Raw genomic sequence first — 72,089 nt, forward strand, 5'->3', positions numbered from 1 at the left:
GACTGTAAATGCTACACGAGGAGAAAAGAGAACTCTCTGCAAGGGAGACAGTCATGTAGCCAGAAGCTTTCTCCAAACATTATGTACAACATACGGCTGGATTCTTTAGCTGCGGAAAAAGAGTGGCAGGACATGCAAATTATTGGACATTTAGAGGCAAACAGACGCACAGTGCAAACTTCGGAGATGGTTACATCCACAAAGAAAACCCAGACAAAGAGAAAGTGTGCCCGAACGACTTATTTCATTGGAGGCAATGAGATCTGCAAGAATACTTTTCTGTTTCTTATGGGGTGAGTTTCCATAATCATCAAAGTTTGTCGTTTTGTGTTCATTCTAAGAATCTCATGTTTAGACCTTCCCATACCTAACGTTACCTATTGTTATAGCTCAGGACTTTCGTTTTAATTGTAGCCGTTAATCGTTAGTATCATTATCACTTCCCAAAAAAAACATTACTATAATGAACTTTTAGATGGTAATGTTAGCATCTGCTTTTAATTTGAATAATGCTTGAATTGACTGGTGTGAATGGCTTAGGCCACGTAAACCTGCCTGTTAGCATTCTTGAATTGAATGTGATGCTAATAATTTTAGCCAGTGGTGGAGGAAGTACTACTAAATATTCTTACCAAGGATTTACTAACGTAATAGTAAATGTATCACATTAAATTCCTACTTAAGTAAAAGTATCCGTAGCCGTAAAATGTGCGTTATAAGTCAAAAGTAAAAGTATTTATGAAGAGTTTAATGTACAGGATTTTTTTAATCCTTTGACTCAAACCAGGTCTAACCACTAACTGAGGTCTAAACCAAGACTAAACCAGGAAGTACAGATACAGACTCTAAAATGTAGTGAAAATAAAATGTATTCATCATAAAATTTACTTCAGTAAAGTAACAGTACCTATAATTTGTACAATACATTCTGATATAGGTGACAAGATGCCTGTTAACAAGACCATGATGTTAAACGTTTTTTCATCCCCCACTTTTTTTCAGCATTGGCAAAGACACCCTGGCTGACATAGTGAAACACTATGAGGAGAATGGGGCAAGGCCACGTTTGAGGAAGAAGCACTCACTGCCACGTCCACCAGCTAGGTTCATCAGCCCTGAGGATATCAACAGAGTTGTGGACTTCATAAAAAACTATGCAGAAGACAATGCCATCATGCTGCCTGGCCGACAGCCTGGGCATAAGGATTGGCATGTGAAGTTGCTGCCAACCCATGTGTCCAAGGCCTTAGTGTGGCGTCTTTACGTGAAGATTGCTAAGGAGCTTGGTATGTGTAAACATTCATTTAGAGTTGAGTGCTTATAATGTGAAATAATGCGAAGCACTATTAGCAATTACAATACAATTAACCATAAGCAATATCTGTTTTTCAGGTGAGCGTGCAATTTGTAAAACCAGCTTCAAAGCACTGTGGAACCAACTTCTCCCACACATCAAAAGTTGCCGGCCACGCACAGATCTCTGCTATCAGTGCCAAAGCAATAACGAGCAGCTGATACGAAGTGCAAACCTCCCAGATGATAGAAAGTCTGCAGCAGTAAAGAAGCAACAAGATCATCTTTCCCTTGTGCAAAAAGAGAGGGCTGTGTACAACGACATGACTGCTGCCTGCAGAAAGATTCGCTCTGGTGTTTTGGACCGTCCCTACCAGCAAGCAAGAAGTTTAGGATGCATTACAGTTTTGATTTTGCTCAGCAGGTAATATTTCACACACATTTACATTTACTTTAATAAGCAGCCTGATAATAGCGCAAATGCAGAATAGCATCAATATAGTAATTTTTATCTTTATTAGACAGTTATGAATAGACAAAAATTTCATTCTAATCCAAGTTCACTCTCTCCCTCTGTCTCCTACAGTTACACTTTCCCTCAAACCCTCTCCAGCCAGGACCAATGTACTTCCTGATCCCACGGAAATGTGGCCTATTTGGTGTTTCCTGTGAAGGGCTGCAGAAACAGGTGAATTACCTGATTGATGAAGGCATGTCATCTACTAAGGGAAGCAATGAAGTCATCAGCTACATGCATCATTTCTTCGGCAACATTTGAGTTGGAGAAACAGAGGTGGACCTTCATTGTGACAACTGCATTGGGCAGAACAAGAACAACTTCATGCTCTGGTACCTTGCCTGGCGGATTGGACACAAGCTTCACGATCAAATTGAAATTCACTTCCTTATTGCTGGCCACACCAAGTTTTCCCCTGACTGTGGCTTTGGACTTATCAAGCAAGCCTACATGAAGACAAGAATCAACACTTTGGCAGACATCGCTGAGGTACTTTAACTTTACTTTGCTTTAATGACTTCAGTGCTGTTTTCTGTTCTGCTTCAATGGAACATTTAACTGAAGATCTTTTTTTTTTCTTTTTTTTTCTCTCTTCTTTTTTTTTTGTTCATCAGGTTGTGGAAAACAGCTCTCCTGTGAGTCACCTCAATATCCCACAGCTTGTTGGAACGGCAGAGGGCAAAGTTTTAGTCCAGACTTTTGACTGGCAGCAGCATCTTACTCGCCACTTCCGTAGACTACCACAGATCAAGAGTTATCAGCACTTCAGGTACTTATTGAAACTTTCACATTGTGTACATACAATATAACATAGCAACAACATACACATGACAGTTTTTTATGAGAAAATACTTTGCCATGTTTAAAATGTCTTATGTGCTTATTCTGTCACAGCTTTGACGGCAAGAGACCAGGTGTGGTGCTTGCAAAAACTCACTGTGATGCACAACCTGAATATCAGCTACTGCGCAACGGAGCAGATCTGCCCCCTATTGACAGTCTTCCTGTCCTGGCCCCACCTGGACTGAACATTGACAGGCAGACCTATCTGTATGAAAAAATCAGGCCATTCTGTGCTGACAAGGCAAGAGACGAGTACTGTTTCCATTTTCTCAATTGATCTGTAGTTCAGCTGTTAGTCAGAACGTTGTCTGTGTGGTGTAGTTGGCTGTCTGTTTGTTGGAAGTGTCGTTTGTTAGTCACGTGACCTCGCGCGAGCCCAACACGTTTCACTGGACGTGGCCGCTTGCCAGCGTGGTATAAAAGCTTTGTTGTTTACATTTGAGTTAGTGGCAGTAACGCGTTTCACTGGGAGTAGCCATTTGTATTCAATAAGGACAATTAACGTGAGTATAAAGTGAGCGCTTCTCCGCGGAAGCAGCAGCCCTTGTGTGAAGCCCAAGGAGTGTAAAGACCATTCGACTCTACTCTGCGCGACTCCACTCGAGCAAGGACACAACAAGGCACTTGAGTATAGCTTTCGTTCTACTTTGTCCACTTTTGTGTTTTGCTTGTTGTTATCTGTTTGTTTCTCTGACCCGTATTCACTATGTGCTTCCAAATCGCTACTATTACCTCAAACACCCGCAAGTCACGCTCATCACGTTCTAGACACCGTAATCCTAATAATCTGTGTAGTGTACCTATTTCCTCTACTACATTAATGTCCATTCCAATTGGTCTGTGGAATTGCCAGTCTGCTGTAAACAAAGCAGACTTTATTTCATCTTTTTCCACTCATTCACATCTCAGTCTCATGGCTCTAACTGAAACCTGGATTAAACCAGAAGACACTGCCACTCCTGCAGCTCTCTCAAATAATTTCACTTTTTCACACACCCCTCGCCCGATTGGGAGGGGTGGAGGTACTGGTTTGCTCATCTCAAATGACTGGAAATTTGAGCCTATTCCATCTCTATCTGGCAACCGCTCATCTGAATCGCACTCAATCACTATCACTCATCCTGCTAAAATCCATGTTGTAGTTATTTATCCCCCTCCAGGTCAACTGGGTAACTTCTTAGAGGAATTGGATATTTTACTCTCTCACTTCCCTGAGGATGGCACTCCTCTGGTACTGCTTGGTGACTTCAACATTCACCTTGATAAACCCCAGGCTGCAGACTTCACCACTCTTCTGACCTCATTTGACCTTAAGCGAGTATCTACTACAGCTACTCACAAATCAGGTAACCATCTTGACCATATCTACACACACTACTGCTCCACAGACAACACTTTAGTTACTCCATTGCACACCTCAGATCACTTTCTCATCACTCTTAACCTCATACTGACTCCTGACACAACAAACACTCCTCCACAGATCACCTTTCGGCGTAATCTACGCTCGCTCTCTCCCTCTTGTCTATCCACTATGGTTTCATCCTCACTCCCTCCACCCGCTCAGTTCTCAGCACTAGACACTAACAGTGCTACTGACACTCTTTGCTCCACTCTAACATCTTGCTTAGACAACCCCTGTCCCCTTACATCCAGGCCAGCCCGCACCACCCTCTCTGCCCCCTGGCTGTCTGATGTTCTCCGCGAACATCGCTCTGGACTCCGGGCGGCAGAAAGGAAGTGGCGCAAAACTAAAAATGCTACTGACCTAACCCTGTATCAGTCTCTTCTTGCTTCTTTCTCTACTAATGTCTCCACTGCTAAAACTACATACTACCACAACAAAATCAACAACTGCTCTGACTCTCGTGCACTTTTCAAAACATTCTCTTCGCTCCTTTGTCCTCCACCCCCCCCCCCTCCTTCATCAACTCTTACTGCTGATGACTTTGCATCATTTTTCACAAACAAAACCTCCTCCATCAGCAGTCAATTCTCCACACCACAAACTGACACGCACATCTCAACAACCATCACACACACGCTCCCCTCCTTCTCTCTGCTCTCTGAAGCAGATGTCTCCAAACTCATCCTTTCCAATCATCCCACTACCGCTTGATGTCCGCTTGATCCTATCCCCACTCACCTCCTTCAGGCCATTTCTTCTTCTGTTACTCCTGCACTCACTCACAGGGCCCTATTTTAACGATCTGAAACGCAAGTGTCAAAGCGCGAAGCGCAAGTAACTTTGTGGGCGGGTCTCGGCGCTGTTGCTATTTTCCCGGCGGGATAAATGGCTCTTGCGCCCGACGCAAATCTAAAATGGGTTGGTCTGAAGTAGCTTCATTATTCATAGGTGTGGTTTGGGCGTAACATGAATAAACCAATCAGAGCGTCATCCAACATTCCCTGTAAAAGCAGGTGCGCAAGTTCCATTATGGATTGCTATCATTATGGCGTATTTACCAGCCGCACGCCAGGAGCGGTTCACAGCCGAGGAGACTGATGTGCTTCTAAGAGCAGTGAAAGACAGAGAAGTTGTGTTGAATGGGGACGGGAGAAACCGACCCAAAATAGCGTCGGTTAAACAGGCATGGGAGGAAATAGCCACAATTGTTTCATCAGCTGGCATCCCCAGGACGTCGCACCAGTGCCGCAAGCGCTACAATGACATCAGAAGACAGGGAAAGTCCAAGCTTGCCAGCATCAATCAGGCACGCCGTGTAACGGGAGGTGGATCTGCCTCTACTCAGGACCTGACGCCAGCAGAGGACATCGCTGCGTCCACCCTCACCAATTTTTTTTCCTGGTTCTTGATGGACAAACCAATTTGTTAGATGTCCTTATATACATATATGTCTTGCCAGAAGTTGCCACTATTGGGCAAACAGGTCTCCTTAATTATTAGACTACAATTAGCCTGAATAATTTGTAAGCTAGATTTATGCCTATTTTTTCACATCTTCGTGGCACACCACAATGATTTCCGTCATCTCATGTGTTAATATTTTTTAGTGTAACAATTTATGATTTGCAAAAATAACTGTTGCATCTGTGTAGATTACATGAGCAAAGTGTATGCGTGTTGTGCACGCTATACATTATGGTCAAGCATGCGCCCTTAAAATAGCATAATGAACAACGCGCAACGCGCCACTGTCTTTAGACTAGGTTTTTTCTGGTCAGTGGCGCAATTGTTTAATGGAACAGCAAAATAGCACCAGGGATTGCGCCGGAGCACGCCTCCTTTTTTGCGCTGAACCGCCCAGGTAGCGCAAGTTCATTCACTAGTTTAGCGACATGCTTCTGTGGAGGGAAAAGCGCACTTTGCGCGGGTGCAAAATAGGAATGACACATGCGTCGGTGTACAAAGTCAATTGCGCTGGGTGCAAGATAGGGCCCACATTGTCAACACCTCTCTCCACAACGGGACCTTCCCCACAGCATTTAAGCAGGCTCGGGTAACCCCACTGCTTAAGAAACCCTCTCTAAACCCAGCACTTCTAAAAAACTACAGACCGGTATCCCTTCTTCCTTTCATTGCAAAGACACTTGAGCGAGTGGTGTTTAACCAGCTGTCTACGTTTCTTGAACAGAACAACCTCCTGGACATCAACCAATCCGGCTTCAAAAGCGGCCACTCAACTGAGACTGCCCTGCTCTCGGTTACGGAGGCACTCAGACAGGCAAGAGCGGCTTCCAAATCCACAGTACTTATCTTACTGGATTTGTCTGCTGCTTTTGACACAGTTAACGACCAAATACTCCTGTCAACTGTCATGAAGATGGGCATCTCAGGAACTGCTCTCCAGTGGTTCAAGTCTTACCTCTCAGGTAGGTCCTTCAAGGTGTCATGGAGAGGTGAAGTGTCTAAGTCACATCATCTAGCTACTGGAGTTCCCCAGGGCTCAGTGCTTGGACCACTTCTCTTCTCCATCTACATGTCATCACTGGGATTGGTCATTTAGAAACATGGCTTTTACTATCACTGCTATGCCGACGACACTCAACTCTACTTCTCATTTCAACCAGATGATCCATCGTTTGGTGTTCGTATCGCTGCCTGCCTAACAGACATTTCTGCCTGGATGAAGGAACATCACCTTCAACTCAACCTTGCAAAGACAGAACTTCTTGTTGTCTCTGCCAACCCAGCACTTCACCACAATCTCTCCATTCAGCTAGTTTCATCAACCATAACTCCGTCCAGGACAGCCAGGAACCTTGGAGTTGTGATTGATGATCAGCTAAAATTCACTGACCACATCACTGCACCAACCCAATCCTGTAGATTTGCATTATACAACATTAGGAAGATTAGACCCTTCCTATCAGAGCATGCCACACAACTACTGGTCCAAGCTCTTGTTCTCTCCAGACTGGACTACTGTAATGCTCTTCTAGCGGGCCTTCCAGAATGCACTATCAAACCCTTGCAACTGATCCAGAATGCAGCAGCGAGGGTGGTCTTTAACGAGCCGAAGAGAGCGCACGTCACGCCTCTCTTCATCAGTCTGCACTGGCTGCCAATAGCTGCTCGCATCAAATTCAAGGCACTGGTGCTCGCCTTCAAAGCAACCACTGGCTCTGCACCAATATACCTAAACTCGCTCGTTCAGACTTACACACCCTCCAGGAACTTACGTTCTGCTAGTGAACGACGCCTTGTGGTGCCATACCAAAGAGGCATGAAATCGCTCTCATGGACCTTTTCCTGGACCGTTCCCACCTGTTGGAATGACCTGCCTATCTCAATTTGTGCGGCCGAGCCTGTAGCCATTTTCAAAAAACACCTAAAGACACCTAAACTTTTGGAAGTTGCTGCAATGCCTCTACACGCTCTGTTGTCATTCTTCTTCCCTAAGCAGATATTTCTTGGCCTAAATAAATAACTTAAGCTTTGGCCAGCTGTGCTTTGTCTGGGTTAACTTTAAATCCACCTTTTCTTAGAGCTTGCAGAGTAATATTTAGAGCAGATACATGGCTTTTTTCGTCTGGGCTTGCAATCAACAAGTCATCAACATATTGGAGGCAAACACTTCCTGAACTCTCAATTTCAGCTTTTCGCTCAGTTAAGAATTGGTCCAGGGCTCTATGAAATACAACTGCAGAAATATTAAGACCTTGCGGAAGTCTGTTCCAAACATACTGGTTTGCGCCGACAGTGAAGGCCAATTTCTCTTGAGATTTTTCATCAATAGGTATAGACCAGAAAGCTGACAGCACATCCAAGACCGTGAAGATTCTTGCATTCCCTGGAATATCATTCAAAATGGTAGCAGGGTTAGCCACAATAGGGTGTGGTTTTGGCGTTACACTGTTAAGTCTTGTGTAATCTATGGTTAATCTATATGAATTGTCTGACTTTTTGACAGGCCAGACAGGGCTGTTGGTAGTAGAAGAAGTTCGTCGAACAATTCCCTCAGCTTCCTCAGTCTGCCACAATCTCAAAAACAGCTTGTCTTGCTTCTGGTCGAATGGGGTATTGTTTATGAGGGGCATGTATCTGTCCCTCAATAATAACAGGGTCAATGTTGGCTTTACCACAATCCAATTTGTGTTTAGCCCAAACATCTGGATATACACTACACAGAAGACCCCACACACCGTCTTTTCCCCAGTCTCTGGTAATTGGTTTTGCTATACCAACAGAACTTATATTACATGTGCGATCTTCATGTGGTATTATTCCAGCTGTTGTAGTAATTTGACGGCTGTCGGTAAATATGATCATGTTTAACCCTTTCATGCATGCATTATGGAAAACATTATCTAGATTTTTTTTTAATTCTTTTTATTACTGTAATATGATGCTAAAATTGAAATCCATTTGAATTTTTACAAAATTCAGTTTTATTTAAAAATTATTTAACTGTCCACGTATGTGGACACCATGCAACAAAGGCATAAAATGGGACAAAAAGCCACAGATGGCAATATGGAATATTGTGCTTGTATTATGTCATTTTATGCTATGCATAACAGCTCAGATATTTAAAACATTAATATTACAATATAACAACGATAAAACACAGAGTGTAGGAACTATAATGCTAGTTACATATATGTGGACATCTAATCGCAATATGGGCTGGGCTTTGCTGGCACACACTCCTCATCAGTGCGGTCACTGTCACACACACTGTCCTCTGGGATATTCTCTATTATTCTGAACTGAGTGCTTTACCTGTGCTGTACCTGTTTGGTAGGCAAAATGCAAATTTGTCTTGGTATGTATGTGTAAAGTTGCAATTTAATGCCATAATATGTCACTTTTAATGGTTATTTATGTTGATATATTTGTTAAATGTCTGTTTTATTACAATATAAGACAATTCAAAACATATTTGCAAAAACAGAACAGATATACTAGCAGGTTACAGAAATCAGACTTTATGCAATCTGACTCCACTGTTGCATGACGTCCACATACGTGGACAGTTAGTTTTTGGTGAATAAAAACAACATTTTACTCAAAATTTTAGTTTTTAAAATACTAACATATTCATCATACTTTACTGTACATACTATTTTTTTTTTTTAGCTCAATTGACCTCCTTATGTAAAAGTTTTTCACAGATATGCCTGGGGCATTTGGCACATGGCTATCGCTGTCAGCCATCTTGGATTAATGATGTCATCAAGCAATGAATATTTGGGTTACAAGACAGTAGCCATTGTTAAAATATTGCTGTCAATCTACTGACACTGCCCTCAAGTGGTTTGGAGAGAATTACCAAGATGAATGAACCCTAAATGGAGTTAAATTAACTGTCCCCAAATGTGGACACCATGCATGAAAGGGTTAACAATGGTAAAATGTACATACCTACAAGGCTTTCTTGTGAATTCAGCCCCACCCAGAAAGGTGTCCATAGAACTTCATCTTCATGTATTTGCAGAGGAACTGGGATACTTTTGTGAAATATCATGATATCTCCTCCAACTTCTATGGTTTCATGTGTTGTAGGTAGGTTCAAATCAGTTATGGAGAGTGAGGCTCCCGTATCGATTAGACAGTCACATTGATGGCCCCCTATCAAAGCAGGGATGAAAAGTCGATTGTCTCTTTTGTTACTCTTACAGGGGGCCACTAATTCCTATTGCGAACGCATAATTCCCTCAATGAGCTGACGAACTTGTGCTTCAGTCCATGTCTTTCCTCAAGAGGTTTTATCATTGTTTTTGGCATTTACCTGTTTAAATGATGGGCCTTTACCTTCTGCTCCACCTCCTTTAGCCCAGCAATCTTTTATGATGTGGCCAGTCTTTCCACAATTGTGGCAGACCTTCAACATCCTATCTGCGTCGATGTTGGATTGAGCAAATGCCACTCCTCTTCGATTTGGTTTGTTTCCTTCATCCTTGTTTGATCTAATAGCCATCTCTAGACGACCAGCCCATTGCATAATTTGGCCAAACGTTTCTCCTGGATTGACTCCAAGTGATAAGGCTTGTTGGTATTTTGTGCTAAAACCATCCACAAGTGTGTCAGTAAACTGTACATCATCTCTGTCTGGTTCTTTTTTAGCACAGAGGGCCCATCTATCATAAGCATTCCATTTACGCAAGGCATATTCATCTGGAGATACATCATCTTTTTGCTTAATCAATGTTACTGATATGAAAGGAATCTTACCACTGCCCAGGATCTCTTGGATTTCTTTTCGGAACACATCTAAGGCTTGCCAAAGACCCTGGGGTCGTCCCTGGCCATCAACCCACAAGTCTATCCATTGGGCTGTTGTTATTGACACTGACAAGTGTTCCCATCTGTCTCTTGGGATTTTAGCTTTCACAATGGTGTGTATGTCTCTCAGTGTCATTTGATGTGCTTCAACCAAGGAATCTAATTCTCGCCAAAACTCTGTGTTTGGATCTTGTCTCTTCAGAGGAGGCAAGGCTAAGAGAATGGCTTGACGTTCTCCTGGTGTGAATAGTCTTTCCTCCATCATCATTTCAGATTGTACTTCTTCCCTTTTAATAGCAGGTGAAGAGAATTCAGGACCAACCTTATCATTTGTTATCATGTCGTCCTCTCTTGTCTCATCGCCCCAATCAGAGGCAGGTGCTGGTATACCTCGCAGCATGTCTCTGTTTGACTGGGTTGATTTGGATCTGGTTATTACTGGAGCGGCCTGTGCAGATGCAATAAATATTTTGTCAACTGGCCCTCCATATGGCTTACAAGAAGTTTTACATTGTTCAGGCAAAGTTGGATAAATTGGGTTGTATGGAGGAGGCATTACAGTTTTTGCTGAGTTTACTGGTGCTTGCAAAAATTTTCTTTCAGCCTCGGCTATTATATTTGTCCAATCTGGATCAAATTAATCATCAATTATTGTTGTATCTTTTTCTGAACATGTAATAGACATGATTTTATTCAACTTGTTATATGCTTCAATCTGTGGCTTCATTGCTTCAACAAGTGGAACTGGACTCCCATTCGCACTGCAACAAATTCCACCTTGTTTCACAATCCAGTTAGCTGCCAAGATCGGAAAGGCTTTCTTTTTGGAGCATGAACCATCTAAACTGTTCATCCAAAGAGGAATCAATGTCCAGTCCTTTCTTCAAAAACTTGGCTTGTTTTTTGTTCTTCTTTTCTAAGTACCAAGCAGATATTGTTCTGCTATTATAGACACTCTCTGCCAATTTTCAGATGGTCTGTGTCTCTGTGCTTCTCAGCAGCAGGGCTTCATACAGTCCATGACAGAACATGTACACACATTCTTGTATGACCAAAATTATCTCCCTGTGTCCTTCTCCATGCCATATGACAGTAATATGTCATGCAAACTTCAGCTCATGCAGTATATATAACTTTCTCATGCACTTAAACTTCACAAATACATTATAGATTCAATTATGCATATAAATAATATTAAAATAACAAATTTCTGATCTACAGCTACGCTACAGCATATTTTTCTTTAACCATGCAAAAAAAAGAAAAGCGTTAAAAATATTTAAACTGTTGAACTGGTAGTATTAATCGGTCAAAGTTCTTACTTTCGGTTAATGGTTAAATGGTCAATAGCATCCCTACACTGCTGTGGACGTTGTTTACTTCATTAATGTGTTTACTGTGATAATGGACTGAGGATGGGAGTAGGATTCAGTATTCGGTTTCGGATTCGGCCGAATCTTAACCAGTGGATTCGGTATTCGGCCGAACCCCAAAAATCTGGATTCGGTGCATCCCTAATACAAACTATACAAAAATAGCACCTACGCCACTACAGCCTAAACAAAAATAGCAAGAGTAACTGCATCTGCCATTCATGCAGAAACTATTAATTGAGCACTAGCAAAAGTGTTTGTTTTCCAGTAGATGGCAGCAATCTTCCACTAAACTATGCACATTCATGTTTTCACCATGAATAAAACTGAGGAATTTTGATACTTAATGTGAATTTTACAAAAAATGTGGCTATTTTAAATAAAGTATAAAAATATCATTACTAATTTCGGCAAATACATTTTAAAAATGCCACATATCCCCTTAAACTGCACAACTGTAGAGTAAAAACATTAGGCTATTAAAAAAGTGATATTACATGTGTTTATAAAAAACTGACATGATATTTTACAAAATCACACTGAGAACCCAGAACAGCTGCTTGCATAAAGTTTAAGAGGCGACACAACACAACAAACGTCTCGGTTACGGATGTAACCCTCGTTCCCTGAGGAGGGAACGGAGACGTAACGTTAGTGACTAACGAATGGGGGTTTCGCTTAGAAGCCTATCAACTTCGAGTTTTGAGAAAACGCCCAATGGCGTGCCAATGCCATGGGGCATGCGGAATTTGCATACGTAGCTCCGCCTCACTGCGTGAGTATATAAGGAAGTACGAGGCAATATCGCATTATGTTACCTGCTTGAGGAGCCAAGACTGAACTCCTGCGTTCCAGGCAACACAGCTGATGTGGCAAGGGGACGTTACGTCTCCGTTCCCTCCTCAGGGAACGAGGGTTACATCCGTAACCGAGATGTTCCCTTTCGTTCAGTCACTACGACGTAACGTTAGTGACTAACGAATGGGGGTCCCAATATAATCACGCCACTCAGCTGTCTTCCAGCGCCCTGCGTAAGTGTGAGTACCCTGTCGTAAGACTAGTACGGACGAAGGACTCCCACTTAACACAGGATTACCAAGGTACACTGGGAAGCATATCCCAGTGAGGGAATGCCAAGATGCCTACCCGTGGGGAGGACTTAAGAGACACATATGACCCGGAGAGGGTTGCATATGGAAGATCTCTAGGGTACCAGCCGAAGGTGGATTTTTAACCCTAGGGGTGGCGGGGACACGCCAAGGGAAGAAACCCGCTCACTGCGGAGACTTACGGTGAAATACACATGTGGGGGTCGCCAGAGGGAACCATGCACATGGGGCACCTGGCCGGACATGAGGGTCTGGGCTCGAGAGGGCAGACTGAACTGATGTCGGCGTCGACAGTGCTGGAGGAGCTCAGGGCTCTCGGGGAACTCACCTGAGGAAATATCGCACATATCCAGTCCGTGGAATGGAGTGGCGAGCAAGCGAAGACACCTGAACCTGGTCCTTACCGGCCCCTCTGGGGAGCGAGTACATAGTCGGACACTGGCTCCACTCGGAGATTATAGAATCTGGCGAATGTGTTGGGTGTCGCCCAGCCTGCAGCTCTGCAGATGTCTGCTAGCGAGGCGCCATGCGCTAGAGCCCAAGAGGAAGCCACACTCCGGGTGGAGTGTGCCCTCACACCAAGGGGACATTGCTGCTGGTAAGCCAAAGCAATGGTGTCCACTATCCAGTGAGACAGCCTTTGCTTTGAGAGAGCACTTCCCTTCCGCTCTCCACCATAACAGACAAAGAGCTGGTCTGAGGTCCTGAAACACTGCGTCATGTCTACGTAGGCGCGGAGAGCGCGTACTGGACAGAGCAATGCCAAGGCTGGGTCTGCCTCCTCCAAAGGCAGCGCTTGCAGGTTCACCACCTGGTCCTTGAACGGAGTGGTGGGAACCTTGGGCACATATCCAGGCCGGGGTCTCAGGATCACGTGAGAGTTAGCCGGCCCGAACTCCAGGCACGCTTCGTCAACCGAAAATGCCTGCAGGTCCCCGACCCTCTTGACTGAGGCCAATGCGGTCAGCAGAGCCGTCTTCATAGACAGAAACTTAATATCAACCGACCGCAAAGGCTCAAAGGGAGGTCTCTGCAGAGCAGTTAGTACTACTGCGAGGTCCCAAGAGGGTACGAGAGGAGAGCGAGGAGGATTCAGTCTCCTAGCTCCCCTCAGGAACCTGATGACCAGGTCGTGCTGACTTACCTTTTTGTTCCCCAAGAGATCGTGGTGGGCAGATATTGCGGCCACATATACCTTGAGGGTGGAGGGAGACAGCCTTCGCTCCAGCCCCTCTTGGAGAAACTCAAGCACGGACCCGATCGGACATTTCCAGGGGTCTTCTTGGCGGGAAGAGCACCAGGTGACGAAGAGGTTCCACTTCAACGCATAGGCATGCCGAGTGGACTCTGCCCTAGCGGAAGTGATGGTGGCGACCACCGTAGGTGGTAGGCCACTCAAACCTGCCGGGTCCCGTCTAGGAGCCACACGTGGAGGTTCCAAAGGTCGGGACGCGGGTGCCAATGGGTGCCCCGTCTCTGAGTAAGGAGGTCCGGTCTCAGAGGAATAGGCCAGGGAGGGGCTGTCGCAAGGAGAATGAGTTCGGGGAACCAGGTCCGGCCGTGCCAGTACGGGGCGACCAAAAGGACCTGCTCCTTGTCCTCCCTGATCTTGCACAGAAGCTGTGCGAGTAGGCTCACTGGGGGAAACGCATATTTGCGTAGGCCCCGCGGCCAGCTGTGCGCCAGTGCATCCGTGCCGAGCGTGCCCTCGGTCAGGGAATAATACAGGCTGCAGTGGGAAGAGTCGTGGGAGGCAAACAGGTCTACCTGTGCGTCGCCGAACTGTTCCCAAATCAGCTGAACCGTCCGGGGATGGAGTCTCCATTCTCCCGGGAGAGGCTGAAACCGCGAGAGCTCGTCGGCTGCGTGGTTCCGGACTCCCGGAATATGGACAGCACGAAGGGACCTCAGGCGCTTCTGACTCCATAAGACGAGATGGCGGGCGAGTTGAGACATGCGGCGGGAGCGTAGACCGCCCTGGTGGTTGATGTACGCTACTACGGCCGTGTTGTCTGTCCGGACAAGCACATGTTGACCCTTCAGCAACGCTCGGAAGCGGTGCAGGGCGAACCGTACTGCCAGCAACTCGAGGCAATTGACATGCAGGAGGCGCTGGGGTCCTGTCCAGGAGCCCGCGGCTGCTTGTCCATTGCACATGGCACCCCAGCCCGTGGCAGAGGCATCCGTCGATACGACAACATGCCTGGAAACTCGTTCTAAGGGCACACCGGCCCGTAGAAAGCTGAGGTTCGACCACGGGGTGAGTGTCTGTAAGCAGGCCCGAGTCACTTGGATCCGGAGCGTGCCAGACTGCCATGCCCATCTCGGGACTCGATCGCGAAGCCAGTGCTGAAGCGGTCTCATATGAAGCAATCCGAGCGGCGTTACCGCGGCTGCAGATGCCATATGCCCCAGGAGCCTCTGAAAAAGTTTCAGTGGAACCGCATTCTTGCTCTCGATTTGTCGGAGGCAAGTCAGCAGAGACTGCGCGCGCTCGCTCGAAAGCTGCGCGTACATGGCGACCGAGTCGATCTCCATACCGAGAAAAGAGATCCTCTGCACTGGGCAAAGTTTGCTCTTCTCCCAGTTGACCCGAAGGCCCAGACGGGTTAAGGTGTGGAGAACCAGATCTCTGTGTCCGCAAACCTGCTCTCGAGAGTGGCCTAGTATGAGCCAGTCGTCGAGGTAGTTCAGGATGCGGACCCCGTGCTGCCAAAGGGGCGCAAGGGCTGCCTCGGCGATCTTCGTGAAGACGCGAGGGGACAGAGACAACCCGAATGGGAGAACTGCGTACTGGTATGCCCGCCCCTCGAAAGCAAACCGTAGGAACGGTCTGTGTCGAGGAAGGATGGAGACATGGAAGTGGGCGTCCTTCAGGTCGATCGCTGCAAACCAATCGTCCGGACGAACGCATTCGAAAAGGCGTTTCGCAGTCAACATCTTGAACGGAAGCCGGTGAAGGGATCGGTTCAAGATGCGAAGGTCCAGGATTGGCCGTAACCCACCGGTTTTCTTGGGTACAATGAAGTAGGGGCTGTAGAACCCCGACCTCATTTCGGCTGGAGGGACAGGCTCGATCGCACCCTTCGCCAGTAGAGTGGCAATCTCCGCACGCATGACAGGGGCATGGGCCCCGGTCATGGTATAGCGGACTCCCCTGTAACGGGGAGGAGCCTGCGCGAACTGAATCGCGTAGCCGAGCCTGATGGTCCGGGCAACCCAGCGGGACAGCCCCGGAAGCTGAAGCCAGGCTTCCAGAGACTGCACCAACGGGGTCATACGGACGACAGACGTACCCTGGGTGGGGCAGCGAGGCAGCGTTACCGGCGCGGACAGGGGAGGCTGTTGGGCGTCCCCGGGTCGGAGCACGGTTAACGGCTGCGCCCTGACAGAGGAGACCAGGGAAGGACTCGCGTTCCACGGGGGTCTGCTCTGCCAGGGGGCTGGCGACAGAGAGGGACGAGAGTGGCGAGACCCGAGGGTGGCGCGCACTGCCGTCACCGATCTCTGGGGGCTCAGGGATGGGTTTGTCAGTTCTTTCTTTAACCACATTAGGGTGCTGCTGACCCGGGGGCCAGCAGCTGAACAAAAGATTCTCCCCCGGCCCTCCACCGGGGGAAGGAGCGGCCCTGCCGCCGTCTCCTGGAAAGAACTGCCCATCCCTGAGCCGTCCGCATCAGGAGCGCCGCTTAGCCTGGCGTTTCTTCGCGGGCTGCGGGGCTGGAGCGGACTGGGACGCCTTCCTGCGGCTGCCTCTGCGCGGCCCGGGTGGAGGCTGCTGCTTGGGTGGCGCAGAGGCGGAGGAAGCCGCGGGAGGGCGTCCTCGGCGGCGAGCAGGCTGAGGCACCTGCACGGGCGGTGGGGTGGAGGCAGCAGCTGACCGCCGGGGCAGGATGTATTTTATGGCCTCAGTCTGCTTCTGAGCGGCCGAGAACTGTTGGGCGAAGCTCTCGACCGCTCCGCCGAATAGCCCATCCTGTGATATGGGGGCGTCGAGGAAACGTGTTCGCTCGGCGTCGCGCATATCAGACAGGGTGAGCCATAAGTGTCTCTCCTGGACCACATTTGTGGACATCACCTGACCCAGGGAGCGCGCGGTCACCTTCGTCGCCCGGAGAGCGAGGTCGGTGGCGGCACGCAACTCATTGCTGAGCCCTGGATCAGCCCCTCTCTCGTGCATATCGCACAGCAACTTGGCTTGGTAAGCCTGAAGAGTTGCCATGGTATGCAAAGAAGCGGCGGCCTGCCCCGCAGCTCTATAGGACTTCGCCACCAGAGATGACGAAAACCTACAGGCCTTGGAGGGGTGCTTTGGGTCACCACGCCAGGACGAAGCGCTCTGTGGACACAGTTGCATCGCAACAGAACGTTCGACTGGGGGGACCCCAGTGTACCCATGAGCCGCGGCTCCATCGAGAGAGGTGAAGGCGGAAGAGGCCGCCAAACGTTCACGGGAAGACAACGGGGCCTTCCAGGAACGCGCGACCTCTTCATGCACCTCGGGGAAGAAAGGTATTGGAGGAGCGGCCGGACGGGTGTCCGAACGCGCCGCCCCCAAAAACCAATCATCCAACCGCGAACGCTCGGGCTGAGGCGGAGGGTTCCACTCCAGTCCAAGCGCTGCGGCGGCCTGAGAGAGCATGGCTGTCAACTCTGGGTCCGACTCGGGCAATGCTGGGACACCCGAAGGTGGCAGCACAGCCGAATCCTCATCCTCAGATGACTCCAGCCCACCTTGTGATGCGGCGATAGACATCACTTCCTCCTCCGCCGCGCCAAACGCCACAGTCGGGACAGCAGGAGCCGGCCCCGATGTAGACGCCTGAGCGCGGGCCGGGTCAAGTGCCTGAGAGGGGGGTGTGGGCCGAGGATCTAGCGTCGGAGCTTTATTCCACACCGTCACCCTCAGATCACCCTGGTCACCAGCCAAAGTGCCGCCTCCAGAGGAGACCGCAGATTGGGGGGGGACGGAGGGGACTCTCGTTCCGGCATCAGCACGGAATTCACGGAGTCTCGATCGAAGCACTGAGATGGCCAGGTTCCCGCAGAGAGAACATGAGTCATCCACGAAAGAAAAAAACATGCCCATCGAAAGAAAAAAGCGATCTACCGCACCCAGAAGTGCACGGACGAAACATCCTGAAAAGGACGCGTCACATGCAAGCTCTTTTGTGAGAGGAAACTTCACAGTCGATGCCGAAGCGCCCAGGGAAACACACACCAGCTGGATGCAGACCACTGCACAGATCAGCAGGCAGGAAGTATGCGATCACTGGAACGCGCCGTCACACCAACACCGACTGGAAAGCTGCTCGTCTCGAAGAAGCTGACAGAGTCTCAGAAGGCTGTAGGAGTGAAGAGGTAGGTACTCTTGGCTCCGAAAGCAGAAACATAATGCGATATTGCCTCGTACTTCCTTATATACTCACGCAGTGAGGCGGAGCTACGTATGCAAATTCCGCATGCCCCATGGCATTGGCACGCCATTGGGCGTTTTCTCAAAACTCGAAGTTGATAGGCTTCTAAGCGAAACCCCCATTCGTTAGTCACTAACGTTACGTCGTAGTGACTGAACGAAAGGGAACTCCCAACGTCAAACTGATCTGATCAAACTTGATGCGGCGGACCGGGAAGAGTCAGGGGACTTGGTTAAAGGTGGGTTTTTTTGGTAATATTTCAAATTAATATTAATAAAATAGTACCAGTAATAAAACAGGAAAAATCACTCATTTTGGTACCCCTATGGATGAGTGGCGTCCCTAGCATTTGTCTATTCTGCCTATGCCGCGGGCCGGCCCTGATTGTCTTTAACAGAAAACACTTTTCAAGAACTACAAAAAACAGCTAGTTGGGACTACAACACACTTCTTCCGGATCTTGTGAAGTCACAATGTCACTCATTTAAATAACCACCGCACATGTAATACGCCAAAAATAACTTCATACTTCAATAACCACCGGCCATGTAATACACAAAAAGTACTTCATTGTGACACGCGGAATGCACTTGACCATGCTTCGGATTTTGACGCAAATGACGGATTTTTGTCCAATAATTCAAAATTCTGTTTTTTCAGAATTAAGTTGCAGGAAATTACTATTCATCCAATTTTTTATATCAGCTAGGCATTCCGTTAATCTTGTGAATTGGAAAGTTTCATCAGGGCGTGAAGAGATATAGAGCTGAGCATCGTCAGCATAACAGTGAAAACTATCGCCATACTTCCTAATGATATCTCCCAAGGGTAGTGTCACGGTGTTTGCTGGCAGGAAGACGAAGACAGGCAGATACAATTCCAAAGGAAGTTTAATGATGAAGATTATATATATATATATATATATATATATATATATATATATATATATATATATATATATATATATATATATATATATATATATATATATATATATACAGTGGCATGTAGAGGCCTGTCATTTTTATCATAGGTACACTTCAACTGTGTGAGACGGAACATTGTATGATTTTTTAATAATTACTTTGCATTTTATTGCATGACATAAGTATTTGATCACCTACCAACCAGTAAGAATTCCGGCTCTCACAGACCTGTTAGTTTTTCTTTAAGTTTTTCTTCTGTTCTCCACTCATTACCTGTATTAACTGCACCTGTTTGAACTCGTTACCTATATAAAAGACACCCAATCAAGACACACACTCAATCAAACAGACTCCAACCTCTCCACAATGGCCAAGACCAGAGAGCTGTGTAAGGACATCAGGGATAAAATTGTAGACCTGCACAAGGCTGGGACCCTAACCATTAGTAACACATTACGCCGTCATGGATTAAAATCCTGCAGCGCACGCAAGGTCCCCCTGCTCACGTCCCCCACTGTGCCCTAAAATAAATCTTTTACTTTACAGGAATATTCCAATCACTTTAAAGATGATGAAGCATTAGATTAACATCATTTCAAAACTGTTTTTTGTCTTTCCATAAGGGAAATGATGCTGAAACCACAGTCTGTGATTTCTGTCCAACTCTCTAATGTTTTCATAAGGAGGATTTTGAAAACTAAAATCACACATGAAGCTTGATAAAAGCCAAGCGACAAAAATGTACCAACTAAAAATAATTTTTGGTCCGAATGCAAACAGCCACAACACTGTCCATTGTCCACATAAAGTAATTTTCTTAGCTTCTTTCCAAAGAAAAGATGACACACATTATTTGCATATACTGTAGGCAAAAGAGTTGTCTGCCTATTCAAATGATTAATTTGTCTATTGAGGGCACAAAAAAGAACACTATAATCAGACATTATTAGAAATAAATAAGAGTCTTGCGAGGTTAATGTAAGCGGATCTTGAAAATCGCTTAAAACTCACAATGTTGGTCTTATTGCTGGCGTCGCTACACACCAAACCCAAAGACGCTGGCACAGAGAGAAACTTGGGAAACATTTACATGTAGATTTACATTCATGATTTTCTTTTTACATGCTTTATAAGCAAATGACTTCCAAGAAAACTCATCCAGGCCATCCCATACACCCACAACAAATTTTGGAACCATAGAGAATCATATTTGTTGTATGGTCATCACATAAAAAAGGTTTAGATCCATAGGATGAGCAAAATAATTAAAGGTTCTCTCTTGAACTTCCCTTTTCGTTATCTTCATTTTCCCCTGACATCTCGTCTCGTCTCGACTCTCTCCCTTGTGTTTGTTTACTTTTTTGCTTCTTTGTACTTCATTAGGACAAAATGTCTTGAAATGTCTTAAATATCCAATATTAAACAATACAAAACTATTTCATGCAAATATATTATTAAAAAATTCTAAATTGCTTAAATGTAAAAATTTGTACAATATACAATTATTATATAAAAAATTGTAATACAGAACAAGTTATTGCATTATTACTAATACTTTTTGTGTTGTTGTCTGTCCCTCCAAACGTATAAATCGATGTGAATATCTGTCTGCTAAATTACTACTGTAATTTTACAATAGATAATAATGATGTTATTTAGCATACAGTTTTTGAATGACGATAGTAATGGGGTGCTACTGCAAACATTTACTAGCCGTTTAATACTAGCCATGTTAAAGAAGACAAACCCACAGTAGCCTTTTACAGGTGAAACTGACCTGCATTTGAAACCCTGAAGAGGTCAGTCATTTTACTTCTTTGAGAGCTTTCCCTCAATTACAACATTAGAGTTAAACCTCTGATAATCTCAATAAGAGCTTCTGTAGACGTCTGACAGAAATAAAGTCAGTCTGGTGAGTAATGTGTGAAGCTGGTAATGCTGTTTGTGGAGTTGTTTATTCCTCCTCTGCTGAGATCTTCACAGATTTAATGTCTTCTTTTATCTTGTGTTTGTGCTCGTCTCTTTTTCTGTTCTCTTATTTCCTTCAGTGATTCTGTTTGTTAAAAGGCATATTAAAGCTGAGATGACTCCATATTTAATATACACAGATGTGGCTCAGATAAAGGTCCAGTTCTGGTTTATTTCTTTGCTCTTGGCTGACATGTGGCATTGCTCTGGCCTGCTTGTGGCCCAGATCTGGCAAACAGGAGCAGACCATCCAAGGGCCGTAATTCCACGCAGCATGTGGGCCAAATCAGGAGCATTCCACATGTGCCAGATCTAGGCCAGATCATCATTCCACATGTGCCAGATCTGGGCCGGATCATCATTCCACATGTGCCAGATCTAGGCCAGATCATCATTCCACATGTGCCAGATCTGGGCCGGATCATCATTCCACATGTGCCAGATCTGGGCCGGATCATCATTCCACATGTGCCAGATCTAGGCCAGATCATCATTCCACATGTGCCAGATCTGGGCCGGATCATCATTCCACATGTGCCAGATCTGGGCCGGATCATCATTCCACATGTGCCAGATCTGGGCCGGATCTGGGCTGACACAATGTTGCTATGTGGGTTAGAGAAGATAAACAGCTTCTGTGATGCATTTTATTTAGTAATTTTGGCGTTTGACAGCCTCAGTCTTCATTATCTTCAAAATATTCACCCCTGGTGTTTCACTGAAAGGAAAGAATGACATGAGAGTGAGTAAATAATGACAGAGTTAAAGTTAGCATGTTAAAATTTAAACAAACAAAAAAGTGAATACAAACCTTCAAAGAGTTTAGGAAGACTCTCACTCAGTTGTATCTCAGGAGATCCAGTTATAGCTTTAATCAGACATTAATCTCATAAACTTGTTCGCTTGTTTATACACAGATTTTTAAGATGATTTTTTGATAAATTATACCCTGTCTTTCGGTAAAAAAAAAAAAAAGATTTTTTTTTTCTCCAGTCAACAAGAAAGAGAGAGAAATATGGAAACGGAGGAGGAGAAAGATGGGAATGGAGGAGGAGAAAGATGATCATGTGACACGACTGACTTAAGTCACACTGGTATGTAAAGCTGAGCTTTTGCATTATTCTATCATCATCTCTCTCTATCTCTCAGAGGAACAACTTTCATTCAGTGCTCAAATAAAAGCAGAAAGAATCGAGAAGTGATCATGAGGGTTTTCTTCAGGAGTCTGTTGCTTTTACTGGGTAAGTGAAACATCTTTTCTAATATCTTGGGCATTTCTGAAAGATGAGGCTGGAAACAGAATGTAGATCACTAACAGAAGAACAATAATATACAATACATCATTCTAGAGAACATTGAATATTACCCAATTTACCTTTTCTGTCTTAAGTGTAAATCTAACAAAATCATTCACCAACCTCAAATATGGCTTATCACTTGAAACATGTATGTTTACAAGTCCGCACGTTCTAATGTTAACCCAGCTAAATGTGCGCTATAATTGGGCGCATATCCAAGTGTTTGTGCGTAAAAAGTGTGCCGGCGCGATCACTGGCATTTAACTTAAAATACTCATATTACATAATACATAATTTTTTGCCACAGATAAGAGTGATGCAAACTGTAAACGGCTTACTTTTATTTCTGTAAACTCACAATAACAACAAAACGTTGTGCTTTTGTAAAATAAAGAAAACAAACAGGATACGCTTTCTGCAGTCTCGGTCTCACATAGATGAACCGAAACTCATTGTATACTTGCCTCTCAGACATGGGAAATATATCTATAGAAAGCTTGAAATGTGCTTTTAAACGAACCAATTCAAGTGGAAAATAAATGTTGTCAGATTATGTAATCCTGAAACATGCATATAGGTGAGTCCACTGCGGAGATGATGAGTCAATGTCGTCAACTTAATCTCTGCAGCCAAAAACACAGAAAACATTATCAATAAATTGTTCAAATGATTAGACAGTCTCCTTCTGTTTTTTCATGACACTCATAATCATTACGTTTGCCGGTGTGCTATTGCAAGCTTGTGTGCGTTTGAGCCCTGATTAGGCTATGTATTATATATAGGCAATTAAAGACTCATTATTATGATTTATGGCTTAGATATAAAAAAGTGATTAGGCGACTAATGGCTTAAATAAACAACTACCAGTCAACTAGAAAAATCTTTAATCGAGGGCAGCCCTACAAAATACTATACATTACTTATACGGTGATGAAAAAATATGAGATGGATGAAAAATCATATGTTAATGCTTTTGGGTTCTCTTGCAAACGTTTTGGGAGTTTTTCCATCACTATTCCAAGTCCAAGTTCAAATTTACAGCATACTTTGAGTTTGTCTCATATTTGGTGACATTTGCACCATTGATTGTTATTTTACTGTTTATTACTGTATTACTGTTGAAACAATCAGTATTGTATATAAAGTGCTGTATAAATGAAGATGACTTGATTTTTCTACTAATACTGCCATCATTCTGTGTTTCTCATTTTAAGGGTTTTTCTCAGTTCAAATCGAGGCAAATGAAAAAGAAGGTGAGATTTCATGAATTAAATAATATTACATCTTTTGTTTGTTAGTTTGTGCTGCTGTGAAACATTTTTAGGGCTCCACAATTTCAGACACATTATGAAAACTCACAAACTTAAAGATCCCATGCAAAGGAAATTTAAATACCAACGGATTTTAGGTGAAAATAAAGCAGGTCCAGAATAATTCAATCATTAGAAATGGCTCACGGTATACATTTTAGTGCTGTCAATCAATTGAAAAATATTAACTAATTAATCACACAATTATTCCTATAATTACATTGCAATTTATTAATAAAACCTAGCATTAAAGAATTTTTTTTTTTTAAAAAGCATTCACTTGAATAAGAACATGATTATATATTGTAATGCTAGCCAAAGGATGACGGGGGAACCGGATGCTGCGTAGCGAGTAACGAGTTAAACTGAACTAATTAATTGGACTAATACATTTACATCTATACTGAACAAAGCAGCAGTTTTGTGACTATATGGGCTATTTAGGATTTATTATTTCCTTTACAAAGTATAATAGATGCCAGTTTGAAAAAATAAAATAAGCATTCCTGAAATCCTTTTTTTTTTTTTTATTCAAATTGGCTGCTTTTCAATTCCTTCCATCCAAGTCAACGGAGAAATCACAAAATGAGTTGCACCTGGGCAGCAAGATGTGTGCAAAAAGAGATTGTGATTGTGTTATGAAATATTGAAGATCCACCCATCTACTGTAACAACACCTCGACTGCTCTCGATTATCGGCTCTGAACTTATTTCAAGCTTTAAACCTGTTTGAAATCTGCGGCACTGTTCCCGACGAGTGAAAGAGCAGCAATAATCAACAGTCAATGAACCTGCAAATGAGAAACAGAGCAGAAGAGGAGATAAAAAATTCAAACATTGTCCTTTCACATTTTCTCTGGCTGTTCTTGCCATAACAAACACAGTACAGAGGAAAACTAGCATTAAAAGATCAAGAGTCAAACTGCACAACTAAAGCAAACACTGATCACCATAACAGGGACTTCAAAGCAAACTATTATTTTCATTAGAACATCAACATAAAAACCTCTGTTAATTCTTAACTATTTAGTAATGTGTGAAGCTGGTAATGCTGTTTGTGGAGTTGTTTAATCCTCCCCTGCTTCTTTTATCATCATCAAAGGCTGTGACTGGAAGACTGTTGTCATGATTCCAGTCTTGTTTTCCTCTGATCTTGTGTGAACATGTGTTACTTCTTCTTCTTCTTCTTCTTCTTCTTCTTCTTCTTCTTCTTCTTCTTCTTCTTCTTCTTCTTCTTCTTCTTCTTCTTTTAACGGCGGTTGGCATCCAGCTTTTGGTGCATTACCGCCACCTTCTACTCCGGAGTGTGAATCTGATTCCAGTTTTACAATCTAACTTCCCTTTGGTAAAAAAATAAAATAAAATAAGCCCATAACAAAAACTTCATTATTAATTACCCAAATTACTATATCCTGTGAAAAAGCCCTGTTTCTCTCAAAAAGTTTAACAGTTCTCTAACTTCAATTCTTGTTCTCATCTCCAGTACTGTTTTTAGATTTAACTCTTGCACTCCTAATTTATTAAGATTATTTTTCATATTCTCTCGCTGTATCCCATATTTCCTGCAATTCAAAATTACATGTTCTACTGACTCCTCTTCTTGACACTCTTCACACACACCTGACTGATGTTTCCCTACCATTTTTAATGATTTATTTAAAGCACAATGTCCCAACCTTAACCTTGTCAATACTACTTCCTCTCTTCTGTCTCCACTGCATACTCTGTTTACTTTGAATTTTTTTTTGGATATAATATAAATGTCTCCCCTTCTCCTCTTCATCCCACCTAACTTGCCACATTTGTTTAATTTTTTCCCAGATTATACATTTCATCTCTACTTTACTAATTCGTATTTGCATCTCAACATTTGTTTTCATTAATGGTATACATTTCATTGCCGGGTATACCACTGTTGGGCTAATCTTCATATCTTGCACCACAATCACTTTTACTATTTCATTTCCTATTCGTCCAAAGTTATCTTTTTTACATTTCTCATATTCCCAACACTCATTTAACACCCCTTTTGTAGGGCGACGATCATTGTGTCCTCGCAAATTAGCCCAATAATTTGCTATCAACTTCATCCTTCTTATGTCCAGTGGCATTTCCCCCATTTCTATTTGCAATGCCGCAACTGGAGTAGTTTTAAAAGCCCCACTACATACTCTCAGTGCCTGTGCCTGGACAACATCCAATTTTTTTAAAAAGATATCTTGCAGCTGACATATTGACTATACTCCCATAATCCAACACTGATCGTATCATGGTCACATATATTCTTTCAAAGATGCACAGCTTGCTCCCCATTCTCTTCCTTTCAAACATCTCATAATATTTATTACCTTTTTACACTTTCCTTCGATTCTCTTTATGTGCTCTGCCCATGTTTCTCGAGAATCAAAATTAACTCCAAGATATCCCCACTTGACCACCTCATCCACTGCTTCTTGCATTTTCCTAACTATAAACTCCACATTCCTCCCTCTTTTCCACAAGGCCCCATCATCGGCAAAAAGTGACCTCCCTATATCAGTTGGTAATTTAAAAAATATATCATTGATCATTACTTTGAAGAGTAATGGGCTAATAACACTACCTTGCAGTGTGCCATTTCCAACAGTATACTGATTTGACACTTCATGTGTTACTTCCTGTTTTGCGCCATGTTTTGTAGTCCTTTGTAGTTTTCTTGTTTATTAGTTCTTTGATTGTTCCCAGGTGTGTCTTGTTTGCCCATTACCCCTTGTGTATTTTAAACCCCAGTGTTGAGTCTTGTACTACATGGACATACGTTTGTTGCTACTCATTTTGGATATTGGGCTTTGCGAGCACTGGCCCATAAACATGTCTGATTCTAAAATCGCAATGAACCACAACACCACAAATAAAGGACTCTCCAGCCCTTGACAGCGTGTTAAGGTATGTTCAGTTAGACATCAAGAATAAATGAACTTTTCCTTTTTCCCAAAACACAAACAGGACCTTGACAACTCAGACACATAGTTGAAAAAGGTAACACAGTTGACTGGACATAAGAAATGTTTACATCCTTTGTTTAGTTCCTGTCCTTGGTTTGTCCGAAATAGCCCCCTATACCCTTTAATAGGGAACTATTTGATGGGACAGCCATTTGTAGTGGTGTCCGAAATTATTGTGGACATTGAGTGCACTTATTCAATCCCACAATGCACTGCAATAACAAGTGTACTGATGTACGCTTAACGGCTAGAGAATACCTATAATGCACTGTGATAGCAGTGCGCTGAATGAATTCCAGCCTCTCACCCGAAAATGGCGACCGCAGCTGAATCATCCATTCATCCATTTTCCAAAACGCACTGGTCCAGCATAATATCATACAGGTATAAATTATGATATTATTTAAAATTATCCTTTTTTAATCAATTATTAACTATTATTAGTTAACATGTCAAAAAGGTAAAGGTGTAAGGTGTAGAGCCAAAAGTTTACTTTTTTTTTTTTATGCAGACGCGAGTGTATGCGCACTCGAAAGCCTTGGAAAGTATACTTCTTTTGACTTGTATGCATATACAGGCGTTTGATGCATGCACAGTTTTGAGCAATCTCTCGCCCCGATTACAACCCAGAAAATACTGATAAAAAATGTAATTGCATGTGCGACCTGCGCGTGCAAAGTACATGCGGTTACAAAAATGTTCAGGTTGCACATATTATTCTGATGACAAAATTTGCATCACGTGCACTGTCACGTTTAGCTGAGGCTTTCCCTCTATATGGAGACAGTGACTCTAAACCCTAAGTTATGGGGGAACATTCCTATCTGGAGGTCAGTTGATGTCTATACAGTTCATTTAATACTCCTTGGTTCATGTAAAAGTTGTTTAGTTGTTTATAGTTTTTTAAATGTTAGCCAGTGGGGTTATCATTATACGAGGATTGTTGTAGAGAGTTAAATGCAGGAGAGAGACATTGAGATAATGTCTTTGAATGTTAATGGATTAGGGAACCCAGTCAAAAGAGCTAAAGTGATAGCTAAATTGAAAAGGGAAAAGAAGCATATTTTTTTCCTGCAAGAAACACATTTGTCAAATGAGGAACATGAAAAACTGAAAAAATTTGGGTTTAAAAATATCTTCTATAGTTCATGTTCAAACCACCGCAAGAGAGGGGTCATTATCTTAATTCCAAAAGGTGTCAATTTTGAGTATCATAAAGAAGTAAAGGATAAAGAAGGGAGATATGTTATTGTTAAAGGAACAATTAATAATAACTTGGTAACTTTGGTAAATGTTTATGCCCCACCGGAAAGCAATAAACAATATTTCAAAGTATTATTTGATATTGTGGCTAAGGAGATGGAAGGGGTTTGTATATGTGGAGGGGACCTAAACATAGTACTAAACCATGACCTGGATACTACAAGCAACAAAAGAAACAAAAAACATATAACAAAATTAATGAACCACAAATGTTCAGAAATGGGCCTAATAGATGTCTGGAGGGAACTGCACCCATTAGAGAAGGATTATACTCACTACTCTGCTACATATTCAGTATATTCTAGAATAGATTACTTTCTCCTACAAGAAGAAAATAGACACCAGATACAGAATTGTCAAATTGGGGTAGCAGACGTATCGGATCATAACGCTATTTATGTGAAGATCTCTTTGGGGGGGGGGGGAAGAAACAATCTGTTCAGATTAAATCTAGGAATATTAAACAACAAGTCAATTGTTGAGCAAATTCGAATAGAAATAAAAAGATATTTAGAGGAAAATAATAATGGTGAGGTGGACCCCTCTATACTATGGGATGCACTTAAGGCAGTGATTCAAGGGAAATTAATAGCTATCACAAGCACATTGAAAAAAGAAAGATTAGCTCATTATGAGAAACTTATTTCAGAACTTAAGCAACTGGAGCTTAAACATAAACATAATGCAAATAAAGAGGTGATGGCTCAAATGGTAGAAACAAGAAAAGAAATAAACAGTTTATTACAGTTAGAAGTAGAGAAAAAGACTAGATTTTTTAAACAAACTTACTATGAATCAGGACCAAGAGCACTTAAATTATTGGCAAGGCAATTGCGAGAGCAACAAATTGATAATTTAATTCCCAAAATACGTGACCCCAAAACAAAACAAATTAAATACGATCCAAAAGATATTGGAACTATTTTTAAGAATTATTATGAAGAACTTTATAAACAGACCTCGGGTATGAATAAAACAAAAGTATTAGAGTTCCTCAACAAATTAGATATGCCCTCTATTGGTGATTTACAAAATAAAAGCCTAACCGCAGAAATCACCACAGAGGAATTACAAGAAGTCATGGGCAAATTAAAATCAGGCAAATCACCAGGGAGTGATGGATTTCCTTCAGAGTGGTATAGAGTGTTCTATAAAAGAACTGATGCCATTACTAAGGGACACTTTTAACTGGATCATAAAAGAAGGGAAAACTCCTCCATCATGGAAAGAGGCTATAATTTCCGTAATCCCCAAGGAGAAAAAAGACAGGGAACACTGTCAAAATTATAGACCCATATCTCTCCTTAATACAGACTATAAAATTTATAGTTCTATTTTAGCATCCAGAATACAGTTGTTCATCAGACTTGATAGATGAGGACCAAACAGGTTTTGTTAAAGGTCGTCAAACATATGACAATATAAGAAGAACTCTTCATATAATTGATAGGGCCCATCAAAATAAACTTCCTGTTGCTCTAATCAGTCTTGATGCCGAAAAGGCCTTTGACAGAGTCAACTGGGAATTTCTTTATTTATCACTAGAAAAGTTTGGTTTTAATGTAAAATCTGTCCAGTGTATCAAGTCAATATATCAAAAACCGACAGCTAGAATAAGAATAAATGGGTCTTTATCAGAAAGTTTCCTCCTGGAAAGAGGAACTAGACAGGGTTGCTGTCTTAGTCCCGCCCTTTTTGCCATCTATATAGAACCCCTGGCTCAATTAATCAGACAGCACTCGTCGATTCCAGGGGTCGAAGTTAACGGTATGGAACACAAAATTAGTCTTTTTGCAGATGACATTATGATTTATTTAGCTGAACCCAAAAAACATTTTTCAAATCTTATGCAAGTATTAGCGCAATATAATGAATATGCCGGATATAAATTAAATGTAACAAAAACCCAAATCCTTCTACTGAATTGTAAACCTAACACGGAACTCAAACAAAGCTATGATATTAATTGGGATGCAAAATGCCTAAAATACCTAGGTGTAAATTTAACTAAAGACTTAACAAAATTGTATAAAGCCAATTATGATTTAATCACTAATAAAATAAAGACTGACATTGAGAGGTGGTCCACATACCCCATGAGCTTCAGTGATAGGATAAGAGGAATAAAAATGAATGTCTTGCCGCGCTTGTTATATTTGTTTCAATCCCTACCAGTGGAAATCCCCCCAAAGCAATTCTCTGAATGGGACAAAGTAATATCCAGGTATATATGGGGAGGTAAAAAACCTAGAGTGCGCTATTCAACTCTCCAATTACCTAAAGAAAAAGGTGGTATGGTAAAAATTATTTCTGTGCAGCACAATTACGCCCCATCTTTTATTGGTGCACTCCTAGTTACATAGCTAAATGGAAAGACATAGAAACAAATACACAAGGTCTTCAAATTCAGTCATTTATAGGGGAGAGTGAACTTCATGGATATAGTAAGGACAGACTGGACCCAATAACGAAATTCTCACTGAAGGTTTGGCATTCTATTGTTAAACATTTAAAATTGGAGAAAGAAATTGGAATACTTAGGTGGATTACACATGATGAGGAATTTAAGTCAGGAAGGGAGGATCCAATATTTCAACAGTGGAAGGACAGGGGAATAACAGCATTGTGCTGTGTAATTGCAGGGGGTGAAATTAGAAGCTTCCAGGATTTAAAGGATGCATTTGGACTAAGAAATCATGATTTATTTAGATACTTCCAGGGATTATTACAACAAAAAAAGGAAAATTAGAGAAATTAATATCCATCCCCTAACTAAAATGATAATGAATGCCTATAGTCTTACATTACTCAAAATAATCACTTCTGTGTACGAGGCGTTGATTCAAAGCAGTCCCTCCTCCACAATATATATAAAATTGAAATGGGATAAAGAATTAAAAACTGAGATAACAGAAACGGATTGATACGACGTGGTTAATGCACCAAACTACTACCAGCTCACAAATATGGAGGGAATTTTGCTGGAAGTGTCTCATTCGCTTCTTCATAACACCTAAGATCAAAAGCAAACAAGTCTCCAGACAGCAGGTGTGCTGGAGACAATGTGGACAGTTAGAAGCGGATCACACACACATCTTTTGGAGCTGTGAGAAAATTCAGTCATTTTGGGATGATGTACAGGTAGTTTTGTCTGAAGTGTTTGGATATAAAATTCCTAGAACTTCTTTTGAACTTCTGGCATAGTACCTAAAAGTGATCAATATTTATGCAAGATTCTTCTTGCGGCTTGCAAAAAGACTATAACTAGGAATTGGCTTAAAGATACTACTTTGAATTGTAAACAGTGGTTTGGAATTATTGAAGAAATCCTGGCTATGGAAGAACTTACATATATTCTAAAGATGAAAAAAAGTACTTTCAAAAGAGACTGGGAAATAAAGACATCCTCATCTAAGTAAACCGTAATTGTTATAGGAACGATTAACCCCACAAGTTTGGCTGTGTTGTTCTGTTTTTGTTTATCTATTTTATTTATTTATTTATTTTTCCCCTTTTTATTTGGGGGTCAGTACATGTATGCGTATGTATAAGTACATTGATGTTTAAGAACATATTCTGATACGCATTTATAAGTATACAGTTGTGAACGCTGTATTGCATATATTTGATTTGTATAATCTCTTTTCTCCCTGTCTGTTAATATATATATTATATATATATATATATATATATATATATATATATATATATATATATATATATATATATATATATATTATATTAATTTTTTTGTTTTCCTTTCATTGTAAATTTTGTAAATTAAAATAATAATAAAAAATAAAGTAAAAAAAAAAAAAAAAACTCTTTCAGACAAGTATATATATAAAAAAAAAAAAAAAAAAAAAATGGCTTCATGACACGCGCCTTGCGCTGCAGTTTTTAAATAAAATGTCATAAATGTCACAATTCTCCTTCCACTCATAGTCTGTGAAGTGGAACAGAACAACGTCCCATCAGTCCTCACGTCATACTCTCATCCACAGTTTTATTTGTATAGCACTTTTCACAATACACACTGTTTTTCCCTTGAACATATTCCAGCGAACAGAGCAGGATGGGGCAAACCCAGCCAGTCGACGCTACATTCCAACTGTTATGCCCAAAATGCTCTGGATAGGGATCCAGCCACCTTCACGCATTCACTGTGGGAAATCAACCCGTGGTGGAAGCTGGATCTGCTGAAGGTTTACACCGTGAACAGAGTGGTCATCACTAACAGAATACTACCCGACTACAGCGACAGGATAAACAGGGCAGAGATTCGAGTTGGAAATGTTTCTTCAGATTTTTCCAGCAACCCCATGTGAGTCTTTCTGATATATTCTTATTTACAGAGATTCTGTCCAGTTGCCGGGTAACATTTTACATCTTTATAACCAGTTAACTGTTTGCCTCCACTGTTCACTGATGATAACTCTGACCGGTTATACAGAACATCCTGTTGATATGAATCAGAGACTTCAGCACTGTTTTTAAAAAAATCCAAAAATACAGTAAAAACAGTAAAATTGTGAAATATCATTACAATGTCAAATAACTGTATTCAGTGTGAATAACTTATTCCTGTGATCAAAGTTGAGTTTACTGATTAACTCATTATTAAAAATAATGATGCTTATATTGATGTTTGTCTTAGTTACGAGAACGTAATATTATAAAATTCGACAATAATAATATTTGTAATAAGCTTTATTAGCATGGCAAATAATTGCACGTTTCAATGGCATTTGCAGCTTAGCTGCAAACAAAAAAACATTTTCAAAACATCATATTGTACATAAGTTGGGGCAAATATCAAACCATAAAATATACAGTATATTGAATACATTTGATAGAAGAAAATTGTCATAATGAGCAAAAGCAAATCACTCTATTGTCTCTCTCCAGATGTGCTGTAATTTTTACTATTTCATCAGGAGCTTCCCAGAGCTACTCATGTAATAGGATGGCCGGACAATATGTATTTGTGGTTATTCCTGGAATTCAGTATCTGACTCTCGCTGAGGTGGAAGTCTATGTGGTTTATCCAGGTAATTCATAACAATCTGTCACTCATGATCGAATTTGACTTTTTGGAGCCGATTGCACTGATTGCATTCAAGTGGTTTTAATATAGTTATAGAGTGTAGTTCTAGTCTTAAACCAGACAGATCTGATAGAAGTGCATTCCTAAAATAGAGCAAATATATATAAATAAAATATATCTTGATACTATCATTTAACAGATAATTTGGCAGCAGGAGGAATCGTCACACAGTCATCAACCAATGGCAGCTGGATCGCTGAACAGGCCATTGATTTCAATCCAGGTTTTTTCCCAGATCCATCATTAGCGTGCTCCTCAACCAATTATCAGACTAACCCATGGTGGAGGCTGGATCTGGGTCTTATTTACAGAGTTAGTAAAGTGATCGTCACTAACAGACAAGACTGCTGTCCGGAACTAATAAATGGAGCAGAGATTCACATCGGAAACTCTTTGGATAACAATGGCAACAACAATCCCAAGTGAGACCCTCTTTCATTGGCTTAATATTCATAGAAATCCCTGATTCCTCAAGGCTGAAAACACAAGTGCAGAAAGAATAAAGTCTAAATGAATTTTTCTCTATCTCTCTGTAGATGTGCTGTGATTTCTAGTATTCCAGCTGGTGGTTCGTCCACCTACGCCTGTAACGGTATGGAGGGTCGATATGTGAATCTGATCATTCCTGGAGATTCAAAGGTTCTCACTCTGTGTGAGGTGGAGGTCTATGGAGAAGGTCTGATCAAACATACTATGTTGAAATATGTCCATTAATTATTGATTTCTTTACTGATTATACTACTCTCAGCAGTCAATAAAACAAATGTGTGGCCAACACCATGTTCTCATTCAGTCAGTTACGTTCGAAGTTACGTCGGAATGACATCATGGGGTCTTGCCTGGGAGCCCAATCAGATGCTGAAGTAAACAAAACAATCTTACTCGCGCTGACTGACACATCTGAAGCTTGCGCACAAAGATGCATCTTAGACAGTGCCTGATCCCGATATACACAGAATTACAGTATTTCAAAATATCTGTCTCTGAGAATATTCACACACACATTATCTGTTATGTCTTAAGTGAACGTTTGGTTAACTGTTGGGGAAAAGCATCTGATGTGTATCATTATATTAGACCTGTGCGGTACAGTAGGTCTTAATATGTTGTCTGTTTCATTAATGTTAATGAAACAATTGTACTATCGTGGTAAACAAAGTTGAATATATATTGTTCCTGTAATTTTGGGGTATGGTTGCTATGTGATTTTGTTTTGGGACCTTTAGAAAACTTTAACTAAATTTTTCTCAAAATTTACTTTGCTGACTCTATTGACTTCAATCTGGTGTAGCTCATACATTTTTTTGTCTGATTCCAACAAATCATACATCATTTTGCAGGATATTTAATAGAGAATAACTAATTATTGAAGATTGGCTCATTGCAACTTATTATGCCAGCCCGCGTCACAAATATTTCTTGATACTGTTATTTTACAGGTAATTTGGCAGCAGGAGGAATCGTCACACAGTCATCAACCCATGACAGCTGGATCGCTGAACAAGCCATTGATTTCAATCCAGGTTTCACACAACCATCGTTAGCGTGCTCGTCAACTAATATTCAGACTAACCCATGGTGGAGGCTGGATCTGCGTGATACTTACAGAATTAGTAACGTGACCATCACTAACAGACGAGAAAGTCCGGAACTAATAAATGGAGCAGAGATTCACATCGGAAACTCTTTGGATAACAATGGCAACAACAATCCCAAGTGAGACCCTCTTTCATTGGCTTAATATCCATAGAAATCCCTGATTCCTCAAGGCTGAAAACACAAGTGCAGAAAGAATAAAGTCTAAATGAAGTTTTCTCTGTCTCTCTGTAGATGTGATGTGATTTCTAGTATTCCAGCTGGTGGTTCGTCCACCTACGCCTGTAAAGGTATGGAGGGTCGATATGTGAATCTGATCATTCCTGGAGATTTGAGGATTCTCACTCTGTGTGAGGTGGAGGTATATGCAGAAGGTCTGATCCAAATATGTTGAAATATGTCCATTTATTATTGATTTCTTTATTAATTATACTAATCTCAGCAGTCAAAACACACATGTAGTCGACACTAAACCATGTTCGTCCTCACTGCAAGTGAAGCTGTACTTAATGGTGTCTGGGTCACATTTTGTTTTACTTTGTGTAGTTTTGTTGATGATTTTAGAGGATATGTCCAAGTTGCATCTGTTTAATCTTAAGTGACAGGTGAATTTTCATCAGAAAACTTTAGATATTATAGACACACCTTTCATGCCAAAAGCTAAATATGCAATCATATATTTTGGAATCCTAAAAATGCATGATTATATGATTATTTGCATTTATCTTAATTTTCCCATGCAGTCTGTGACCCATCAGAACCACTATTCTAAAGATAGAGAGTAACATCATGTGTGTCTTTCAGGTCCTTGTTTAAAGCAAACTTTTGTGAAGCTCAAACTGAAGTCCAGCTTGAGTCTTGTGATAATTTAGTGTGTACCAAAAGGGGTTCCAGTCTGGTGTATTATCCAGACAAATTTGATGTATTCATAAAATTAAACAGTCCCAAAGAAATCTAATAAATGTCTTCATCAATTTATATTATCCCTATCATATCCTGTTTCTTTGCGGGGTTTTATCAATTCAAATGACCCTTCACAGACCAGAGCAGGTAAAACAACATATCACATATTCATGAAGTGCAATACATTCATAATACACATACACAGATTCCACCAGTACAATAAATCCAAACATATCGAAAAAGCACAACAAATACAAATCATTTACAAAAAACAGTCCTGAGAAGACTCCTCCTCCTGTCCCGAGTCCAGAAAGGATTCCGTCTACTGTTCCAAGTCCAGAGAGGACTCTGTCTTCTGTCTCCATTCTTGAGAAGACTCCTCTTCCCCGAGTCCAGAGAGGATTCGGTCTACACATATCCACAGTGGCCCGCCGAGCCATATGCGCTGCCCTGGCTCTACCTCCCTCAGCTCCACCGTGGACCAGCAGTCCTCCAGCTACACCGGTCTCCCTCGCCCCTCCAATGTCGCCTTGGTCGTTCATCGAGCAGCCCTCCCCACTGGACTTCACTCCTCTGACTTTGTCTCCTTCGTTCGTCCCTCTGGCTCTGTTGGGCTCCTCACTCCCTCCAGCTCCATCTTGGGCCTTGGTCGTTCCAGCTTCACCATGGCCTTCTGGATCCCCACTGGTGCCTCGGTAGCCAGAGCATCGCAGGATCTTCGAAGTCGCCGTGGCTCTTCGCCACTGGCACCTGCTCCATGGTTCCATGCATAGAATTCATAGCTGATATAAAAATATGGATGACCAGTAATTTCCTGCAACTTAATTCTAAAAAAAAAAAAAGGTTTAATTATTGGACAAAAAACCTGACTAAAACACTTGATGGCTGCTCTTTCAAGTCCTCGTCGTCAGTGAGGAACCTGGGTATGCTCTTGTGCAAAGCCAGTATTGTACTCTTTTAGGTTCTGGCAGCTGTCTTCTGTAAATTTTAATAAATGAAGATAAATAAAAAGAAAAAGTAGTGAAAAGGTGCATTTCAAGAGAGAACCTTTCATTATTTTGCACAGCCACAGCCTATGGATCTAAACCTGCCCTGTTATCTGGTGATGGTTTTATAATCATCATGGAGTCTAACAAGTGTGTTGTGTTAATAATACATTTACACTACAAGCCCTGTGTTACTGAAGCATGAGATCCAGCAGTATTATAACAATCAGTTACACGATTTTAACAAAGCACAAAAAGTGAATCTATGACATCAATCAGATACACACAGACATCAAGAATCAGTGTTTGAATCTCTTCAATTGTGACAGTCAACAAAATATTTATTGGAATAGCTTTCTTGGAAGTAATTTGCTTAGAAACCTTTTTTTTTAATCATGAATGTTAATCTACATGTAAATGTTTCTCTCTGTGCCGGCGTTTTTGGGTTTGGTGTGTAGCGACACCAGCAATAAGACCAACATTGTGAGTTTTAAGTGATTTTCAAGATCCGCCTACATTAACCTGGCAAGACTCTTATTTATTTCTAATAATGTCTGATTATAGTGTTCTTTTTGTGCCCTCAATAGACAAATTAATCATTTGAATAGGCAGACAACTCTTTTGCCTACAATATATGCAAATAATGTGTGTCATCTTCTGTTATGGCAAAAATTAATTCATTGACATCACTATTAGGCAAATTTAAGTCGCTCATCACACACTCTTCATCTCTGATTTTTGTATAAATGATCATGCTCTTAAATTTGTAAATTAAGAAAATAAAAATCCCCTAATTTGTTTTAGGCATCTCCTCGCTAGTCATCTCATCAAATTCATTCATCCACGCATTGTAGTTATCATAAACATAAGCAAACTTCCCCTTTTTCTGCTGTTAACATGTCTAAAATCAGTCTGTTCTGAATAACTGCATCTCTGATTTGTCTCATTTCTTCATTCACCATTGTCATAGCATGTTCAGTGCTATTGGCTAAAGCTAACACACTCCATGCTAACCCATTAAATTTGTTTATCGTTACTGCTGTTCCCACCCCCAGAAAAATAGACCAGCTCACATTTGCCCCAGGTGTTGTCCATGGATCTGACAAAACATAACCACTGTAACGGTCTGGCAACGTTCCTATTTCAGAACCAATATCTCTTTTCTTTCTGGTCATTTCTTCCTGTTCATTACCCGGAAAATACACAGATGTCCCCACATTCATTAAAGCTGGGTAACAGCAGCCTGTTTTCACATTCATCTTCAGTCTCGTTGCGTTCTTGCAGGCAGACGTTGGATGTTTTGTTGGAATCTTCCCTTGCTCGATGTCCGCTGCAGCTCTAAGCACCACCTACTGGATTCTGTAGGCTTGAAATAGGGTTTAACTTGAAAACTGGTCAGCTCAGCACCACGTTATACCAGTGTCTCTGCTCCTGAGATGATAATGGCAAATTATGTTTATATCTCTGCCCGCACGGACATTTGCCTCCTGCTTCTCTCTCCTCTCGGCTCCTCCTCCCCGATCACTGGTGGGACCTTTCTACAATGGCTCGCAGGCACTCACGATGCTCTCTCCGCTACCTTGACGGCGGTGTTGTCAGAAGCATGACAAAAGGCCCTAGCTACCTTTTTGCCTTCCAGCTCTTCGTACTCAGGTCCCGTATCACCGTGTAATCTCTTGGCTCGATGTTGTGCAAGGGGGTCTCAGCCGGTTTCCCCTGCAGCAGCTTTCACCTGCACACAGACACCAGACAAAAGAGAAGACATTTCTTTGCAATAATTCACAATAGCTATTGATGTAAGCTATTGTTTACCCCCTTCCATTCCCATGAATGGTGGTCTTCCAAAAATGTCTCAAACGGGCTCAGATTTTCTTAAGGCCTTTTCTCGTTTTCATGTATATCAATATGCATCAAAATGCAAATTTTCAGCAAATATTGTAACCCCCTTATAAACTTCATTCATTTGAGTACCATTACCATTACCATTCCCCCTTTGGCTGCAGGCTCGCCCATGCAGCCATTTATCATAATCATCGAAAATATTGTTGGGGTAAACAAGGCTTGCCATCACTACTCGTCTAGACGCCATTTTGCACATTCACACATCAAGTTTCAAGTTTCCAGCCACAACGTCTCCACAGGTGCTTCTCCGCTGCTGTGGCGAACGCCTCCATACTCTGTAAGGAAGTCAAAGCATTTGTGTTAGTTTCAGATAATAAAATACATTCTGGTTCCTTTGACTGCTGTGCTGCCGTGGCCTTCGCAGCCGCATCTGCTCTCACGGTTTCCTGTTGAACTAAACTCTTTGTGGTAACACTTTACAATAACAGTTCATGAATAATCATGTATTAATACATTAATTAATAGTTAATTAAACATTAACTCATGATTAGTGAAGATATGAACTAATCATGAACAAATGAGGAGCTATCATGAACTAAGACAGGAGTCATAAGGATTCATGCATGAATAACAGCAGCATTAATACATGTTAGTACATGTTTGATAATTAATGCATTAATTAAGGGCGTTTTCACACCTACCATGTTTGGTCCGGATTTTCGGACTTTTCAGTTTGGTCCGAATCAAAATTACAGGTGTGAAACCTCCCCTGACCACGGTCCGGACCAAACAGACGAAATTTGGTCCGACGAAAAGAGGTAGTCTCGGTCCGGATCAAACTGAACAAAGGTTCGGTTCGTTTCTAGTGTGAAAGCATTTTATGTATGGTTCGTACTTTCAGACCATTTACAGGAAGTTCCTGTTTATGTTTAAATATTATAATGTTATTTTTAAATTCAATCTAGGCTACATTGATTATGAAAAGTGAAAAGATGCGCAATATGTCAGAAGACAGAAGGTCAGAAATGATTTTGAATGAAATTTTGCATGATTTTGCTTATGAACCTTTCTTTAATGTGAATTTCGTTTTGTATAAATTGTATCTTCATTTTAATCAATGTTTCATCAGATTACCTGGATTTAATAAATAAGAAGCAAATAATCCATAGCAGACAATAATCGCGGGAGCGATCACATGCTTTGCAAATGAACTTGAGCGCGTCTCAAATAAACCGAAAGTCAGCAGGCTACTCGTCTCACAAACATGAGAAATGTGTATATAAAGCTTGAAATGTCCACTTTTAAACGTGACGAAAAGAACATAGTCAAGCAATGCGCACTGTTCAATAGTGGCAACGATATGCGTCCGTTCCACTGATCTATATCAGTGGTCCGTTCATTCACACTTGTCAAAGACGCTGACGTCAGACACACGTCCGTTTACAAACCAATCAATGTCAAGATGCAGCCCACATAGATGATGACGAGTGGACGCAAGTGTGTCACGTAAAGTTCTTTAGTGCGCTCGCATAATTGCAATGTGAAACCAAACCAAAACTAACCGAAAGTATCAAATGTATCAAAACGTGAACTTCGGTTCGGACCTTGGTGCGGACTTTCAGGTGTGAAAACGCCCTAACATGTATGGTTAAACTAAATCAAACAGGCTCCTTAAGAATAAATAAGAAGTACTCTGACTTTGAATTAAACATGTGATTTAATACTGTCATAATTTAAACTGTAATAGCCTATTATAATCTGCCATCTGCAGCTTTGTGATTTTTAGCCATTTTTGTGAGCCATTAATTACACACATTTGTCTAATCAAACGTGGAAAATAGACTAATAACTAACACTAATCATTTTAATTTGATATAAACCGTTTTTAGATTTTTATAGTTCAATTAGGCTACGTTTAGTCACAGCTAGTTTTCTTCCCGGAACTACAGTATGTAGGGTTTGTTTCTGGTGGGATGCTCATTAGTGGCGCTCTCTGTGCTCCTAGCGCGTTAGTTATGTTCCTTCGGTATTGCTGGCATTTTCATCAAATAATATATGTCGACTGCTTTGGTTAACCAAAATAATAATTTAAGACATGTTTGTATGATTGTTGTATTGGGATATTTTTGGAGGTGTGTACTTTAATTAACTGTATCTTTTAATTGTTTAAATGTTACTTATATGCTTCGATTAGCATTAGCCGGTGGATGTGCCCTGTTTTACATGTAAACATGCCTTATGTGTGTCTTTACGGGTATGTTTGGGCTTTCTTTTAAGTCCATATATGTTTAATTATATAAATATAAATAAAAGAACTAGCCTACAAATACTTTTTATCTTTGTTTTTGTTTTTTGTACCAAGGGTGTAAAGGAATAAGGATTCTTAGTGTATATGTTTATTCATTTTGTAATGAATGAATTGTTAGTCCATCATTGTGTCATGACTTTACTTCAGGGGGCACGGCATTACTATCTCATGGTTAACTTACCATACACTAACATCAACTCATGGCTTGTTACTGTATGACTATGTCATGACTTTACTTGAGGGGGCACATCATGATTAATTCATTATTAACTAACCATACACTAACATCAACTCATGGCTTGTTACTGTATGACTATGTCATGACTTTACTTGAGGGGGCACATCATGATTAATTCATTATTAACTAACCATACACTAACATCAACTCATGGCTTGTTACTGTATGACTATGTCATGACTTAACTTGAGGGGGCACATCATGATTAATTCATTATTAACTAACCATACACTAACATCAACTCATGGCTTGTTAATGCATCATTGTGTCATGACTTTACTTGAGGGGGCACATCATGATTAATTCATTATTAACTAACCATACACTAACATCAACTCATGGCTTGTTACTGTATGACTATGTCATGACTTTACTTGAGGGGGCACATCATGATTAATTCATTATTAACTAACCATACACTAACATCAACTCATGGCTTGTTAATGCATCATTGTGTCATGACTTTACTTGAGGGGGCACATCATGATTAATTCACTGTTAACTACTTAACAAATTCAGCTCATGATTTATCATAAACTTACTATCAAATACACATGTAACTAACTAGTATTCAGCCCAGTTAAGAGAATGGAGGTAGAGTATCATCACGGCCTGTGTCTGGGTGGAGAGAGAACTGTACGGATCCCAGCAGACGATCCCTCACTTCCTGACTTTACTGCATGTTTCCTGTTTGGTTATTTTTTGGGAACTGATATCTCAGGAACTGTTATAAGTCACGGTAGGTTTAGTTTGATGGGAAAGAGAATATCACAAAACAGAGACCTTTTGAGATAAAATATAGCAGATTTAGTATTTTCTATGTTTGATAAGGGTGATCAGTGAAAGTAATGAAAAACTATTCCTGTGGCTTTCAGTAATATTTATGATGAAGCTTCTGATAAAATTGTTTAAATTATTACAATAATACATTTTAAAATGTATTTCAAAGTCAAAATATTTGATATTCATTCTTAGAAAGCCTGTTTGATTTAGTTTAACCATACATGTTAATTAATGCATTAATTATCAAACATGTACTAATATGTATTAATGCTGCTGTTATTCATGAATCCTTATGACTCCTGTCTTAGTTCATGATAGCTCCTCATTTGTTCATGATTAGTTCATATCTTCACTAATCATGAGTTCATGTTGAATTAATCATTAATTAATGTATTAATACATGATTATTCATGTACTGTTATTGTAAAGTGTTACCCTCTTTGTTGTTAGTTACGCTGCTCATTTAAGTCTTAACTAGAAAGTTTTCCATAAACATACTGAAAATATCCAATAAAATGAAAGACAAATCCGTATTTCATCTCTGTAAGCCGGGCTAAGTCAGTAATCACTGTCACTGCTCTCCCATCATGTTAGGGGTGTGTGATACCTCCAAAATCCAAACATGCCAACTTTCTGCTATCAACCGTTTGACGACACACACATTCCTAGGCCAGACCCACAGTCACTCCTCAGAGACTAAATACTTTAGAAAACATATATGAAAAAACAAACAATCAGTGGCTCTCTTGATTAATCAAAATCATAACAGACCTTTTTGGCATTCACTCAAACTCAAACTAAACAATAAAAATAAGTAAGATAGATAATAATCCATTTTAGCACTTTAAATCTCTACATAAAAAATCCTTCGGTTTACATGTTGTGCTTTGCCCACAGTTCAGATGACACCTCTGCCCATGCAGGGTGTATTTTCAAATCACAAATGTCTGTCATGCACTGATTCTCTTTTGTGTGTCTGTCAATGTGGTCACTTTCCTCTCTACCTCAATTACATGCTTACATTCTTATCTAAATGCCCACAGTTTCTCACTGTGCATCGCATTCTTATCAACCTTCCTTCAGTCAGTAGTTTCAACACAATTCTTCACAAACTACCCTACTTACTATTTCCAACAGACCCATTTTCACTCATCATAGCCCACATCATATTTAACCATTAACGAATATAAATCTAAATTTGTTAATGTTAAATACACTTCATCAAAATGACAAAGTTATCAATTCGTATTACGTTCAATCAGCTCATTCACTCATCTTTATCTCGTGACATCATACTTAATCATACTCAATACCCAATTCTTTATCAAAATCTTTTCAGTTCCTGTTATCAGTAAACCATTCAAAATTAATTAATTAATTAATTAATTAGGAAGTACCCTTTTCTCCATGCCCTGTCCATTAAAACTCCTCTTACATCATGTCATTTGGCAGTGATTCTTATCATCAACCTAGCCACATCAATTTCTTTAACGCTGGATAAAAACAATCTGTATTTTAAAAAGGATTCATATTTCAATATCCATTTTAGCCTAATTTGACTTTGGTTGTTCATAATCCCTGCCAGAAATCAATTTTTTTTTTCTGGTTTCCTGTATGAATCAAAATATGTCTAGAAGTTATCTAGATATCCTTTTAGAAGTTATCTTTTTGGTTCGCCCTCCAGCCTTTCATAAATATGAGGGAGTCTCTAGATCATTTGGATAGTGACTTCAGTTAAATCGCCACTTTGTCTCTTAATTAATCCAGAGATTAATTCAAATAGTCTTCATCCATGACAAATTGGGTCATAATTACCAGTGACAGACAGAGCTGGATGTCCAATGGTTAAAGCTCGTCCCATGTTCTGATCATCTTTTCATCAGATTCACTCAGAATAATCAACTTCCTCTAAAGTCTTTTTTTTTGTTTAACTTAACCCATCTGCAATGATAAAGACACTTATTACACTCAATCAGGACACATAAATATGAACTGCTCATTCTCAAAATGTGCTTTTACATGGTCTCTTAACCAGTTTCAAATATGTCTGTTCATTAGTCATTTATTTTTAGAAAAGTCAGCTGGGTTGTTTGGTTCTGATATCATTGTTTTTGTGTAGTCTCAGCTTTAACTAAGCGAAAACAGATAGAGTACAGTCCCTGCTTCCAGCCTCTCTCTCTCTCTCTCTCTCTCTCTCTCTCTCTCTCTCTCTCTCTCTCTCTCTCTCTCTCTCTGTTGCATGCCGGGAGTGAGTGGGGTGTGTGTGAGAAGCACGTGTGAGAGCATGAAGTTTTCAAACTTTCTTTTTTCACGGGATTTATTTATTATTTTTTCTTTTTTCTGAATCACTGATATATTGGATTGAGGTTTTTTGTTGAGTGGGATGGCGTCTACCCCAGCGGGGGAAGAGCCATCTCTGTCGCTGCGGAATGGGTTCAGGTGCGTTCCCGAGGCAGGTACAGCGATTGAGGACGTGTTGTTAGCAACAGGAGAACAGGTAGGCCATGAAAATATTATCTCTGCTTCTCGCATGAACAAGGCTGTTGTCGTCTTTTTAAAAAATGAACAACAGGTATTCAGGGTAATTGAAAGCGGCATTTGGGTGAAGGAAACTTTTGTGCCCGTTACACCTCTTCATGCTCCGGCTACAAAGGTTACCATTTCCAACGTGCCCCCTTTTGTTAAAGATGATGCGCTTGTGCGAGAATTAACTCGGTTTGGGAAGATGGCTAGTGCTGTAAAAACGATTCCTTTGGGTTGTAGATCTGCTGCACTTAAGCATGTATTGTCCTTTAGACGACAAGTTTTCATGTTTTTGACGTCTCCTACTAAAACACTGGATGTTTCTTTTCGTGTGTCGTATGGAGATAGTTCATACATGGTTTACGCGAGCACGGATAATTTGCGCTGTTTTGAGTGTGGTGATATCGGCCACAAGAGATTCTCTTGTCCTCATAAACAGGCCGAGGAGGAGGCAGGGACGTCAGGGATGATGGGTAGTGGTGTGAGTGCGGTGGAAAAGTCGTTGAGTGAGGTAGGTGCTCAAAAAGAGTATAAAGAAAAAGGAGAAAACGAAGTTGGTGATGGAGTGAAGGTGATTGTAAATGAGTCTGAAAGTACTGAGGGTAGAGACGAAGAAGTCTCGTCTAATAGTTGTATCGTTTCTGGTGCTTCGAATTACAAGGAGGATGGGAGGCAGGAAAGCATCGCCTGTTCAAACGAGGAGTCCGAAGACGACAGCATTCGAGATGATGATTCGTGTGTGGATGTTGATGTCAGTAGGTTTGGAGATCTTTATTCTGTCGAGCAGTTAAATCGTTTCCTAGATGAAACTAAGGGGAGGAGTGTGGACATTGAGGACATTTTTCCTGACCTAGAGAAATTTATCGCATCCGTAATCAAAGCTCGTAAAGATTGTAGCGTTGAAGTTTTGTCGCAGCAAAAAAGGTTCAGGTTAAAGAAATATTTGACAGTAGTCAGGCAGAAAATTAGGAAGACTAAGGGTAAACGTAGATCTACTAGATCTAACTCTAAATAATGCACATGGGGATCTGGCCTTTTCTGTATTTCTATTTCTCTTTTTTTCTTTCCCTGTTTACTATGGATGTTGTTAGAGTGGGATCCTTAAATGTAAATGGGGCAAGGGACAGAAGTAAATGGCCTTTATTAAAAGAGTGTTTACAGTTGAAAGGTATACAAGTAGTGTTTCTACAAGAAACACACAGTAATGTAGATAATGAAACTGATGTGGAAATGTGGTGGGAGGGAGACTATGTTTTGAGTCATGGGACCAACCTTTCGGCAGGGGTAGCAATATTATTTTCACCCAGTTGTAAAGTAAAGATTTTGTCAAAAACTGAGATAGTGAAAGGGCGCCTACTTGCTCTGAAAGTAGAAATAAAAAATAGAGTTTTTGTTTTAATAAATGTTTATGCTCCTACAACAGGTAGAGAGAGGATTAGTTTTTTTCTCAAACTAAAAGATGTGGTTTCTTCTTATATAAACGAGGATCTTTTAGTAATCGGAGGCGATTGGAATTGTATGTTGGATTTTACATGTGATAGAAATAGTGAAGAGCCCCATTTTTTATCAGCAGCATCTTTAAGAGAGATTACCTCACAATGTGGGCTTATTGATATTTGGAGAGAAAAGAATAAAGCAGTTAAACAATATACATGGATTAAAGTGACAGAAAATAGGGTCAGTGCAGCACGCCTAGATAAATTTTATGTCAAGAATACAATGTTTAGTAGAATTGAAGAGACCAATATAAGCCCAATCTCTTTTTCAGATCATCATTTAATTTCTTTTGGTATTATTGTAACTCAGACAGCCCCTTATTGTTCTTATTGGAGATTCAGCAATAAGTTATTAGAAAATCTTGATTTCCATGATAAATTCAATATTTTCTGGAATTATTGGACTGAACAAAAAAGTAATTATGAAAACCTGCTTCAGTGGTGGGAGGTGGGAAAAGTTCAAATTAAGCTTTTTTGTCAACAATATTCATCACAAGCTTGGAGTAACATAAAAAGGAAAATGTCTAAAGTGGAAGATGACATTACTTCATTGTATGATATATTGATTGATAATAATGACATGGGAGTTCAAGAAAGGTTGTTATCAAAAAAACATGAATTAAAGGTTATTTTACATGAAAAAGTGAAGTCAGTGCTTGTTAAAGCACGATTTACTTCTATTAATGATATGGATGCACCTACAAAATATTTTTTTAATTTGGAAAAGAAGGTTGTTCATAATAACTTTCTGCATTGTTTACGAAGACCTGATGGAAGCATCACCTCAGATCCTTTAATGATGAGAAGAACTGCTGTTGATTTTTATTCTAATTTATTTGCAAAAGAAGACATTGATCTCAACACAACATGTGAACTTTTTAAAGACTTACCAAAACTGAAAGAAGACGAAAGACTTTTTCTAGACTCCAACATTACCTTTGAAGAAATAACTGATGCAGTAAAACAGCTCTCAACTGGTCGAGCACCAGGTCTTGATGGACTTACAGCAGAGTTTTTTAAATCTTTTTGGGGAATTATTGGACAGGACCTATTTAGAGTTTTTGAAGAAAGTTATAAATTGAAGGTACTGCCCAAAAGTTGTCAAAGGGCTGTCCTTTCTCTTCTTCCAAAGAAAGGAGATTTGTGTTTATTAAAAAACTGGAGACCTGTTGCTGTTCTTAATTCTGATTATAAGATATTGTCTAAATGTATTGCAAATCGACTTAAGACTGTTTTAGGTTCTTTGGTTCATGAAGATCAGTCTTATTGTGTTCCCAAAAGAAGTATTTATGATAATTTGTTTTTAATGAGAGATATGTTTGAATATTTAAGACTGTATAATGTTGGTGTTGACCTTTAGACCAAGAGAAAGCATTTGATCGTGTGGATCATCAGTATTTGTTTTATATTTTAAAGTGTTTTGGGTTTGGTTATAATTTAATATCATGGTTGAAAGTGTTGTATAAAGGTTCTGTCAGTATGATAAAAATTGGAGGCAGGTTAAGTGTACCAGTTGAAATACAAAAAGGAATCAGACAAGGTTGCCCAATGTCTGGCCAACTGTACACCTTGGCGATTGAACCCTTATTGTGTTTGCTGAGACGTAAACTAAAAGGTTTAACTATAAATGGTGTTTTAAAAAAAGAGTCAATTATATTGTCTGCATACGCTGATGACATAACTGTAATAGTTCAACAGCAAGAAGATGTATTGAATTTTAAAGGAGTCGTTAAAATTATATGAAAGGGCTTCGTCAGCGAGGCTTAATTGGGATAAAACAGAAGCAGTGTGGTATGGCTCTACTGAAAACATGAATCTGTCTTTGCCAAAACTCCCAAATAATGTTCAATGGGGCACACTAGGATTAAAATATCTAGGAGTGTATCTGGGTCAAGAGGAATATAAAAAGAAAAATTGGGAGGGTCTAGTGGAGAAGGTCTGTGCGAGGTTGTCTAGGTGGAAATGGTTGCTACCCCAGCTATCATATAGGGGGAGAGTACTGATTGCCAATAATCTCATCGCCTCAATGCTTTGGCACAGATTTATGGTTCTGGATCCACCAGGAATGTTAATTGAAGAAATCCAAAGGCGACTTGTTAACTTCTTTTGGTCTGGTCAACACTGGTTAAGAGCTGCTGTCCTATATCTTCCTGTACAAGAAGGGGGACAAGGACTGATAGACATTCGAGCTAGAGTGACAGCTTTCCGACTGCAGGCTGTTCAGCGTCTGCTATATCACCAAAATCATGGATGGATGGAATTAATGTGTGCTGTGATGACTCACGGGCGAGTAGTACTTTATTTGTCCAGCAGGGGTCTCTGGGTAAATGTTGTGTGTGTGTTTCAGGTTGAGGGCTGTGATACAGGTGTGGAGAATTGACGGTGATTGACCATGCTGCTTATAAGAAGTTTGAGAGTTGACAAGAGGGCTCTCTCTGTGTTGGGACAAGAGGCTGGGAGCGTGATCTCTGCGGTCCTGGTAGCTTGGACATCCTGTTGGCTCTCTCCTCCTCTCCAGTCAAGGGCTTGATGTGTTTTGGACTTGTGTTATCTTTAATCTTTATTTGTAGTTATGTTTGTCTTTTTGATTAAATATTCAATATTTTGTAAATTGGATTCTGTGTATGGCCTCTCCATTCATGTTGCTTCTCCTCGAGTCAAGGAGTTGTAACATATGGGGGCTCGTCTGAGATTGACCTGAGTTTGGATCGGGAATTGTAGATAATTTGGATAATTCTTTAATAGGAATTATAATTTGGATAATTCTTTAATAGGAATTATAATTTGGATAATTCTTTAATAGGAATTATAATTTGGATAATTCTTTAATAGGAATTATAATTTGGATAATTCTTTAATAGGAATTATAATTTAGGAAAATTTGTTAAGAGTATTGGTTTCAAAATTGGGTATTATTAGGAAGATAATCTTTGGGGAGTGTCATACAAAAAGATTTTGTTTGGTTTGGACTAGTGGTCATCGACTGGAGCGGAGAGAGAAACCCGGCCGGCAGTTGCACTTAAATTGCTCAGATGGTGCGGTTTAGACTGCAATAAGCCATGAGAAACCCCGTGGTAGGCTGAAGAAACGCCTAACGTTTTTTTGTTATTTTAGTTTGTTATTTTAGTTTGTTGTTTTTGGTATGTCGAACGCGGGTAGACTGGTTAGCAGTTGAGCTGCATGTGGGCGTACTGAAGACTAGGGTTGAGGATAATTAGTTGTTTAATTATTAGTTAGGTGCGGGGTGGCTTTATAAGAGTTCTGGCAGTGGAGGTGTGACCAGTTGGTTTGGGTGAGTATAACCTTATTTGTTTAAACGTTCGGTGGATTATAGTAAAACCGGCAAAAATGGATTTGTTACAGGATTTTTTAGCTGCTCCTACGAATGAGAAATTAGGAGGTTTGTCAAAAGAACAATTGTTTAAAGTAGCTGAACATTTCGATTTTGAATTAACTGTTCCAAAAAGTACAAAGTACAAAGGTAAAACTTCTTCGGGATGCGGTAGAGGAAGGGTTAAAAGAGAGATTGATTTTAACTGCAGAGACCCAGTCTGAAGAGGTGATACCTGAAGGTACTTCAACCCCTCATGCGTTATTAGCACCTGTTGGATTAACATTCGAGCAACAGTTAGAACTCCTTAGTATACAAAACAAAGAACGTGAATTAGATAGACAACTCCAATTACATAAATTAAAAATGCAAGAGAGAGAACAAGAACGTAAATTTGAAACGCTTCGAATGCAAACTTAAATGGAAGAAGTGAAATTGGCACAGGATGCAGAACGTTTAAAATTAATCGGACAAGGAAAGCTCAGTAGGGATAGTGCTGGACCTTTGGACGATCAGGAACTTTCGGGGGTGAGTGGAAATCGAATGTCGGAGTTACTACAGATGATTAAACTCTTACCAAGATTCAATGATCGAGATCCAGATGTGTTCTTTTCTCTGTTCGAAAGCTTGGCGGAGGATAGAGGTTGGAATGATGCAGAGTGTACACTCCTACTACAAAGCGTTTTAGAAGGTAAAGCTCAGGAAGCATTCATCTCACTTTCCTCTGAAAATCGAAAGAATTATAAGCTCGTAAAAGAGGCGGTGTTAAGGGCATATGAACTTGTCCCTGAAGCGTATCGGCGACGGTTTAGGGGATGGAGAAAAGATGATCGAAAAACGCACGTAGAAGTGGCTAGGGAATTGACAAGTCATTTTAATAGGTGGTGTACATCACTGTGTGTTAATACTTTTGAAGGTCTTTCGAATTTGATAGTATTGGAACAGTTTAAATCATTATCCCCGAGCGTGTCGCAATGTTTATAAATGAACATAAAGTGATGACGGCTGCGGAGGCCTCTGTTCTTGCGGACGAATATGTTTTAATTCATAAAACCGCAGGTGATTCGTTCTATAAAAAGCAAGATGGTAGCGGAAATGTTGCGAGAAATTCGAACACATCAGAGTATGTTAGGACAGCCGATCCAGATTCGACCTGTAGGTATTGCTTGGAAAAAGGTCATTGGAAAAAGGAATGCCCTGTATTACGAAATAAGTTCAAAGCCGCTGTTCCAAAAGCTGTGGGTCTGGTGTCGACTACTGCATTGAGTTTCAAATCAGATGTAGGAGAAGAAATTGCGAGTGGAAGGGATGATCGTGATTCTTTGCAAGCAGGTTACAAACCGTTCATAACTCTAGGGACTGTGTCTTTGGATGAGTTGACGAAAGTACCGGTTAGGATATTAAGAGACACAGGGTCATCGGAATCGTTCTTATTGGATTCGAAACTGCCGTTTTCTTCTAAATCGAATACGGGTAAAAGTGTTCTAATTCAAGGAATTGGATTGGAGACATTTTCGGCTCCACTGCACCGCATTCAGTTAGATTCTGAGGTGGTGAAAGGAGAAGTCGAAATTGCATTGAGGTCAAGGTTACCTATTGACGGTGTGGATTTGATTCTGGGAAACAATTTGGCCGGGAGTAAAGTATGGGGTACGGGGGTGTTTCCCGTGGTTAATGTCACGCCGGTCTGTGGGACCGAATCGGATAAATGTGTTCAGGAACTGCCTGACGTTTTTTGTTCCTGCGCTGTAACCCGAGCGATGAGGAAGGGAAAAGGTAGGGAGGAGGATGAAGAACAAGAGGAAGTTCAGGTTGATCTTTCTAAGAATTTTTCATTGCTTTCTCCGTCGATTTCTCTGCGAGATTTGATTGTAGAACAAAAAAATGATCTGAAAATGAAACCCTTGTTTGAATCTGTTAAAACAGAATCTGAGATACAAAGTTTGGCTAGCGGATATTTTATACAGAACGGATTATTACTTCGAAAATGGACGCCGTGTGATAAAATTTTGGGCTACCCACTGTTTCAAATAGTGATACCGGAGGGATTGCGGGAGGTAGTTTTGAAAGCTGCACATGGTGACATAGCTGGTCACTTTGGAGTGAGGAAAACCTATCACAGTGTGATGCGTTATTTCTTTTGGCCTCGATTAAAGCGAGATGTGGCTGCTTTTATAAAAACTTGCCATGTCTGTCAATTGGTGGGAAAGCCAAATGAAGTGTTAGCTCCGGCTCCATTGTATCCGATTCCGGTAGTGAAAAATCCGTTTGAGCATCTCATGATTGATTGCGTGGGGCCATTACCTCCTTCTAAGACTGGATCGACCTACATATTGACTGTGATGTGCCAAACTACTCGATATCCTGCTGCGTATCCATTGCGAAATATTACTACGAAGTCTGTCGTGAAGGCTTTGATGCAGTTTATTTCCATATTTGGAATTCCTCGTGTTATTCAGTCTGACAGGGGAACAAATTTCACGTCTCGCATGTTTGCACAAATTCTGAAACAGTTGCGTGTAGATCATCAGAAAAGTAGCGCTTATCATCCGGAGAGTCAGGGGGCCCTCGAGCGTTTCCATCAAACGCTGAAGCAGTTGTTGAGAACGTACAGTACTGAATTGATGACGGACTGGGAGGAGGGACTTCCTTGGTTGCTGCTCGCGAGGTCATTCAAGAAAGTTTAGGCTTCAGTCCTAACGACTTAGTATTTGGACATAAGATCCGGGGACCGCTTGCGCTGTTGCGTGATGATCTGTTAGAAGCTGAACCACCTGTAAATCTTTTGGACTATGTAAATGGGTTCCGTTATAGGGTGTATTGTGCCGGTGCTTTGGCTCGTGAGAATCTAGGTAGGGCACAATCGAAAATGAAAACCTGGTTTGATCACAAGGCAGAAAGAAGGGAATTCCATCCGGGAGATCAGGTCTTGGTGTTACTTCCAATGACTGGTAATTCTTTCTCAGCGAGATTTTCAGGACCTTATACAGTGTTAGAGAAGTTGTCAGAACAAAACTATATGATTTCTACTCCTGATAGGAAAAAGAAGGCCCAGCTGTGCCATGTAAATTTATTGAAACCTTATGTGGTTCGTGAGATCAGCATTAGCAGAGATAGTGAAATTAAGTCTGTTGCGACTGCTGTAGGGGGTGGAAGGGGTTCCTTGGAAGATGGGGTTGAAAAGGATATTTTGGATGACAAATTAATTCAACCTAGACTTCGGAATTCTGAGCAGTTAAATAATTGGGAGAGTATGTTTGGGCATTTATCTCCAGATAAGGGAGAGGAATTAAGACGGCTGATTACAAGTTTTCGAGGGCTTTTTTCCGACATTCCGTCCTGCACTGATATGATTCAGCATGATATCGATGTCGGTGATTCAAAACCTATTCGACAACGATTTTATCGAGTGTCTCCCGAAAAACAAAATCTTTTGGAATTAGAGGTCAAGTATCTTTTGGAAAATGGACTGGCAGAACGATCTAGTTCCAGTTGGGCTTCCCCTTGTCTTTTAGTTTCGAAACCAGACGGCACATTTAGGTTTTGCACTGATTATAGACGATTAAATGCAGTGACGAAGTCAGATTCTTTTCCACTTCCCCGAATTGAAGATTGCATTGATTCAGTGGGGTCAGCGAAGTTCGTTACGAAGATTGACTTACTTAAGGGATATTATCAGGTGCCCCTAACTTCTCGTGCTCATGAAGTATGTGCTTTCACTACATCGTCAGGGTTATATACTTACAAGCGCATGAGTTTCGGTCTTCGAAACGCTCCCGCTACATTTCAGCGGTTGATGAATTCGGTAATCTCTGGGCTGGATGGATGTGCTGTTTATCTCGACGATGTGGTAATGTACAGTCAGACATGGGAGGAACATCTTCGTCAGTTATGTGCATTATTTACTCGTCTGGAAACGGCCAAATTGACGGTAAATTTAGCCAAATGTGAATTCGCCCGTGCCACTGTGGTATACTTAGGAAATGTGGTAGGACAGGGTAAAGTGTGTCCTGTTCGGGCAAAAGTCCAGGCTATCGATAAGTTCCCTGCTCCGTCCACCAAGAAAGAGTTAATGAGGTTCCTAGGAATGATAGGGTATTATCGTAAGTTCTGTGAAAATTTCTCAACAGTGGTTGCTCCTTTAACGGATTTGTTAAAGGGCAAGCAGAAATACGACTGGTCCTTACGTTGTCAAAGTGCTTTTGAAAATTCCAAATTGGTGTTGAGTTCGGCTCCCGTGTTAACTGCACCTCGTTGGGACCGACCTTTTTATTTAAAGGTGGACGCGAGTGGGTTAGGTGCTGGAGCTGCGTTATTGCAGAAGGATGACAATGGTATTAATCGACCTATTAGCTTCTTTTCTAAGAAGTTTAATTTGTGTCAAAGGAATTATTCAACTATAGAAAAGGAGTTGTTGGCATTAATTTGGGCTTTACAACATTTCGATGTGTATGTGGGGGGAGGTTTTGGACCGGTGGTAGTTTTTACGGACCACAATCCTCTTACCTTCTTGCAGTCTTTGCATAGTCCAAATCAGCGACTTATTCGTTGGGCTTTATTTTTGCAATCCTATAGCTTGGACATTCGTCACATTAGAGGGGTAGATAATGTGGTGGCGGATACCTTGTCACGAGCTTTATTGCAGGAGTAATCTTATTGGTCCTTGTCTCCCGTTCTTTCGCCCCGCCTCTGTGTTCTCAAGGCGCCTGGGGGCATGGGTAGGTGGTGATGGAGAAAGGGTAAGTGAAACCAATAATGTGATTTCCAAGTCTGATCGTATCCTGTGTTTGTTTGGTGTATGATGTTAACAGAGTACCTTTTAGGGCCTCTGTCTTTTAGGAGGGAGGTGTGATGACTCACGGGCGAGTAGTACTTTATTTGTCCAGCAGGGGTCTCTGGGTAAATGTTGTGTGTGTGTTTCAGGTTGAGGGCTGTGATACAGGTGTGGAGAATTGACGGTGATTGACCATGCTGCTTATAAGAAGTTTGAGAGTTGACAAGAGGGCTCTCTCTGTGTTGGGACAAGAGGCTGGGAGCGTGATCTCTGCGGTCCTGGTAGCTTGGACATCCTGTTGGCTCTCTCCTCCTCTCCAGTCAAGGGCTTGATGTGTTTTGTACTTGTGTTATCTTTAATCTTTATTTGTAGTTATGTTTGTCTTTTTGATTAAATATTCAATATTTTGTAAATTGGATTCCGTGTATGGCCTCTCCATTCATGTTGCTTCTCCTCGAGTCAAGGAGTTGTAACAGTGCTCTTTTACGCAAATCTGGACGAATGGGTCTGGACAAACAGCTCTTCACCATGACCCTAAAGAGAACCCCTTTGGGTGGACTTAACTCTTTCTACATCAACGTTCTGGATTTATGGCAATTGTTTTCTGTTTCAAGAGAGTGGTCAAATCCAGGTCCTTGGCTGTTGAACGAATCTCTTTTTTTTAATCCTCTTTTTCCTGTTGAGATTCTGAACTCTGAGACCATAAGATCCTGTTTGCTTTCCGCTGGAATATCTATGCTTCGAGACCTAAGGTCAGGAAACGGGTGGATTGAAGCTGAAGAACTTGCTCAAAAAGGAGGTTTCAGGTCTGTGCGTCTGGCCAAACGGATGCTAGAGGACCTAGAAGCTGTACTTCCTGTTTCAGCTAAAGACTTTCTCAAAGAGATTTGTACAGGAGATGAAACAAAGCCACATGGTTTTCCAGAATTAGTTTTTTTGATGAATAAGGATTACCAAGATGAAGGACCTACAAAATTGCTTTCTTTGAGAACTCCAGAAATGGGGTTGTTCAATGATTTATCAAAAAGAACATTATATACAGCATGTGTCAAAACTATGAACTATTCAGTTCTTAAAGATCTAAAAGAAAGCAAATGGACTTTGGTGTTATCAGGCTCTTCCCTGAAAGGTAGCTGGCAGTCCATGTACAAAAAACCCACTGAGAAGAGAGTGGGAGATCTGCAGTGGAGAATTGTACATGGAGTCTTAGCTACGAACAGACACATAGCACGACTGAATCCTTTAGTCAGGGAGGGCTGTCCTTTTTGTGATATATCAGAAACTGTGATTCATACATTTATGGAGTGTTGTCGCCTAAGAAATTTGATGCAGTTGGTGAAGGTTTGGAGTCTGAAGTTAATGGGATTGTTTAATATTTCTTTGTTTATTTATGGTCCAAAATACTCAGTAGAAAACAAGGAAAAAACTATTATTCTTAATTTCCTTTATGGAATGGTGAAGTTGGCAATTTGGTGTACTAGAAAAATAAGGTTAAAGAAAGAGGGTGTGTTGACCCTATTTTATTGACTAAATGTTTTGTTAAAAAAAGGTTAACGGTAGAGTTTGCTTTTTATAGCCTTACACACAATGTTCAGTCTTTTTTTAATTTTTGGGGTTTTAATAATTTTCTCTGTGAGCCTGATGGGAATGGAGGATTTAATTTAAACATTTTCTAATGTATTGGTGAGAGAAAACAAATGTGGAATTGTTTAAAGGAAATGTGATATTTGTTTGTTTTTATATATTTATATTGATAAATCCCAAAAGTTATTGATTAATTAAAGGGATTTTAAAAGTCAAGTCTCTCTCTCTCTCTCTCTCTCTCTCTCTCTCTCTCTCTCTCTCTCTCTCTCTCTCACCCAGATAATCTTTTCAACAGTCTTCTAAGATTTTAACTATAATGTTAAATTCATTAACCCTTAATTCATTAATCCTTCACAAAGTTTAGAAATTTCATAGTGTAACTTATTGTTTCAAGTTATCTTTAGTTTAGATATCTTTGTTATTCAGACCTTCTCTTTAAACTTCAAAAGTCGTCCTCATCTTAAAGCCATCACCATGTCTCTGAATTATGCCTGTTGATGTAAAGTCATAATAACATTAGTTCTTGGTCACACAGTTTTCCTGAAACAAATTAATACATTTTGTTCTGTTCTCCGCAAGGTTAAGGATGATCAGCATGGTCTCAGCTGGCTCTTGAATGCCAATTCTCATTTTAGCTCTTTTTTCTTCAGGGTGTTTCCTGGCTCTCAATTTATGCGGTATTTGGTGAGCGGTATAGAGGGGCCATTATTAGGGCAGGGGCTGCTGTGTCCAGTCTTGACCTTGGCCCCTATGAAACACAACCCCCCCAACAGAGATGCTGCTGGCCTCACAGACATCTGCCTCACCTCTCATACACACCTCACATAAAACCCTCCTCCTCTTTTTTTTTTTTGGGGGGGGGGGGGGGGGGGGTATTTATGAGATATTTACTCATCAATATCTTCTATCATCTGTGGCACAAGCTCAGATATCAGCTTTGAGCTGGTCTGGGATGAGAGCGAGAGACTCTGAGGCCTTCAGGGCTGGTACACTGCGTTTTCATAAACTTTTCACTCTTCACACTAGCTCAGTGTAAGATCTGGCTTCGTTTTCAAATAAACATCAGACATTTTCCTTTTAACTCTATCCTTAGACAGAAATCACATTTTCAAATGATCATAACTTTATATTTGTCTTTCGCCCCCATAATGAATTTAGAAACTAAATTTCCACTCAGATTGAGTCTCTGTTACTCAAGTTAGGCCACTTGGTGGCCGGATTCAGATAACAAATTGTTTATTAGCTCAGCACAAGCTTATCTTTTGAAACCAAAACATACAACTTCTCGGGTTTTCAACATTTTAACACCTATAGTTATTTCAACAACCTAATATTCAGTCAAATCATCATTATCAGAGTTTTCAGTTTTCATTATCAGAGCAAGAACACATTTATTATATCTTTTTCATTGAAAACTCGGTTAATCAGGATGTATATATCTTTGCAACATGTTTTATCATCTTTATCTTTAATTTTAACGTCATATTAAAATGATCTCAAATCCTTCCTTCAAAAATAATCACTAAAGACTTTATTAAGCTTTTTATTTTCTCATTTTCTTAGAGTGTAAATCTCTGTTTAATTCTTTTTACTGAGTTTCGTTTACAGAATTTAGTCTGGTGGCCTGATTTGCCACACTTTCTATTCTCTTCTTTTCACCAACATCATTTTTAGTTACTCAATTTTATATCTCAGTCACTTCTGGGATTTTCCCTTTGGGTATAATGGTACCTCACCCATTTTATAAATTAATGAATAAGCACAAACATCTAGAAATTTGAATTCTTTGTTTGTAGCCAGTCAAGTTGTTGATCAACTTTCCAATTACAATAAAAACATTTCTGCCCATTTCCTTCATCAGTCCACGAAATTTCCTTGAAGTCAAGGCTTCAGAGAGGAGCTGCTTACAGCATTTGCTCTCTTTCTTCTCAATATTCTTTTTCAAATTTCTTCTCTTTATCCCGTCTAATCAAATTACTGATCATATCACTCAAATTGTTAGCTAAAATTTAGTCAAAGTTCATACTCACTGGCAATCTTTAAACAGCTGTGGCTTCTGCGTGATGAGACAACATTTTAATTTCTCAGTTTAATTTCTCCACAGTCAATGCCTCTCACACCCAGCATTTCCACCCATCCTTTTCCTTCAACTGAATCTTTCACAGTCCCAGTCTGGCCACTCAGCGGTTGTGTTGTTTTTGGCGGCCTGTTTTAATTTTAGTTTTAGTCTAGTCTTTGTGTCAAGCTGTCATTTTAGTTTTTATTAGTTTTAGTCATAGTCATACTCTTTTTAGTCTAGTCAAGTTTTAGTCGACTAAAAGTCTGAGCATTTTAGTCTTATTTTAGTCAGAATTATCTATGACTATTTTCGTCTAGTTTTAGTCGACGATAACTGATGACATATTAGTCAATAAAAATTGTATTTTAGTCTCTTTTTAGTAATGCAATTCTATTTAACCCAGTCAATATAGAATAAGTACATATTATAGACAAAACCAAAATCTTCTTTTAGCCAAACCCATTTCAAACAATGTTATCTTATTATATTATTGTTACCTTATAGACTCAAGAATACATCCATTCCAGACACGGAAGACGCTATGATTTGAAGTTACAACATATTTATTTTACCAACTAAACATGTTAGAAGTACACACACATACATTTAAATAAAATAAATAAAAACATTGAGATGTCTCTTAAGGTTTGTGGTGTTTTTTCCTGTGATTTTTGTGCCCATCTTTTTCCACAACACCTGTTTTATTTTCCACTTCAATGTAATAAAAGTTTTTCCAAATGTCTTAATAAGAATGAATGCATATTTAATTTAATAATAGGAAAATAATATCCAAATTATTATTTAATTCTTTAAATCTGTTTAAAATTAGACCCACATTATAGTTAAAATGTTTTTCTGTCTTGTATTTTATCTCAAAATAAAGGATGTAATTTTATTCCACATGGAAATGAGCGGAAATAAGTGAATACAGCCTCTTATTCGCTTATGAGGTAATCATAATGCTGCGGATATTTTAACATATATAATTGCTGCCGTTATAACGGCACATTTCAAATGTTTACATGCTTTTCTTTCTTTTTTTGAGCGGTGATGAAATATCTTGCTCTTGTTAATACTTGCCAGCATTTCAGTAATACAAGTCTAGATCTTTCAAATGCTTCCAAATAACAGCGAAGCACAGCCGCACGGTGCTCTGCAGTGGCCAAAAAGGATATAAACCGTGAATTCTGAAGTTATATATTATTGAAAACTCAGAGATGTGGATTCAGACGGCACCACACGACCTTGGTGTTTGTCAAACAGTAAGTTAGTTAATTCGGCCGGAGATTTTTACACGGGTGGTGGGAGAAAAACACTGATATTCTGGATTAAAGACGACAATAAAATCACTGACTAGCCCCTGTAAATGATAAAGACACCTTACGACCGCTGGACAAACAATTACCGTCCGAATAGTGCTTACGAACCCCGACTGCCCGCCCATCTGTCTCGTTCACTCACCGGAGCTAAATCTTCTAAAATGCCGCGCGAGTGGGGCTTGAAGAGAGTGATGTCGCCTGCGTCTGCGCAGTTCTCCCTGATGCAGCCCCTGAATACTGCACAGAATAGACGCACAAAAATACTGCAAAATAATAATAAAAACGCGACTTTTCGTCTCGTCTCATTTTCGTCAACGAAAATGAAGAGACATTTTAGCATAGTTTTTATTTCGTGAACCACATTTAGTCTCGTTTTTTTCCGTCATCGTCACATGACCAGCATTTACGTTGCGTCTCGTCTCGTTTTCGTCATGTTATAAAGGTTCGTTGACGACGATATTTAGTCATACTTTTCGTTGACGAAAACAACACTACTCAGCGGTGACACTCAAATCATGACATTTAATGAACTTTGTATACATTGCATGCATTTCTGGCCATATAATTTTCTCATTTGATAAAATACCGGTGTCTCGTATTCAGCTAGCTTGCTTTGGGATTTCCCCATATTGGCAGTCTGATTCTGTGGCTTTTTTAATCTGTTGGACGTCTCTGTACAGATCTGATCTCTTCACCCAAGATCAGCCGGGTGGACGCTCGCAATAGCGCCCGATTCGGGACTGCACACAACTCAGTCCCCGGACTGCACACAACTCAGTCCCCCTATTCGCTCACGTGATTTCAGTTTCTATCCCATAAACAAATCAACCACATTGCATTCGTCACAGAGTCAGACTCTCCCTATGGTTTATCCCTATCAATTCAATTTTCAATTTAACCAAATTCTATCAAATAAAAAATAAAACATTTCCCCCTGAATAATAAAAAAATGTGTCTCTTACCAGAAGTGCCCCGTTGCCATCGGATTCGTTTTCTCTGATTCCAGTGTCTGGACCCTCCGGACACCCCAGAGCAGTCACCCCTTCTCCCTCAATCCTTCGGGGTAAGGCTGTGACTCTAAGTCCAGGATGATCAGTTGCTGTCTGCTCTCAGGGTCCAGAAGGTACATCCAAGGAATCCCGCTTCTGACACCAACTGTTATGGCAAAAATTAATTAATTGAAATCACTAATAAGAGACAAACCATAATCCAATTGTCTTTGTAAAGATTTATTTTTCTTGCAAGAAAGAGCCACGGTCAGTGCAGCCATTCGAGGCTGCCTTGAGTGTGAACTGGAGACACAAAGAAGCCACAAGCCCAATGTTTAAACAACCCCCTCAGTAATTTTCCATACATCTGTGGAAAACCACTGAAGGTTTTACCCTGAGTAAGAGGTGAGACACAATACACAAATGGTCCCCTTTCTGTCTTGGAACTCATTTGAATTAAAAGCAAGAAACACAATGGTCCTTCCTCTGTCTTAGAACTAATTTAAATTATCCGACACCTTTAGATATCCCACCACTGCTACACCCCCCCCCCCTGGGTTTCCACATACACTGTGTCAAGGGTGTTTTGCATGGCTGAAACAGATGTTGATTTCTGTGTGAACTCAAACATTAATCTTATTCTGTGATTCAATTTTTCCCCAACACTTCATCATTTAACTTCCTGTGGAATTGTATCTGCCTGTCTTCGTCTTCCTGCCTGCAAACACAGTGACACTACCCATGGGAGATATCATTAGGAAGCGTCACGTTAGTTCTCATTGTTATGCTGATGATACTCAGCTCTACAGGTGCTGGTCATATAATTAGAATATCATCAAAAAGTTGATTTATTTTAGTAATTCCATTAAAAAGTGAAATGTATATTATATTAATTTATTACACACAGACTGATATTATTATTATATATTTCAAATGTTTATTTATTTTAATTTTGATGATTATAACTGACAACTAAGGAAAATCCCAAATTCAGTATCTCAGAAAAGTAGAATATTGTGAAAAGGTTCAATATTGAAGACACCTGGTGCCACACTCTAATCAGCTAATTAACTCAAAACACCTGCAAAGGCCTTTAAATGGTCTCTCAGTATAGTTCTGTAGGCTACACAATCATGCGGAAGACTGCTGACTTGACAGCTGTCCAAATGACGACCATTGACACCTTGCACAAGGAGGGCAGGACACACAAGGTCATTGCAAAAGAGGCTGGCTGTTCATAGAGCTCTGTTTCCAAAAACATTAATAGAGAGGCGAAGGCAGGGCCGTTTTTAGACATAGAGCGCCATCAGCTGAAGGGGCGCCAATGAACGCATATCAGGGGTGTGTGTAAAGGGTGTCACGGCCACCCTGAAATATTATTGCCGCCCCCACTGGTTCCCCTAACACTATTGGGATAGAGGACTGTCAATCAGACGATTCCTATATTGGATCAGAGTACTGTCAATTACTGTCTGAATGTTGCATGTAAAGTTTGCATTTGAAACGGCTCAACACCATTAGATCAAAGAGCTCGGTCAAAGCTTTGGCAAGATAACACCTTTTTTTTTTAACCACACAATAAAGCTAAATTCAAAGGCCAATTAAAAAAACAGGTACAATAAAAAGTGCACAAATCTGTATTTTGTTAGGGCCGTATTTGTGGCAGTCGAGAAATCACGCTGTGAAATGGGCAGATAGTGTAATATTGCTCGGTGTGTATTGTAGAGGCAAGATATAGGCTAACCACACTCACTTTAGCATTTCATGATATTATATTATTTTTGGACTCTATATGAAGCTTTCTTCTCTTATTTGCACCTCCAAAAGGTGTGTTTTTGCGCTAATGCATTGTTAAAGGATCAGTTTGTAATTGTCCCATATAAAACTTTAACTGCCAATTTAAAAATAGTATAATAAAATGTGCTAATTCACAATATTTATTACATCCTTTATTGGAGGAGCTTTGTCGAATTGAATGCATCTTTACGGATGGTGTTGAATGCTGAATTGATTAATTCAGTCCTAATAGTGTCGTACAGGGCATAGCGTTACGTTAAGGGGAAGTTCAAGTGTCAATGAGAAACAAAGACCGCACTGAATCAACATTTATTCTTGTTACTTTCATGTGACTGGTCCAGCTTTTATACGTAGTTTCCAAATTGTATTTGTATATATTTGTTAATAAGGATTACAGTTCCAAAATGGTATGTGTGTATGTATTTGTTAATAAGGGTTCAAATTAATACCAGTAATACCAAGTTGCTGGAAGATTTGGCTGGGGGGTGCCAATAAGGATTTCGCCTAGGGGGGTCAAAATGGCTAGAAACGGCCCTGGGCGAAGGGAAGGAAAAGATGTGGTAGAAAAAAGTGTACAAGCAATAGGGATAACCGCACCCTGGAGAGGATTGTGAATAGGGTTGGGAACCGAGAACCGGTTCTTATGCAGAACCGAAACTGATTTTTGAAAAATACCAGAACCGCGCGAAATTCCTAAGTTTCGGTTCCGAAAACGGTTCTGGTGCAATGTGTGTGCGAAGCACTGGAAGCGTATCCTTTCATAGCGAGTGACAGCCAGTGTTGCCAAGTCTGTGGTTTTCCCGCTTTCCCGCTTTCCACTGTTGCCGCGGGCTGTGTTTCATGTCCGCGGGTTGAAGCGATTGTGCAATTGTGTGTTTTTTTTTGTAAAAACCTGGCAACCCTGGCTCACCTCATCATGAATATTAATTACGTTGCCTGCCGCTTCCAGGAGTGTAACGCAGTTCAGCCTGAAAGCCCTCGCGCTACACATTTACGGTTTTGCGTCAGATATTTTCTCGTTAACCACCAGCAGGGCGAAGAGAAAGTCACAAGTATGGATTCATTTCCAAAGAATGAATGATAATGAAGCAAAATGTAACACATGTGAAAAGTTAATAACATGCAAAGGAGGCTGCACTAGCAATTTGACAAAACATTTGCTACAGCACAGAGAGTGCCTCAGGGCTTATACCAGATTTATAGTGAAAGGCCTATATATATATATATATTTGTCAACCGTTGAGTCACCATGGTTTAGGTAAGTGTTTCGGCACAATTACCTTTGTAATGCTGAATTGCAATTTATTATTTACAAGTTCACTGAATAACTGAATTACTATTAAATTAATATACAATTAATAAATATAACTAATAAATATAATTTATAACTTGCTTTTATTCAGAGACAGAGAGATAAAATGTAATGAGACAATTTCAGAGGTGTTCATTTGAAAAAAATGTGTTGCAAGAATGGCTTAATTAATACTGTAATATATGTACAGTACAGGACTTTTTTGACATTGCCAACCTGTAAATTAATTTTAGAGCAAGTATAAACACAAAATGGATTGTTTGAGTTGCGTATTGTGCCTTTTTCCTTTACCACTATTTGTTTAATAATTTTAATGGAACCGGAATCGGAACCGGAATCGTTAGGCGGAACCGGAACCGGAAAATTTCTCACGATTCCCAACCCTAATTGTGAAACAAAACCTATTCAAAAATGTGGGGGAGATTCACAAAGAGTGGACTGCAGCTGGAGTCAGTGCTTCAAGAACCACTATGCACAGACGTAAGTAGTAAATATGATGGACTAAATGTCATCATATGATTTATGGCCCCTTTATGACATAATTTATTGCTTTATTACCTTTCCGGACTGTTTGTGTACATGTGGTCAGGAAGTGAATTGGGGGTGTAGCTGGTTTCCCCACCCACAGACCCTGCCCTGCTGAGAATGATTTTTAAATAAATAGGGGTAGAATGAAACAATGCAAATAAGTTTTAGAAAACTACTAATGAAAATAAGATGAATAGGATTGATATGAAATAAGATTAAAAAGCCTTTTGGATTTAAGCTTTAAGAGATCTTACAAGCTGAAGTGAGATGTATGCAGTTCAGATGTCAGGCTGTGAAATGAAGTTTTTCCAGCGTTTGCAGGGGAACGGTCCCACCCCTCTGTCTGTATGGGAGTGTCTTGGATCTGTATTTGGTTTGTGATGTGTTGCTGGAAGTATCAAACACTTCTAAAGTTAATATTGAGGATCAAAGATCAATTCTCCCTTCCATTTCTTCCTTTCCCTTCCTGGAGCCCCCAAAATGTGCTTGATTTGACACTCCAGTATGCCTTCCTTCCTGAGTCCTAAACTGTTTCTGCGGATACATCCACATATGGTTAGTTTGACACATTAAGCAGAGCAGATCAATGGGTAGATGTTAATTCCCCAGTCTTCAAGAAACTATCAGTATGTCAAACCTCTAAAGCTATTTTGAGACCTAAAATTACATGACAAGTTTTTACCAAACATTTAATCTTACAGTTTATAAAATGCTTCACTCAACTAACAGCACTTGTGTTTTATTTAGAAAACACAGCCATTTAAAGTCCATGCTCTTTTACTGACTACCCAATGATCATGTGTGAACAACACTTATATATTAATTGATCACTTAGAAATCAAAACTCAATACATTATTTTTAACCTTCTAGCATTTCTGTTTACAGTGTAAATATATAACTAATTTGATCACTTAGATATCAAAACTTAATGTTTTTGAGAAACAAATTCTCACCCATGCATTTCTGTTTATTGTTGTAAATATATACTGAATATACATATGCCATCACCTTTTATTTCTGTAGCATTTATACAATACATATAGTTTAACAAATTCAATTTATGATGTAAAGAAGCTCTAACATTATTCAGCTCAAGTCAGTTCAGTCTTTGTTGCTTCAGATCAATAACTGTAAAGTACATCAATTGTACAACAATTGTCATTGCATACTATATATACAGTGTATTTGTGCACACGGAACAATCAAAATACATAATAGAGTAGTGTTACATATTTTAACGTGTAGCATTCACGGTAAAATAATTTCTGCTTTTCCTGAGATGTAATTATGTCTTTTCCACGATTCACAATCGTGATGCTGTCTTCTAACAATTCTAATCGATTTACAAACTTCAATAATCAATGTTCTAAACACATGTTAATAGCGTGGTGTTTTTGGAACAATGACGACAGTCAACGGCGAGAGCAGCACTCAGACAGTGTAAAAAGTGCACACCGCACAGACTTGCAACAGGGAAAACACTACAACAGTTCCTGTCTTAAGAAATAGGAAATTATTTTAAATAATGTATTGTTACCGGCACACATCAAGCTTTTCTTGCGATCTTGCCGCCTCTATGTGTACTACAGAAAGACACTTTTCACACGCGAGAAGTGCGTTCATCATGGACGCGCACGTGGTTGCCGTGGTGATGAACAATAAATATACTTCGCTGGTAAAGCGAATGAAGGTATCATGACTTTGTGAGGCTAAATCACTAAAATGATGGCAATGCAACAGAGCATATTACACCAAACAATCAGCCACTAGTTGGAATCAGCTGATAATCACTGCCTTTGACTCAATACTTCTCAACTTGACGCTCACATAAGCTCGGTCACACAGGGCTCGACACAGTGTGACCATACTCGCATTTGCGACTATAAATAGTTATGTGCAAACTGTACAATGTGTTTTGGAGCACTTGTTTTCTTAAATGTAACATCAGTACCTTACAGTAGGGCAGGCTATATTGTACAAACAAGCGTATCAATGATTATTGTAAGCCATCTTATATTTTCGGGATGGAAAACCTATATCACGATACTGCAAACTTCAAAGGCTATGATTTCATCGAATAAATGTGAGTGCTCACGTTTCAAAATCTGAATGTGGCGCTGTTGTGCATTCTATGAGCTTGCAAAACAAGCTTCAGAATGCTTCAGTTTAGAGCAGTTCACAATCAATGAATAGTGCACTTTTATGCCAACCGATTTCTTATGAACAATGACAATGTTTTCTTTACAGTGATTATTTTTTAATATGTTGTATACAGTTGTAAGACTGTATATTTTATCTCCTTCATACGAATTTGAATGAGCATTCAACAATAATAAGGCATATCTATTTCAAAATAAGAGTCCCATTTGGTTACACAAATGTGTTTTTCCATTTGTCCGTCTAAATTTTTCTCTACCACAGCAGTGCTGTTCCCTCTGCTCCTGCAGGATCTCAGTTTCTCTGGCTAATTTTCTCCACCACAGCAGTGCTGTTCCCACTGCTCCCACAGGATCTCAGTTTTTCTGGCTAATTTTCTCCACCACAGCAGTGCTGTTCCCTCTGCTCCCGCAGGAACTCAGTTTTTCTGGCTAATTTTCTCCACTGCTACAGCAGTGCTGTTCCTTTTTCTCCTGCTGGAGCTCAGTTTCTCTGGCTAATTTTCTCCACTGCCACAGCAGTGCTGTTCCTTTTTCTCTAATAATAAATTTTATTTTTAGTGCGCCTTTCTCAAACTCAAAGCGCTAAGGATGAATAAAGCACAACTGTACAACCTGTACGTATCACTCCTAGACGCTTTCCCGTCTCCAAAATCCACTCCACCTTCCAAATCCGCAAACAGGGCGAGTAATCACAAGTCCCCAAACTCACGCTCCCATAAAACACCTACCTCCCTCACAGAAACGGTTCTTCCACGAGCGCCAGGCCGTAGTAGCAGGCCTTCAGCCAGTCTGGGCCGTGTCCCAGATCCCACTGCTGCCATCAGCAGGCTCAACTCTTTTCTCTGCTCTGCCGAGCTACAGACCGCAGCTTTCTCCAGCGCTGAACCTAACGTCAAAATGCCAGCTTCCACAGGTCACCTGTTCAGTGTGAGTATGCCTCCGTCAGCAATGCAGACTCCGTTATCACAGCCTTTGCATGTCACTTTCTCTAACCCTTTCCCTTGTCCATCCAGTCTCTAGCGCGAAGCTGCTTCCGCTAGCGGTGCAGGTCCAGATCCCCTATTTTCCTCCTTTCCCAATCTCCTGTTCCTCCCCTGCCTGGGGGCGACCGAAACGTGAGGTTGCCTCCGCAAGTTGCCCTGACTTTCCTTCCTCCTAACACCTTTCCCCGAACTCGTTCTCCTTTCACTTTGTTTTCCACAACACCGATGCCCATCCTGCCGAATGCTACAGCCATGGAACCACCCCCTGTTGCCAGCAATATCAGAGCACAGATTCTCACAGAAATTCTGGATTTTGGCATCAAAGGCGGACCCATTCCCAACCACAGTACCTCACTATTCAGAGCTGATATTCCCACAAACCACCCATTGAAATTCCTCCTTGACGCCTCTCTTAATTCCATTCTTCAAGCCTTTTCCCCAGAACCCTCCAATCCTACCTAACTGCATGGAAGTGTTTCAAGTCTTTTCACTCCACAAACAACCTGAATTTTCCTGATTTTTCTCTGCTTACCATCACTTCATTCATATCTCATCTCAACAGCATCAAGAACCTCCAAGCCAGCTCCATCAAGGGTTATCTAGGCGGAATTCAATATTTCACAAACTCATTTTTGGTTTGCCCTCCTCAGAATTGGCCAATTCACAAACATCCATGCTTATCAAAGGCATCCAAAAAACTCAATCCATCCACCCAGACTCCAGACAACCAATAACATTAGATATACTCACTAAATGTATCTCCACCCTCCGCAGAGGCTACCACTCCATCAATACCGCCCGCACTCTGGATGCAATGTTCATATAGGCTTTCTTTGGCTTTCACAGATGCTCAGAACTCACCATCACATCCAGCTTTAACCCAAAGATTCATCCCACACTTTCAGATCTATCAGCGAATGATGACGAAACAATCTCTTACTTCATCAAACAAAGTAAGACAGATCAAATGAAAAAAGCCATTTCATTTACATTGTCAACCTCCCATCATCAATTCAGCCATTCCAACCCCTTTTAGCCTACCTACATTTCAGAAGCTTGCAGACAAAATTCCCGTCTGTCCCACTCTTCGCAGACGACGCCAACCACCCGTCATACGTTTCTGGTTCCAAAAACACCTCAAGTCCATATTGATTCAATCTGGCATCCCAGCAGACACCTTTTCTAACCATTTGTTCCACATAAGTGCAGCAACCACAGCTGCCCAAAAAGGCCACTCCCAGCACCAGATCCAAGCAATTGGTCGCTGGTCGTCAGGGGCTTTCAAGAGCTACATTTGTTCCAATCGCTTCCACATCAAAGAAGCCCAACGGACCCTCATCAGATAAATTAGTTTCAGCTTTCAGCCTGTTTCCATACACCCAAACCTACAGGATCACTGCATCTGCTTCAATTCAACATCACCAATCCACTAAGGAAAACAATCATATATTCACTGCCGCGGCAGCATCTCCCCAGTCGCTCCCACAGGAGCCTGCATCATTCTTTCACTGCCGCAGCAGTGTTATCACTTTCGCTCCAACAGAAGCTTGTTTTCTCCATCCAACTGGTTTTACTGCCAAAGCAGCTCCTTCGCTACAACAAAAGCCCAGTTTCTCTGCCCAAAAAGCCTCCACTGCCGCAGCAGTAATACCGCCTCAGCTCCCGCAGGAGTTCCATTATTTCCGCTAACTTACTGCCGCAGCAGTATTATCTCCATACTCCCAGAGGAGCTCAGTTCTATGTCCAACCCGGCTCACCGGATATTTGGAAAGCAAGTTGAAAACGGCTTGTCTCCACTGCCGCAGCAGTGTCATCAACTCCGCTCCCATAGGAGCTCTGTTACTGTTACAGGTTTTCAGCATCCCTCCACCACCCCGTCTTCCTCACACTCACCTGGTTACTTTCCTAACCAGAGATACGGGGGGGAGTACTCTGGGTTCGGGCCAAATACCGAGCTCGGAGCCCTCTCCTCGGACAGCGCGCCAAATACGCATACCATTTATTCTATCTTACTTATTTGTAAGTGTGAACTCGTGAAACATTGCTTTTATGAGTATGGTAATGAGATGCCTAAATCATGTTGGTGGAGTTGGGGAGGTGGAAGGATGCCAAACAGTTGATGCCAGAGCAAGGTGAGCGGCTGCTTATATTCTCCGGCAGTTAATTGAGAGATTAGATGGGTTCATTCCTCCCAAAATTGCGTTTGTGAACTTAACATAAAATATTAGAGCAATTTACTATTTGACACAATACAATATATGTTAACGTCATCAAATTGGCTAACACGTTAAATTTTACTTCAAAAATGCATCGTACACACAATCATGGACCCTACTAAAATAATGATTTCACAAGAATACAAGATAAATCAAAATTAATGTTTATTTAGCCAGGCAAAACATCAAATAAAGGAATTTAAAAATCCAACATACACAACTGATCAGCATAGAATACAAATCACAATTACCAATTAATAGTATCAAAATAGTATCAAAATAGTTTCAAAGAGTCATACCTGGCAGTAGAGACACACCGCAACAGTGTGGGAAGTTCTGATTACAGATGCTTCCTTGAGCGGTTTGTCAATTCCCCTTAAATACTTACCCAGAACAAAAGAACAATAAACATTCAGCACCCAAATATTTATGCAGCTTTTGGTTTGAACTTTTCTCGTGCCCAAATGGTCACACCTATCTTTGGAGGATGACAGCAAATGTTTATCAATGAGCATTTCCCACACCAGGAGAACAAGCATTGTTTTCTTTATTTGGACCTGTTCTACTGATGTGGGACTGAAACCTCTTTACCATTCGCACCAACAGTATTTATCTTGACCCTCAAGAAAGGGCCTGCAGGATCTGAGATTTGCATGATTGTGTGAGCCCTGAGAAAGAGAGGGGGTGAAAAAGGTCAGGCCTTAGCAGGGAGAGGAGATAAGGTTGAAACAGTTAGGGTCCTGTTTTCTCTTGTAGATCTCCTATTCAGATGAGTGGAGTTTTATTGTCTTATTGCACCTTAGATCTCTTGAGTTCATTCTCAGGTGAAATCCATTCTTACAGGGCATTTCCAAAAGTATGATGCATTTGTAAATTATTTGTATTTTTTGTGCTTTTCAATATGTTTGGATGTATTGTACTGGTGGAATCTGTGTATTATGAATTTGTATTGCACTTCATGAATATGTGATTATATGTTGTTTCACCTGCTCTGGTCTGTGAAGGGTCTTTTGAATTGAATGGATAAAAAACCCCATAAATAAACAGGATATTATAGGGATAATATAAATTGATGAAGATATTTATTAAATTCTTTGGGACAGTTTAATTTTATGAATAGGCAAGACAAGGCAAGGAAAGTTTATTTGTAAAGCACATTTCATACACAGTGGCAATTCAAAGTGCTTTACACATAAATTTAATTAAAATATTCGTAAGTGAATTAAAATACTTACTCACTTAGTTATAATAGGAATGAAAATAAAGAAAAAATATGAAAGATAAAAATAAAGAGTATAATTAAAATAAAAAATAAAAACAGGGTTAAATTGAAACTAGTGCTGGGCGTCGATTAAAAAAAATTAACGAATTAATTGCATTTTTTTCTATAATTAATCGCGATTAATCGCAAGTTTTTAATATTTTAAGTTTTTAATATTTTGATATTGTAATAATTTCAGTTACTCTCCAAATTAATGTATAAACAATTTAAAGACAGCATATTTTAAATATGTGTTGTATTGTCATCTTTTTATGAATGAAGGCCAGTATCACTGATACTAAAGTCTCTATGAAACATTAAAGAGCACCTATCATGGAATTTTGAAATTTACCTTTCATGTAGTGTGTAACTTAGATCTAAGTGAACAAAAACATTCTGCATAGTTTGAAATATGACAGTGCACCGTATATATAGTTATTTTCTTTCAAAAGTAAGAGTCGACTCTGAGTCATTTTTAAGAATCGTTAGAAGACCGAAGCTTTTTCTCTGACTAGATGACGTCAACTTGTCAAGTTATTTGAATACGATACGCCCACTTATTGCACTCCAAGACGCCAGTGAAAACTAGAAAACATCATGGAGACGAGACACTGTGTTCTGAAGTGCGACTCAAAAGCAAACTTTCTTCATCTGCCCAAGGATGAGCATTTGAAGACTAAGTGGCTTGAAGACAAACCATACATCGTCGCGATTGAGTGTTTATTAGTCGTCAAATGTATGTTTCGCGATCTCAGGAAGCTTTTATTATGGACTTCTATTATGGCACATGTTTCTTCTTCGTCTGTCGGTACATGGACTACATGTGTACAGAGCGCCCTCCGGCTGCCAGTATGAATTGAAAACAACACATAAGAGACTCAATCGCTCATGATTAGGCTATATCTGCGCATTTTGAGGAAGTATTGAATAAAAAATACTCCTCTGTTTAGAAATTTGACACAGACATGAGAATCTATCCATATGTCTCCTCATCTGCACACTATTGAACTAAAAGCCCTGAGGGATGTTGATTTGTCGCGAGTGTTCGTGAGGAGAATAGAGGAGTTTTTTTATGAATGAGATCAGCTGAGGCTCATATTACAATCAAGCGGTACCGACGCGGTTTTCATATTCATAACTCCTGACACATATTAACAAACTACTGTCACTATAAGACTTTGATGGGCGTTCCGTTTCCGAAAATATCTGCACTGACTATACCAATCACAACTGACTGGGTCATCGGACCAATCACCGCAGATTAGCGTCACGTAAAGGCGGGGTTTTGAAAAGTGAATCACTAAAGGAATCATTTGAGAATCGCTGTCAAAACAGGTAAAAATAAATGCATATTATAAGAAAACTAAAGTCTTTTTTGTCATTGCATGCATGCAAAACTGTTGTTGGGGACTTCTAAAACAATATTTGGAACATTATAAATGCCATGATAGGTGCTCTTTAATGACGTTACATTACAGTATAACTGAAAGCTCCCAATTTCAACATTTATTAGGCTTTAAAAAAAACAACTTTTAATTTAAGTGAACTTAAAACAATCTTTACATAAACCCAAAATAATAAATGTTATATTTACCCATGGCCTTCCCTGTTATACATATACATAAATGTAATAGTTATCAAACACCTTTCTTAACTGCATAAATAATAAATTAAATATAGATTAATCATCATTAAAGCTACAATTTTCTCTGTTCCCGTTGTTCTTTGATGAACGTTAATGACAGGCATCATCAGTGCTCCTGTCACTTTAAGAACAGCCGCGGATCTGACGCTGTCCCGTGCATCTCATTTCCTCACAACTCTTTAATTTAATTTAAGACGTTATTTAACTAATTTAAGACTCCTAATATGAGAATACTCAAAATCCTCTGTGTTATTGTTTGTTCAAGAGCAAAAGAGAACTCGATGTGAGCAGGAAACTGACGCAAGTCTATCTATGCGTCGAGTATGTGTGTGTGTGTGTGTGTGTGTCAAGAGTGTCC

The 72,089-nt window shown here is 40.4% G+C and overlaps 1 protein-coding gene across 1 annotated transcript; it reads left to right on the forward strand.

Annotated features, from left to right (window-relative positions):
• Positions 1 to 10,681: 10,681 nt before the first annotated feature.
• On the forward strand, positions 10,682 to 35,566 carry LOC307118692 (uncharacterized protein; the record flags this gene model as incomplete). Its single annotated transcript, XM_079804410.1, has 6 exons — positions 10,682 to 10,793; positions 32,054 to 32,315; positions 32,900 to 33,042; positions 33,238 to 33,520; positions 33,635 to 33,774; positions 35,499 to 35,566. 6 exons carry the CDS (start codon positions 10,682 to 10,684, stop codon positions 35,564 to 35,566), a joined length of 1,008 nt encoding a protein of 335 aa, XP_079660536.1.
• Positions 35,567 to 72,089: the final 36,523 nt, after the last annotated feature.

The sequence above is a fragment of the Gobio gobio genome, assembly GCF_949357685.1.
Source record: "Gobio gobio genome assembly, chromosome: 2".
Taxonomy (NCBI): Eukaryota; Metazoa; Chordata; class Actinopteri; order Cypriniformes; family Gobionidae; genus Gobio; species Gobio gobio.